This window comes from Orbicella franksi, chromosome 15 (genome assembly GCF_964199315.1).
Source record: "Orbicella franksi chromosome 15, jaOrbFran1.1, whole genome shotgun sequence".
Taxonomy (NCBI): Eukaryota; Metazoa; Cnidaria; class Anthozoa; order Scleractinia; family Merulinidae; genus Orbicella; species Orbicella franksi.
The window spans coordinates 8,806,471-8,869,626 of record NC_138159.1 but is presented as its reverse complement, the minus strand read 5'-3'; the positions used below and the strand labels follow the sequence as shown (position 1 = coordinate 8,869,626).

General features: G+C 38.3%; 5 protein-coding genes across 6 annotated transcripts; 3 read left to right on the top strand and 2 right to left on the bottom strand.

Moving 5' to 3' along the window:
* Window positions 1–7,711: 7,711 nt before the first annotated feature.
* On the top strand, window positions 7,712–8,806 carry LOC145470701 (uncharacterized). The gene has a single exon (XM_081454517.1). It carries the CDS (start codon window positions 7,771–7,773, stop codon window positions 8,356–8,358), a length of 588 nt encoding a protein of 195 aa, XP_081310643.1. The 5' UTR covers window positions 7,712–7,770; the 3' UTR covers window positions 8,359–8,806.
* Window positions 8,807–17,627: 8,821 nt separating this feature from the next.
* LOC145469492 (gasdermin-E-like) lies at window positions 17,628–28,329 on the top strand. Its single transcript, XM_081453232.1, has 7 exons — window positions 17,628–18,832; window positions 22,845–23,190; window positions 24,067–24,306; window positions 25,139–25,257; window positions 26,137–26,356; window positions 26,989–27,059; window positions 27,692–28,329. The coding sequence occupies exons 1-7, from the start codon at window positions 18,638–18,640 to the stop codon at window positions 27,911–27,913; spliced, it is 1,413 nt and encodes a 470-aa protein (XP_081309358.1). The 5' UTR covers window positions 17,628–18,637; the 3' UTR covers window positions 27,914–28,329.
* Window positions 28,330–31,392: 3,063 nt separating this feature from the next.
* On the bottom strand, window positions 31,393–39,179 carry LOC145469489 (EF-hand domain-containing family member B-like). 2 transcript variants are annotated; one of them, XM_081453229.1, is made up of 14 exons: window positions 38,790–39,179; window positions 38,477–38,539; window positions 38,209–38,352; window positions 37,673–37,772; window positions 37,316–37,396; window positions 36,766–36,876; window positions 36,222–36,351; window positions 35,805–36,111; window positions 35,078–35,317; window positions 34,838–34,964; window positions 33,901–33,962; window positions 33,447–33,551; window positions 33,176–33,271; window positions 31,393–31,725 (listed from the first exon to the last, which is right to left on the bottom strand). In XM_081453229.1, exons 1-14 carry the CDS (start codon window positions 38,838–38,840, stop codon window positions 31,651–31,653), a joined length of 1,692 nt encoding a protein of 563 aa, XP_081309355.1. In that variant the 5' UTR covers window positions 38,841–39,179; the 3' UTR covers window positions 31,393–31,650. The 2 variants fall into 2 exon arrangements, with proteins under 2 accessions (XP_081309355.1, XP_081309354.1); XM_081453228.1 differs by having other exon boundaries at window positions 33,886–33,962; window positions 38,790–39,178.
* Window positions 39,180–39,379: 200 nt separating this feature from the next.
* On the top strand, window positions 39,380–52,537 carry LOC145469495 (uncharacterized). Its single transcript, XM_081453235.1, has 3 exons — window positions 39,380–39,844; window positions 41,780–42,581; window positions 47,698–52,537. The coding sequence occupies exons 1-2, from the start codon at window positions 39,589–39,591 to the stop codon at window positions 42,541–42,543; spliced, it is 1,020 nt and encodes a 339-aa protein (XP_081309361.1). The 5' UTR covers window positions 39,380–39,588; the 3' UTR covers window positions 42,544–42,581; window positions 47,698–52,537.
* A 95-nt stretch (window positions 52,538–52,632) lies between these two features.
* LOC145469497 (Krueppel-like factor 6) lies at window positions 52,633–61,565 on the bottom strand. Its single transcript, XM_081453238.1, has 2 exons — window positions 61,279–61,565; window positions 52,633–61,034 (listed from the first exon to the last, which is right to left on the bottom strand). The coding sequence occupies exons 1-2, from the start codon at window positions 61,387–61,389 to the stop codon at window positions 60,291–60,293; spliced, it is 855 nt and encodes a 284-aa protein (XP_081309364.1). The 5' UTR covers window positions 61,390–61,565; the 3' UTR covers window positions 52,633–60,290.
* Window positions 61,566–63,156: the final 1,591 nt, after the last annotated feature.

The following is a 63,156-nucleotide window of genomic DNA, read 5'->3' as shown; positions in this document are numbered from 1 at the left end:
ATGTGATCGCAGAGACAATTGAGGTATTTCTCCGCTATTGTTGTCGCAATTGTCGCAACTTTCGAGCCGGCTGGTGATCAGTTGTTTCAATGAAATCACTGAAGACTTATTTTCAGCTATCACAATGCACTTATGGGTCGAAACCAGCCTCTACATGGTTTGACGTGTTTTGCTGTCCTCTTTTCGCTTTCAAACTGGGCCATTTATTATTAACAGCTAACCTGGAGGATTTCAACACAACCAGTTGAGACTCAACTTCTGTCGGATATCACAGCGTATTAGGAATAATTTACACTTCGCCTTTTCACCGAAACTTTAAGCTGCATCGAATGATACATTCATCTCGCTGTTATTGAACAGGAGAGAGCGAGCGAGTAGTTTTGTATTACATGACAACGAAGTCGAATCAATTGACGATACACATTATTAAAATGCCACTTGATTTGACTTCGGGAGAATTCACCGTTCTGTTTTCCTTTATAGCGAGATTTCTGGAACTTGGATTAAATTCCGAGGAGACTGATAAGGCGGCTCACGAAGAAACGGAAATATGACGCATCAGACATCACTATTGAAATAAGATTCTATTCTTCGTTCGTTCAAAGGTCAAAACGACAAGGCACAATTCATGTTTACCCTTTGGGGTTAACTCCAGTTTACCTCCATACTTTCCTCCTACATTTTTGTTCTGAAATCTTCCTCTTCCTTGAAATTTGAGTTCGAGACAACGGATTCGAATTAGGGAGGCCCTAATAAGTATCCGTCCCAGCTAGCCTCTTCCAGGCGTTCAGTTAGTTCAGGGTCGTACAGGGGTATTCTCGTGATGCGTGATTAGCTGATTTTATTTTCCGTGAAACGTAAATTTAGGAATTATTCTTCGTGACTCGTGACCTGAAGGTTTTGCGTGACCCGTGAGGAATCTGAATTTTTAACCGATATTCGTGATTTTACTACTCTATTCTACGTGATTTTGAGACGCAAGTCCTCCGAATGGTTAGACATTCCTATCGAGAGTGACTTAGGTATGCTATTTGCAATATGGAGCCTTGACTTAGCCATACGTGATTTTGCTTTCTTCAAACACTGTTTCTAGTGAAAGAACAGGTTATTAAAAAGAGTATCATACTTGCTTATTTTCGTGATTCTGGAAAACGAAATTTTTATATCCGTGATCCGTGATCCTCTATTTTTTCCGTTCGTGAACCGTGCCAGAGACCCCTCCCAGTACGACCCTCTTAGTTGGGACGCAGCGCGAAAAACGGCGCGCGAAAAAATAAGAAAAAGCTCGGCAAGAGGAAGCGAAAGAACGTGTGTGTGCAAACTTAACAAAAGGTCCTTCCAGTATACCAGGATCTGGTATACCCGCTGATTGGTCAATTTTGACAGATTTTGTCAACACTCGAGCATTACTGATGCAGATGAGATATGCGATATGGCGGCGATCAGAGACCTTTCAACGAGTGACGCGGTGTTCAAATCTGTGATAGACAACACGTCAAAAGATTTTCCCCAAGTGAAGTGTCTTCTTGAAGAACAGATCAGATGGATTGCATAAAAAATACGGTCAATGGAAGATGTCTTTGCAATCCTTCCCACCGGTTTTGGGAAGAGTTTAATCTTTCAACTCTTTCCACGACTAATGTTTTCAATGAATGGAAAAGCCGGTGCCGTCTCCACGATCATGGTGCTTTGTCTAGCTCGCGTGGCCATAATGAAAGACCAAACTGGACAGTTGAACAAAATTGGAGTTCCAGCAACGGCAACAGGTATTGACGAAGAAGCCGCCAAAAACCCGGAAGTGTGAGATCGTGTATAAATGCAGTTCGTGACATCTGTACATTTGCCGTTTCTGTTTTCGGTATCTCGACCTTTTCCTCTGTGATTTGCCATGCGGTGTTTATACTTTGTTTGGGCTCATTTCTTTTGCAAGATATGTTTTAAAGTCTCTAAATATTGGCTTTCGAGGGACAAAGTTTGAAATATTCCGTGAACATGTTTCAAAATAAGGTTGACAACTGAAAACCACAAGCCGACGGTCATGTTACGGAACCCTGTAGGCGGTCTTTAAGGTGCCTGAATACAGTTTTTGATACCTGTGTTTCATTCACCTTTTTCTCTAAAACACTTGATCCCTCGGTCGTCAAAAATGGCAGCAAGCAAGTTAACAACACAAACGTTGGTTTTTTGATGGTTAAGCTGACGTATGTGCCGTTGCCATGGCAACATGAGTAAATATAAACAGGCCTTTGAAATCGGTTTTGTTTATTTGCAGAAAATCTAGTCATTAGATTTTCTTTATAATTTGCATACAACAAGCTTATAACGATTCACACAAGTTGCCACCATTTTGCTAATAATTTAACAGAGATCTTTAATTATCTCTTGTTGAAGGTTCACTGGAATATCTAGAACTTCCTTTGTTAAAGTTCAATTAGTCTCAATACTCCATTACTTATTTCCTAAAGTATTTTCGTGCCAAATTTCTTGAAATTCTAATGAGTGGATCTCGAGAAATAGGCGTATTTCCCAGAGTGCAATTTTTCATTCAATCGCAATTTTTTGACTTACTACGCATGCGCTGCATTTAACTGGGTTCTTTCGGTAGAAAAGAAAAAGCTGAGAATTGTTGGGTTCTTTGCATCGTTACCTTTTCTAACATATCTTTGGAATAAAAGACTAAAGCCATCAATACACTGCGTTCAGTTATAGAGAAAAATAGCACAGATAGTGCGGGTGTTGAGTAAATAAAACGATTTCTCTATTGACGGCTTGTTTCTTTTTTGCAATCCTTGTGCGCGCGCTGAATTGCATCAGCAAAGGCGCACGCGAAGACTGTGTTCAGCCACCTTAAGTATGTGGAAGGACCGTCTGTTAAGTTTGCCCACAGGCGTTCATTCGCTTCCTCTCTTTCGCTTCCTTTTTTCGCGCGCTGTTGGAAGAGGCTACCTCCCAGCCGTGATTAGTGGCGAGAAGCGGTGCGTGACTACCCTAATAACGGCTGTGAAGGAGGCTAGATCCAACTGTTTATATTTATACCATGTAATCTATACAGCCAATCAGAATACAGGAAGGCCGTTGTATACGGGACGGTATTACACCCAACCTTCCCATCATGCGCTGCGCGTATATCGCATTGATTGTGTGGGCCACTGTATTTTGTGTGGCATGGTAGTTATGCACCGCTTCCTCGTGGCATACCGCGGAATATCCCACTTGTCAATAATATTTCCATATGGTATACACTCGAACGGCATTGCATAACTGGCATATAGTGTATATTTATAATCCATCACATATTTTCGCTCGCGCGGCTGGTCTAAACGCGTCACGTGACCGAATATTCCCCAGCTAAAACTGGGGAATATCCGAGAATATTCCCCAATTTTCGAAACTGCGCGTGTTGCGAAAAATATTTGAAGGATAATAAACATAATCGCCTCCATTTTACTTTGAAAATATGCTCGGATATTTGTCCCTGGACCTTACCAGTCCGAGAAGCGAAAGTTTTCCTCGAGCTACGCTCTCGGAAAACTGTACGCCTCTCGGAACAGATAATGTCCGCGGACAAATACCCGAGCATATTTTCGCGCCAAATGGAGGCTATTGTATATATGTTCGTATTCTCGGTATTGGACTGGAACTAGCTTGCAATGGAGGCTCAGGCGGAGAATATCATTAAAAAGAGATAAAAGTCATTTGCATTTGAAAAGACTCCCCGCATCAGCCTCACTTGCAAGCTAGTTCCAGTCCAATACCGGAAATGCGAACATGGCCCATCTGGACATAAATATAGCAACTCGACATATAAAATATCACTTTTCTCAAAATTTCGATCATTTGACAAACATACACCTGCAGTTATATATGACATATATAGGGAGAGACTGAGGGGAAAACAATGGAACCAAAACTCGTTGAAAGCTTTTGAAACGTAGGGCCTAATATCGACAGCAACATAAGCAATACACAAAGGAGACGAGAAAAAGCGGTTTTTTTTTTGTATTTTTCCCCGTGTATTTCCAACTTATTATATCTCTCACTTACTAGGTTATGCAATTTAATGGGTCGTATTTTACTGTACGTGGAGGCACGATGGTTTTATGGTTAGTGCATGCGCCTGCCTCCGGTTTGAGTGGTCCGGGTTCGAGCCCTGGCCGGGGACATTGTGTTGTGTCCTTGGGCAAGACACTTCACTCTCGCAATGTCTCTCTCCACCCAGGTGTATAAATAAATGGATACCAGTGAATTGAATGTTGGGGGGACCCTACGATAGACTAGCATCTCATCCACGGCGGGGGGGGGGGGGGGATAGAAATACTCTTAGTCACTTCATGCTACAGAAACCGGAGAAGCTCCGGCCTGATGAACCACTTGGCTTGTATGCAGACTTTATATTTACCTTATTCTACTGTACGGCCCGCTAAAATTTGAAGCTGTTTTTGTAGCCTGCGTACCAAGCGTTCTCGTACAAAGAGCTTTTCCGCATTCTGGCCGCGCGTAAATTGGAGCGAGAGCGAAAATTCGACGAAGCAGGGGGTGGTGGGGAGAGAGAGGGAACGCTTGCCCGCAAACCCCTCGATTTTAAAAAACCCGTTCGTTCCCCGCGCGAAGATCAAACAGGAACCAGGGAAGGAGAACCAATCTTTGATAGTCTTATTTGTCAACCTTTCTTAGCTTTACTGAGTCGTTTTTCGTGTCCTGACAAGGTGAGACCGAATTTTAGAAGCTGGCGATTGGTTGTTGTTTTCCTTGCTAAAGCGAATTTATACTCCCGTTGACAACTTTCGATTTTCGGGCGGTCCTATAATTCAACAGTTAATTATTCTTCTAGCAGCAAGAGAATGAAATGACCGTCGAGCTAATGAGCGGTTAGAGTTATACCACAGGAAAAGCTGGTCTGAAGCCGAACATTTGACTTATTGTCGTCCACACGAGTATGTAGATACACGTCGTATTATTAAGATTTTAACTCGGTGACAAAGTTGTCAATCAATAAATGAACTCAACTGTGAAAACCAGTGGACGTTTTTTCAAAATTAAGGGGCTTGCCGGCAAGCGTTCCGTCTCACACCCCACCACCCCCTGATTCGTCGAATTTTTGCCCTCGTTCCAATTGACACGCGGTCAGAATGTGGAAAAGCTCTCTGTACGAGAACGCTACCTACGCAGGCTACGTTTTTGTCGACAGTGTCTAATTATTTATCGCCAAGTTCTCTTACAGCCGCTTTCAGTGTTAAGGTGGCCGAACACAGTTTTTGATACCTGTGTTTAATTCACCTTTTTCTCTAAAACCCTTGATTCTTTGTTCGCCAAAAATGGCTGCAAGCAAGTTAACAACACCAACTTCGTTTTTGTTTTTACAGTTAAGCTGACGTATGTGCCGTTGCCACAGCAACATGAATAAATATAAGCAGGCCTTTAAAATCGGTTTTGTTTATTTGCAGAAAGTCTAGTCATTAGATTAACTTTATAATTTGCATGCAACAAGTTAGCATTATTTTAATAATAATTCAACAGATAGATCTTTAATTATCCCTTGTTGAAGGTTCATTGGAATATCTAGAATTTCCTTCGTTAAAATTTAATTTTTTTCAATACCCCAGTTACTTATTTCCTAAATTATTTTGGTGCCAAATTTCGTGAAATTTTTAATGAGTGGTTCATGAATAAATATAGACAGGCCTTTAAAATCGGTTTTGTTTATTTGCAGAAAATCTAGTCATTAGATTTATTTTATAATTAGCATGCAACAAGTTTGTAACGATGCTTACAAGTTAACACTATTTTAATAATAATTTGACAGAGCGATATTTAATTTTCCCTTGTTGAAGGTTCACTGGAATATCTAGAATATCCTTTGTTTAAATTTAATTTTTTTTCAATACTCCAGTTACTTATTTCCTAAAGTATTTTGGTGCCAAATTTTGTGAAATCTAATGACTGTTTGTCGAGAAATAGGTGTATTTCCGAGAAAGCCATTCTGCATTCAATCACACTTTTTCGACTTACTACGCATGCGCTGCATTTAACTGGGTTATTTTGGTAACAAAGAAACAGCTGAGAATTGCTGGGTTCTTTGCATCGTTACCTTTTCTAACATACCTTTGCAAATAAAAGACTAAAACCATCAATACACTGTGTTCAATTATGAAGAAAAATAACGCAGATAGCGCGGGCATTGAGCAAATAAAATGACCGCTGTATTGACGCCATGTTCTTTTTTTCTTTGCAATCCTTGTGCGCGCGCCGAAGAGCGCGCCCTAAAACTGTGTTCGGCCACCGGTGGCTCCCTATAGTTTTTCGATCGCGTGAGCGCTGAGGAAGTAATCTGCGCGCGCTCAAAGGAAAACGTCAGCGTTTTTCGATATCTTATTACGTCAACATGAGCACAAAAAGCAAAACTGACAGTGAATTTTCTTGGGTTACCTTCGGTGAAATTCCGTAAAATTTTGTACATTGGTAGCAAATATTTTACTTTAGTCGGAGCTCGTTTTCCAGGGAAATCTATAACACCAGATTTTTTGCAGCGGTAAAAGACATAAATTCGAAAATATAAAAAAAAAACTGCCTTTACAAACCCTACTTTTTTCGTGTTTAAAATTCGTACCCCGCCGTATTCAATGCACCATAAAAATTTTGGAAGATTTCACCGAAGGAAATTCAAGAAAATCACAAATAAAGCCCTAAAAACTGTAAGCAACGCATTTGTTTGGGCATTTATAATTCAACATTAAAAGCCAAGATTTTACAGAGATGATAGTAAATCAACATATCATCATTGCTTATTACATTTAATAAGTTTGAAAGGACTGGGTGTAAACTGAAAACGAATGCAGAAACACCACTAGCGCAACGCTAGCGACACAACAACACAACACTAGTGCGCGCAACTTGATAAATGATTACCCTATGGAGCCACCTTAAGTGCATAGTGACTATCTTTCCACATTCCATCTCTCGACATGCTATGTAACCTGGTTTACGTCAAAAATGTAAGCACAACTGAATTCTTTATGGTCGAACTTGACTTTTAGTCACGAAAGATGGATTTGTTTGACATCAAACTAAGGCTAGGAGTATCAAGAAGTCATTCTGTGAGAGATAAATAGACTATTTTGAATGTTTACATCTCCCGAATATTAACTGAGCGGTAACGGCCCAATTTCTACCGGAAGTCACCATTGAGACTCAGAGCCGATCGACTACACTAACACCGTTTGAATATTATCCTGTACTGAAATCGGGAAACATGCAAAGTCCACAATCTTCTACATTCAACTGAGGTCAGTAATTATCATTTATTTGCCATTTGTTCCGCTAATAACCGGAAAAATTGCCAGTTTCACAATTGCACGGTCTCTAAGCTGCTACAATTACATAGCACGTCGAAAGATGGCATGATGAAAGATCGTCGAAAGATAATCGAAAGATGTCGCCTATTCACGTAACACTGAAAGCGGGTGTAAACGTTCATGACAACTAAACGGGTAAAACGGTTTTTGTTTGTTAACATTTTGACGACATGTATGAAGACGTGCTAACGACTTCATACTATTTCGAACTGACTCATTTTGATTTTCAAGTAGCCGAAGTAGGTCAGTCATTTGAAGCCGTTTCACGTGACTTGAAAAAAGTGTCTTGCCCAAGGACACAATGCAAGGTCCCCGACCGAGGCTCGAACCAGGACCGCTCGATCCGGAGACGAGCCACAATAAGTTCCTTTATTTATTTCTTTAGATTGGTTTTGAATGTGCTTTGCTGAAGGAGAAAATGGAAAACCAAGTCGGAGATTTTAAAATTAGTAGGAAACAAATCATCCACACTTTTGACTTCAATAATGATTATGAGAATGTGGAATTCACTCATGTCATGACGACTGACTGCTACCGCCGAGGGAGACCTTACAAACTGTTCAGGTTTAATGGGGGAAGTCAGGTGCAGATTACTTTTGATCTGCCAGAGAATGTTAAGAAACCAACTCGTCTCCATCTGACCGTCACGGAAGGTTGCTGGAGTGGAATGATGGATATTTTCTTGAATGACACCCTTTGGATTGAGAGACATAAGAGTGCTGGGTCCAACTGGCAAACCCGTGAAATAACTTTGGAAGTGGATAGGGAACGGTTACGCGCCCAGAACAATTCTATCACCATGAAGCTACGTGAAGATGCTGTAAACGTCTACTGGTTGGCAGACGCTATCATAGAAGTGACTTATACTGTTCCATCTACACTCGTTGACATCACTGCCAATGCTGTGGCGAGAATGATCAGGAATGGACAAATTCCGGAGGAAGTAATTAACATCAAACAAAATCTTCCAACAGAGGTTGCAAACATTATTTATGAGTGGATGTAACAGAACTGGATATTTTGCCTTTTTTTTCAAAAGGAACGTTTTTAAATAACTGCCTCTTTGAACGGTTTCACTTGAGTGTCGAAGGTAAATTGTATTTGCTTTGGTTTGGTTTTCAAACAATTGGCTTAAAGAAAGTCGGGCCATTTTTTCATCCAATCAGAAGTAAAACCAGAATCAATCTTGATTCATGTCTCACTCGCATGCGTTTTTTCGCGCTTAGCGTGAGCTTCATGTCATTGCTTTGAGTTTTGATTGGTTCACTGTATTGTGTAATTTGTGATTGGCTAGAGTGATTAATAGTTTTGGTAATACGACGCTTTAAATACCATTAGTAGAATTCTACTAGTATACTAATGCAAACGCTGCAGTCTGATTGGCTGAGCTACTCGTACACTATCAGCCATAGAGTGCAGTGGCTGTCTGTCCTCCACGAAATGGCGACGCTTCCTCGTTTTCTCGATATTTTGGAGGAACGTTTAGATGCACATGGACAGTTAAATTCCCGAGAAGACTAAAATAAGTTAATTAACGATATTGTGACTTAAAAAACTTGAAATTATTGAAAAAAAAAACAAGTGCGCACGCGTAAACAACTGCAAATTTCCAATGAAAATTTAGTGCAGGCGATATTGTTGTGGCGTGAGTTTAATAATAAGTACAAAAATAATTGGAAACCGTTATTTGCGTCAATTTCGGTTAGAATTCTACTAAAACAATTGAGGTGTTATAGTTCACCACTAAATTTTCTCCGATTCTCATTGGTTGGAATTGATCACGTGACGCGGTAGTGTTCATCCGCAGAGAGACACTATCAGCCCATGGTGCCCGTCCGAGGAAAATACCCGGATGGATAGTACTCGTCCGTGAATTTTTTCTGTAAACAAGCGTGCTTGTAGAAAATAAACAATTGAAATTGTATTAAGTGGGTTTTTGTCTGTTTTTCTTTTTAGCTGAACTCCTGCGCGCCGAAGGCGCGCGAGCGGAGCCCCATACCTTAGAAAATTTGGTAACCCATCGATCTAAGAAATTTTGGTCGTCACATGACTATCCTACGTCCGTGCGTCCCGCCTTGAAAAATAAGAGAGTAGCACCATTACCATAGGTACATCTTTGATATTGGACATCCATGTTATAATTAATTGACAGCTGTCAAAACAAGGTATCCGCTGACCACGTCCCTAATATAACCGCTGAAAGTTCCTAATATATTGCGTGCGTAAGTTTTTCAATCTTGGGTACACTCATTAGGTATGGTTTGTTAAAATGTAACTAGAAAATAAATAATCATTTTGATCATTTTTTGAGTTTCTGATCCCGAGAATTCAGGAGCTCCGCTTTTAGGCTTGCCTAAATCTATATATTTAATTTTACATTTGGCTTTCACGGCTTTCATCTAAAAAAGTTGAAAATAATTCAATATGATTTTTGAACCGGCGCGCGGAGAAAAATTTAGTGGTGAACAACAAAGACGATAGAGTTTTATGTCTCGGAACTATCGTTCTGATAGTTACCCCTTAGAAATTTGATGTTCTTAAAACTAGCATATTTGCCCTCGAAGCGAAATATTTGTTTCAAGAACATCAAATTTCCGCGGGGCAACTATCAGCCGATAGTTCCTCGCCAGAAACTCTCTATTGTTTAAATAGTTGATTCGGCCCTCGGCCTCATCAACTATCACCTCTTATAGTTCACCACTAAATTTTCTCCGATTCTTATTGGTTTAAATTGATCACGTGACGCAATAGTGTTCATCCGCGGAGAGATACCATCATCCTACAGTGCCCGTCCGAGGAAAATACCCGGATGGATAGTACTCTCCGTAAAACATTTTCTGTAAACAAGCGAGCTTATAAAAAAATAGACAATTGAAATTGTATTAAGTGGGTTTTGTTTATTTTCCTTTTTGAATTTTACATTCAAAAGGCTTTCATCTAAAAAAGTTGAAAATAATTCAATGTGATTTTTGAACTGGCGCGCGGAAGAAAATTTAGTGGTGAACAATAAATACAATGGAGTGTTTATTTCTCGGAACTATCGGTCTGATAGTTGTCCCTTGGAAATTTGATGTTCTTAAAACTAGCATATTTGAACATCAAATTTCCGCGAGGCAACTATCAGCCGATATTTCCTCGACAGAAACACTATTGTTTAAATAGCAATCTCGAGCTCATAATCTAATAAGTTAATTAGTTCTGATTTTACACTTTCGTTTCGATCGCGCGAGGGGATATCTGAATCATTTTCGTAAAGTGACACAAATAATTTTGTGATTGTCTCAAACTTTACTAAATTCCACACATGAAACTTATTTGCATATAGATAACGCAAGAAAGGCTTGCGTTACACCTTGTCCAAATTTGGTAACTGAGTCACAAAAGCAAGCAAAATCACGTGATTTCTAGGAAAAAAGAGTCACATTTGGAGTGTTGTTTTGCGAAGAAACTCTTTACGTGCTGGTGGATTTTTTTTTGTCAAGGCTTTGACAAGAAAGGATGAGGAAGATTTACAACTTACAACTTTACAACTTTACAACTGAAATACTTAATTTCAACGAGAATTAAAAACAGCCACTACGGGTCTATAAATCTCTTAATAGTCTCGCCCCTGATTATCTGAAATCAATGTTAACTGATCGGAGCGCAACATCCACCCATTCTCTTAGGAATTTTGAGGGCAAACTAACTATTGCACTACCCCGCACCAATTTTCTAAAAACCAGTTTCAGCTATAGTGGTGCGGTGCTGTGGAACAGCTTACCAACAAATCTGCGGCAAGCACAAACTCTTGCTAGTTTTAAATCTGGCTGCAGGGTTTCCTTTTTGATAATGAATAAGTTAATTAATCACACGCCATTCATGGAAAGCAGGCACTTTGTTATTGTTTTTTGTTTGTTTGTTTGTTTGTTTCTATTGCTAAACACATAATTACTTACATTGCCTTACTCTTCTTACAACACGACACAATACTTAACCTACTTACAATACACCACATTATTGTTATCATCATCATCATTATTATTATTATTACTATTATTATTATTATTACTATTATTATTATTATTTCTAATGCTTTTACTGTCTTAAAAACGTCACTTACAATACATCAATTGACCTCTATTGCATAGTTTTTTGGAGTCTCCATAACACTGGAGATGAATACAAGTTTGGAGAGGGCTAATGTTTTAACAATATTTATTCTACCGTATATAGATAAGTCTCTTCGGGACCAGGCACTTAATGTTTTCTTTAGGGAGCCTAATTTTTCAAAGAAATGTTTCGTATGAGACAATTCAATATTGTAACTAAAATGCACACCGAGCGCGTAAACAGGATCATCGCTAATTTGGAGGATGCAAGTTGTGTCTTTCCTATGGCGCATGGAGCCAAGCCATACCATTTCTCATTTTGCCTGATTTATTTTTAGGACAGAGCACTTTCCAAACAGTGAAAGTAAGTCAAATAAATTAGAAACTGATTGTTTTTACTTTTGTTGTTATTAGATTTAATTAGTAGTAGATTAGTATCTTAACGCAATTAATGCAATTTTAGTATTTACTTTAAGTCCTGATGTTTTACCTGTGTATAAATAAAGTTAAATAATAAATAAATAAATGAATAAATACTGTCTTCAGAAACTGATCTTCTTTGAAGTCTTTTGACTGTTCTTGACTCAAGATCAGTCTTCGCCCGTTTTCTACCAGAAGCTTGCCGTTTTCTCGCGTTTTCTTGCATAACAACTTGAAATAACCTCGTTTGGTTTGCCTTGTGGCCATCACAACTTGAATCTTTGATTCTCTAAACCGCCGATGTATCATAGGACTATAGTGCTGTTTTGATGGATTACCGCTTCTTCCTCGTGCCATCTCGTCGAATTCATTAAAAAAATCTACAAACACAGAACGACGTTCTTCGCAGAACAACACTGGTCTAACACTACGATGTCGTAAACCATAACTACTTTTTTCTCAGAAATCGCGGAATTTTCCGTACTTTTGTGATTCAGTCTGTGCATCCTGCTGGAAATTAAGATACGTTGTAACGGAAGTCTTCTTTGCGTGTACTAAATGAAAATACCTCTTCATGTATGGAATTTAATAAGGTTTAAGACGATCACAAAATTATTTGCATTGCTTTGCTTGTTTTAATTTTTTGTCGTAAAACGTCGATCCAGAACAGTCCAGCGTCCTAACCACTTTCAATACGAGAATACGAAACTGTCCTCCTAAAACGAGTACTCTCTGGTGCAGTGGCGACAAAAGCTCTTTTTAGTAACCTATTTAGGGTTAACAACATATCGTCCACCAAGGAATTTAATTATTTTTATTTGCAGCTTTTGAAGGACATTCGTTCTAACAATTACACTGTGTCTGCATACGCTCTTCTGTTGTTTAGTCATTACTTCTCGCGTACAAGCAATCATAAGGTATCACTATTGGTTACCTCAGAGATCCTCTCTCGAGCTTAGAATAACCGGCGCGAAATTCGCCTTTTGAAACACCTTATCTGTAGTGTAGACAATAACTGTTTAAAATCACCAATTCGGAAGTAGCAACGTATCGTTCATCAAAAAATTTAATTATGCTTATTTGGAGAAGTTGGAAAGACATAGAATTGAGCTGTTATTATTTTTCTAAGTGTTGAACATAAAATTGACAGCTGTGTAGTGGACAAGTATTATTGAAGCTTATAACCCACGCTTAATTTTCGCGCAATTCTATTGGCTACTTTACGCCACGTGGTGCAAAATTACGGGGCAGTTAGCACGTAATAACCTCTGCCTGCGTTGATAATTGCCCTGCGACTGTTTCTGTCGAAAAGAAACAAAGCTAAAAAGAATCAATCCAGCTCTAGAATTTCACCTCATGTAATTTGTGATAATCGTTATTGACATAAATTAATATTTTGCCGACACGGAACGGAGAACTGGGTGGGAGAGTAGTACGCTAAGGCTCATGGGTAGTACGTTTGTAAAAAGAGACGGTTGAGAAACTTGTGACATTCGACGGTCAGCCTTGCCACTAGCAATTTCCCATAAGGTTTATTTTTATTGTGTAATTAGCGCCATATGATTTGTTTTTTCATTCTGTTGTTTATAGATCAACCTTAAAACCCCAAAGGTGGCGCCACTGCATTTGGTCGGGGGTACACGGTCCCTATTTTTCCTAACAAGAGGTTTTGGGGGTTTACGTGTCCAGCTTTGGCGTATGTAGGATGTTACTTGATGTATCTCTTATCCACTTTTTTGTAAGCTTATTGTCGCAAATAAAACATATCTTGGGCCTGGCTGACCAACGCGTCCATGCTTCAACCTTTGAGTGTGTTCGGTTGTGTAGTGAAGGCAACATTTCGTCTTTATTATTTTTCATAGAAGAAAAACAAACTCTTTTCGTGGAATCCGCCGATAATGACATTAAAAAAAACTGGTCGCCAATGCTGTTCCCATAAGTACAAAAGAATCAACAAAATATGCAGACAATTTATGGGAGCGTTATAAAATAAATAAACCCCTTTCTGGCTCGCTGGTATGTTGGCTGATAATGTCTTTGGTTGAGATTGTCGTCCAAATTTCACATTTGCCCTCGAAGCTTCGCTTCTCGGCCAAATATTCATTTTTCGGACAATATCTCAGCCGCGGACATTATCAGCCGACATACCAGGCGCCAGAAGGGGTTTATTTACTAAATATTCTCCAATTTTCAAAACCACGCGTGCTGCGAAAAGTATTTGAAGGATAAAAAACACGATAGCCTCCATTTGGCATGAAAATATGCTGGCATATTTGTCCGCGGACATTACCTGTTCCTCAAAGCTCACAGCTGTTTTCCTGGAGCTACCCTCTCGGTAAACTGTTCGCTTCTCGGAACAAATTATGTCCGCGGACAAATATCCGAGCATATTTTTGCGTCAAATGGGGGCTATTGTATAGGCGAATCTTTGCTGACGTCATTGTTTACATTTTTCCTCATTAACACACAACTTTGCGTATAGAAGGCATCATGCTAGACACGATTTTACTAGAAAAACTTAACGAGCTTGTGAAACTTAGTAAGTGGTGACATTCTTGGCTCTTTGGGTGTAATATTCGAGGAGAAATTGGCTTTCAAAAACATCAAAATTTCTGCGTGGCAAAAGCGCTAATGAGCTCATACATTCTTTGTACAATTTTGAGCTTTTAAACCCTCGTCGCATAAAAAGTATTCAATACATCGCGCTCAAATTCCTTGAGACAGTTAATCGTGCGTTGCCCTTTCAATATTCAGTCTTAATCTCTTTGTAGCTACATCAGAAACTGTATCGCTTATGGTAATGAGGCAGCTAGATATTGTAAACAAAGATTCTCCTATATTTAAGGCCTGTCCAAACGGGAAATGTTTGGCGACCAAAGTCACCAAACACCATCGAACATTGTTTGGTGACCAAACATTTTACCGTTTGGCCACCTTGTTTGGTGCTGTTTGATCGTGTTTGATCGTTTTTGGTCGTGTTTGAAAAAATTTGAAGGCCATCAAACATTCGATCAAACAACTTAAAACATTTCCTTTGTTCTCGTGTTTGATGGGCGATGTTTTGTTCGTTTGGACAGCCGTATCAAATATGTTTGGCGTACGCATGCGTCCCACGCTTGCTCAGCGGTTTGTATCCATATTTTGATCTGTGTTTGATCAAACATGTTTTAACCGTTTGGCCACTCACTTCAACATCAGCATGTTTAGTCACCAAACAATTTTTGATGATGTTTGGTCGCCAAACATTTACCGTTTGGACAAGCCTTTAGGACCCTTTATACCAGAACTGCCAAGACAATCGTGCTCTATAGCTACCGTTTGCTCTGCTTCGGAACTCCTCTTAATATTGCCAGATATTGCTCAATCAAAATTCTCCTCGGGCATTTGCTAAAACCCGAAACAACGAAACGAAACGACCGAAACGAAACCACCGAAACCACCGAAACCACCGAAACGAAACCACCGAAACAAGCGAAACGACCGAAACAAGTAAAATAGTACGTAAATAAATAAAAAAGTTAAAAAAAAGCCTTGATCTCTAGCACGTTTCTACGGCAGCCGGATCTCATACCCAGATCCTGCTCTTAAGCCACATTTGTGACATCGTGACATCACAAACCTGAAAGGTGGATGAGCGCAAGCGTGTCGAGCCGGAAGACATCTTGAAAAAGGTGGGTATTTTTCACATTTTGAATGGTGTTCTAGCTAAAACAAGAAATCTAATTTCAAAGAAAGGTTTTCTGGTCGTGTCGTGGATTCTTAGACGGTGGCGAATCGAATGGTCTTTTCAAGAACGACTTTGCAGCATTCTTCGTGCGAACCAGGACTTTCTTTAATATATATCTCTAAAGAAAAACGAGGGCGACTTTACAGGCTTTAATCGTATTAACGTCAGGCCTTCGTAACTCCTGCAGCTCTCAAAGTAATTTCCTATTAGGCGCTCAGCTTCACGGATACTCTTGAGATTGTGTTTCCGTACATCCTGAGTTCGGCGTTGTCGATTCGCCACCGTCTAAGAATCCACGATACGACCAGGAAACCTTTCTTTGAAATTACATTTTAGCTAGAATGCCATTCAAAATGTGAAAAATACTCACCTTTTTCTCGATGTTTTCGTGGTCGTCGTCGACACCCTTGCGTTCATCCATCTTTCAGGTTTGAGATGTAACGATGTCACACATGTGGATCTGGGTACGAGATCAGGCTGCCATAGTAACGAGCCAGAGAACAAGGCTGTTTTTTTTTTTTTAACTTATTCATTTATTTACTTATTATTTTACTCGTTTCGGTCGTTTCCCTCGTTTCGTTGTTTTCGTTTTGGTGGTTTCGTTTCGCTCGTTTCGGTGGTTTCGTTTCGTTGTTTCGGGCTTTAGTACATGCCTTCTCCTCGAGCGAGAGAAATTAAAAAGTCTCGTTTATCATACTAATTTTCAGAGGCCGGTTTTGTAAAAGTGGTCGGGTCGATTTGCCTTGAAAAATAGATTTCGTTCATTTGTTTTGCGCTGTAAGACATTCACGTACTTTTACTAGGACCACGGTGCGTTCGTTTACTCTAATAGCGCTCCTAACTTTGTAACATAATATTAAAAGCTGTCTTTAATTGTCGTCCATTGTTTACTGGTATTAAACAGTTTCCAGCTAATAACAGACTAATTGACATGCAATAGATGGAAAACTGACATAAACCAATTGACCTTTTAAAAATGTCACGTTCCTTGCAATGGTGACAATGAGTCCCGTTTCAAAACTCTGAACAACGAACCTTCCACCGAGGAATTTAATTGTTGTAATTGTTCGCTGTATTAATTTGACGTTAGAATGACATAAAATCGGGTTTTAATTAAGCTTCTGTGTTCGTCAAATGCTTAACAATTAAATCTTCCCACAATAAGGTATCACTATTGGTTACCCATGATGATAAAAAAACCACTTTCATTACGTGAATGTTTGGTTCTTAAAAGTAAAGTAAACTGGCATGAAGTTGTCCTCTTGATACAAATACTTTCTTCTGCACGCAGTGGTAACAATAGGTTTCTCTTTAAAAGCCTATTTGGGGATAGCAAATCTTCTGTTGTTTAATAATTGGTTGTCAGCGTGTAACGAACGATAAGGTATCACTATTGGTTACCTGAAAAATCCACTTTCCAGTTTAGAATTGATCAGTTACTGAGACGAAAATAGAACTGGCACTGAATTCGCCTTCATAACTCCTTATATATTTCCCTGCGATGGAGACAATAACTCAGTTTTGAAATCACCATTCCGGGAGTAACAGCATATCGTTCACTAAGGAATTTACTTTCTTATTTGAAGAAGTTGAAAAGGCATAGAATTGAGCTGTTATTATTTTTGTATTCGTTGAACATAAAATTGATAGCTGTGTAGTGGACAAGTATTATTGAAGCTTAGACGAGAGCTGCCAAGGCATCTCTAGCTATCTGTAGCTAGCTTTTGTTTCGGTGATCAGACAAACACACTGTTATGTGATTCTTTCAATATAGCGAGAATGACAAAAATTACGCTATGTTCTCGATATGTGAAAACAACATTGACATTGAAAAATACATTGACATTAGTGGCGGATCTAGACCTTGAGCTAAGGGTGGGAGTGGGTGGGTGGGGGTTGGGTAGTTTGACAGGTTTTTTTCTTGCCCTGCGTCTTTTCTTCCTTCTGCAATTTTTGTTTTTACCCAAAATAGAAGGGGGGGAGGGGGGCCCTCCCCTAGATCCGCCACTGACTTCTGTGCAAAAATTACATTAACACTTACTAGTAAAATTTAGCTCTTTGGGTTTAAAATTAAGTCATATGTTGGCTTTCAAAAGGTCAAATTCCGATGATGGAATAGCTCACCGTGCAATGCCCTGTCAATATCCTGTTCTAGGACTGATATTTCTGTAGCTTGATCAGAGTGAATCATTTGTGCTAATGAGACAAATGGTGTAAACAAAGATTCTCCTATAAGTTAGACTTCAGCAAGACTGTAGTTCAACGTTTGAATCAACGTCGGGCTAGAGTCGGGTAACACGACAGGCTCAGTCACGCTACTCGACTTTGGCGCGACTTTGATTCAAACGTCGAGTTACACTTGTTTCATGCTAAATGGCACCTATGAGCCAACCGGCTCTCTTCGCTCTCTTCAGTCCGATGTAGCAGGATGATCAGGGATACAATAAGGTAGTTCTTTGGTAATGTTATTTTTGTCAGTTTTAACTGAAAATTGTTCATGGAAGAATAAGCACTTAATGACTGGCCCCGAAGGAAACAGTGAGTTTTGTTTCCTGGAGACCCTCAATGTTCCCCGAGGCGAATCCGAGGGGAACATTGAGGTCGAGGGGAAACAAAACTCACTGTTTCTCGCGGTACCAGTCATAAAGTGTTTTGTTATACCTCCCAACTCAAAAAATAGAAAACAAAACAAACAAACAAACCAAAAATGCAAGGAAATTGTTTGCTTGACTCCGGCCGGCTCACAAATTTGCCGCGATTTTAAGGAGAACGACCTTATCACGTGCGAGTCGAAGGTTCAAGTTGTTGTTTCCTTAGGGAGTTCGTGAGTTTTGTTCGCCCTAGGGAATTGGTGAGTTTTGACCCACGACACGTGTCACGTTCTCCTCCAATCGTAAAAGGCATTTGAGTTGGGAGGTATGTTGAAAAACTTCACTGGCAGATCCGCGGGTCATCCCGAAATTTTCCCGCTTTTTAAACGCCGTAGACATTACCCAGAATGCTCTTGTGGGTAATCTTTGTTTTGACAAGCTTCAAGACCCTTCAAGATGGCGTTGTTCGAAGCTTGTGCGAAACAGTTTGTAAAAGATACAGGGCGATCTACGCTTTTTCCTGTTCTTGATTTAAACACTTCTGCGCGTTGTGATATTCTTTGTGTTGTGACGAAGAAGAGGAGTCGTTGGCTCTGGAAGTCAGACAAATATAAAACAACTCCTTTCTCCTTGAACGAGCTTTTGACAAAGGTAAGCCGAAGGAAATTTAAGCTTAATTAAGCTTGCAGTGAAGGAAAATCGCTAAAGGTTTTCGCATTAAAAGTGGCAATCTAAGCTTCACAGAAACTCCAGGCCATTCCTTGCAATTTCGGTTGAGCTTGGGGAGATCGTGGCGTTTCTACATGAATAGGCTTGTCACTTATTAAGTTATTTCCCTTGTTTGGCTACGCTCTGCCCATAAGGGACGGACCATTAGAAAAGTGATGGTGTGTGGCGGAGAAGGGGGACTTTTTCAGCTTGCAGGAATTTTTTTTCACGTCCACTGCCTCTGCAAGATTTTTTTCGGTGTCAAGTCCCCTGCACAATTTTTTTTTGTTGGGGATGGGGAGATATTCTACTGTCGCAATCTTAATCGTCACTCGCCACAATTTGATTGCCTGGAACAGGCTTCAAACAAATATTTTTTTAATCTTTCACACAGTCGTTTTGCTTTACTGTCAAAATTATACTCAGTAGGAAACATAACCAAGTAACAGACACATTTAGAAGCAGCTATTGCCCAACTGATGGGGTTGCTTTGCATTTTTTGTTTGATGTCTAGGGAAATAACAATTTTATTTATTCCCTCCGCTTTCAACAAAATTCATTCTTGGCATGCAGTGAATCAAGGTTTAGCCAGGATTCTGTGAGTGGTTGTCCAGTAACCATGATATGGGGCCAAAGGACCTATTCTGCCAGGAGGGTCTGGGAGTATGTCCCCCCTCAGAAAATTTTGCAAAAGTTAAGCGTTATTGGTGCGTTTTCCATGATTTTCAGCCGATAAATTTAATGTATTTATTGGACTTAAATGATAATGTGTCATTTAGATTGAAACAGCCCATACTAAACACATCAGTTGTGTTGACACCTCCATGATTGTCTTTTACGACGTTTGTCCAACGTTGATCTTAGCGGTCATCTTAGGGGAAGTGTTACAGTTCGCCATGGGTATGCACATTTGTGTCCACAATCGTCATTTATACATGTCAGTTGTGAAATCACTGCTATATATATGTCGAGGCTTTTATCACTTTTAAGCCATGGTTATCCATAAGGGTTTTTCTGCAAGGATGTTTGGCTAGCAGTGTCCATGGTGAGGTTGCTGCGCACAAAATGTATCAGCCTTGAAAGAGAAAAATGTCCGTCTTGCTAGTATTTGTAGAGAAAACCAGGTGAATGGGGATTACACCAGGACCAAGAAATTAAAACTGTAATATAAAGTGGCTGCCAAGGTGCCCTTCAGGCGAGTACAATTTGTAAGCCTGAGACTCCAATTCACTCTGCAGGAAGTTTTTTTTCTTCACTTCTCCTTTGCACAATTTTTTTTTTCAGTCACCGTCCCTTGTATGAAATGTTTTTTTTTTGCTTTTTTGCCACCACCACCCTCATCATTTTTCTAATGGTCTGTCCATAAGCTTAGTATTTTGCCATTTATCACTACTGGTAAATAATTTGTACAAGCTTCAGTAATGATGATGATGATAATTTATTAATTTATATTGCGCTTTTTAACATGCAATGATCAAAAGCGCATTATGATATTAAAATTTAGTACAATTTCCAGAGGTGAATATAAGAATTGGACATTCTGATTGGTCGAAAAGCACATCATATGACGCTATATTCACCCTGCTAGAGCTTGGTTACTAAGCTTGCCATCTTTGCCGTCTCAGCAAGTAAACATGGCAGACAGTTGCTGAATGAAGTTTTCATTTATTCGAAAGACATCACTCCAAGTACAGGATATTTGAAAAGATGGAAAATTTTCAAAATGACTGCTGTCGCACTTAGACCAAAACTCTTTGCAAGAACTCGTATTCAAGGCTTTTAAGAATGGTAAACGCAGTGGTTGCATCGATCACCAGCAGGTCAGATCAACTGATCAAAATATAATTTTCTTCAAACTAAAGCTACTCATTTTTAGGCAATGATGACAACTGTGAATAAAGTCAACAATGATAAAACAAAGGTACCAGATGAACTTATTTTTCGTAGTGTTTCGCTCATTTGTTTTACTGCCAAACTTGATGAGTAAAACTGATTCACAATTGATGTACATGTAAGCTTATTATTAAAACTATGGCTGCATACGTGTATGCACACGAACAATTGTGTCTGTGTTTTTATGTTTTAGTCTGTTATTTTGTAGTCCTTGATATTCACCTCTGAAAATTATACTAAAACAATTATTCCCCTCAGGCTCAGTGAACATTGGTGAATATTCAATGAGACGAAGTCGAGGTGAATATTCACCAATGTTTACTTCACCTTTGGCGAATAATTGTTAAATACTAAATATGTACATAAACTAGATTTAATTTTCAGTGTTTGGGCAGCTTTTACACTCGCTAAGTTATTCCTGTCGGGGTAATTTTTAGAAAGTGTCACACCTCAAAAATGCCCCAAATCCTATTTTGAAAGACTGGAACTATCTCAATTTCCAATGGCCAGCTCAGTACAAAGCCCCACCCTTCACCTGTACCCAAGGGAACAGATAAATGCCAGTCATTCCCAGTCCCCTATAGCTGTCTCAAATTCTCTGTCTTTTCTTCAGTAATCTCCACCTTGTCCATGATAGGGTGGGAGAACTGGCCTGAAGGAGGAGAAGGGGTACTTAATGAGATGAAGACTCCATCTGACTGTCAAGTCAGTGATATATTTAGACTAACCTGAGTCCTATTGCTGGTTTGCGGTGTCACACCATCAAAAGTAATAATCGTAACCATTCAATAAATTAACTCAACAATCTGGGATATGATAGATGATTGTTATATAAACAACCTCACCAAGATTGAGGTCTGTACGGTTTTTCATTCACGTGTTATTTGGAGAAGTGTTTCACCCAAATTTACAGAGCTTTGTATGGAGACTGTGACCATGTTAGTGTCCCTTGGAGGGACACAAACTTGGCGGCGTTAAAGTAACAGAAACATCTTTCATTGAGTTTTGCTATTTAAATGAAAAGTTATTACTCTAGAGCTCTGACACATTGAAATTAATACTTCTTCTAGAGCAAGAACTGTTCAGTAAAGCAAAAACTTACATGATGACTCATCTTTCAACCTATGCAAGAGCCGCTTCTCAGGCCGCCATTTGATGTCATGCAACACATAAACTTAGAAATTCAAACATGCTCTGTTACAAAATGAAGAATGCTGTTGAGCTTAAACGTCGTGAAATGCCAAGTTATTAGAGAGTCTTACGTGTACATTTGAGGAAACTAAATTTTCAGTAGGAGTAGTAATTTTCAATTTTGGAAAATGATGACATCACTTGAAAACTGGCATTTTGTGCTAACTGGAGTGTTATTAAGGTGGCACCCTATAGTTTTACAATCACACACGCGCTGAGAACGGAAGCTCCAGTAATCTGTTCAACCTTGAAAGAAAACGTCAAAGTTTTTCAATATAGTTATGATGTCAACATGAGCAAAAAAAAGTAAAACTGACACTGAATTTTCTTGCGTTTCTTTTGGTGAAATTCCATAAAATTTGACAGATTGGTAGTAGATATTTTGCTCTAGTTGGAGCTTGTTTTTCAGGGAAATCTATAAGATCAAGTTTTTTTGCGGCAGTTAGAGATAAAAATTTGAAAAAATCGAAAAAACTGCCTTTAAAAACCCTACTTTTTCCGTGTTTAAAATTTGTATCCCGCTAGAAGCTATGTGCTGTAGAAATTTTGGAAGATTTCACCCAAAGGAATTTAAGAAAATCACAAATAAAGCCATTTATACATGAAATTCAAGACTACGGCCCAAAATTTTAACAAAGATGATAGCAAAACACTATTTAATCATTGGTTATTACATGTAATAAGTTTGAGAGGACTGGGTGTAAAAGCGTGCAACACCATAAATGATTACCCTATGGAGCCATCTTAAGGTTAACCTTTGTGCCATTATGTCAATTTGCCATTTTGATTTTTAAAACACCCAGGTTATTTCAATGTAATCACCTAGGCAGCACTTTATACTCACTCTCTTTATGTCTTCTCTCTCTTTTAGCCCGTTGACATTAGTGGCCAAATTAAAAAATCCGTTTTTATTGCAAACTACAAGAACGAGCCAAAGTTCCATGTCAGCGGCAAGCTAGGAGCAAAGATTGCCACAGAATTTGGAATAGATGTATCGGCTATAGATTCATTTACTATAAGCATGGATGTCGGAGATGTGATCAAAAAGCAAGTACATTGGGGTAATTTAAATGACGCACTAGCAGACATAACTTTGAATTTGGACCATGAATATGTCCAGTATATACTCTCCAAGCCGAGGAGAAGTTTATGTGTGATTTATGAAACAGTCGCAACACATGGAGATTCAGAGCTTGATTCAGATTCCAGTGGACAAGGTGTGTGTCATATTTACAGGAAATTTCATGAATGTGGTTGTTATGCTCAAATTATAATTGTATTTTATATGGTTACAAGTGATGTTTTGGAAGTTGTCAAAATTGTGTGATCTTTAGCTGTCAAAGCAACTTTATTGACCATACAAATTGTACTGTCCTGCATTTGCACAAGCTTTTGCAAAATTTATACAATTTAATTTTGCAGATGTTACAAACGTAACAGATGTGATATCAACGTAGCAACAAACGTTTTATTCTTTTAATTTGAATCTTTAGAGCAAGGATATTTTGTATACCAGCAACAGTTCCTATGCGAATGAAAAAAAAAATTGATGCATTCACTGCTAACCTGTACTAACATGTACATGTGTGTCGTGTTTATGTCATTGAGAGTGGCTTTCCTTGTGAGACAGTTATTTTGTAATAAACAATTAGATTGTGAGCTCAAGATTTTTATTGTGTGATAGTTGACAAGGGCACAGCCTGAGTCAGCTATCACGCATAGAAATCAAGAGCGAATAATCTAATTGTTTTAGTATAAATCTACTAGTTGTTGAAAACTTTATGTAAATCCTCTTCACTGAGACACTTGGAAAACGCCAAGAAGTGGCTGTCATTTTGTCAACAAGCAAACGCTGCAACGCTACTCACTATCTATTACAGAATAGATAGTAGTGTAGCCAATCAGAGATGGCATTCGTGATAGAACGCTTTATAATAATAATTATTAATAGTGCATAAAGAGGATGGTTAACCTAGCCAGGAAAACTGTTTCGATTTCAGATTAAATTTCCGCAAGTTAATAAAGATAATTGTATTGGAAGCAATAATCAATTTGAGATAATTTTTGTGTTCCTGTGTAATTAACCTGGCCAGGCGATGCTTCCCTTAATGCTGGTAAACCTACATTCACCATCAACTTGTCTGGATCTGTACAAGTGGCACACCATCGCTCATTTGAACTGCCCAATAACACCATACTTGGATATGCTTGCAATGAAATAACATTTGACTCAGCCATGGGAACATTTGAGTTGGTCCTAGCTGATGCCACAGACGGAGGAGGAATGAGCACTAGGGAGTGTTGCGTGTTTGACAAACCAGATGGTCAGAATGGTAAACAGCTTTGTCTCTAGAGTAACAATAATAATTTTAAGAGATCAAGACCTCTTCATACAAACTCATTTCTATCTGTAAGGGTGGGGGAGGAGGGATTGAAGAATGATATCATCTGGGAATGAGGGGTTAAGGGGGGCTCCACTGGTCACTATTACTTTTTCTTTTTACTAATAGGGCAAATTTACTTGATGTAAAAAGAGGAATTTTTCTGTTAACCAACTTTTGGGAAAAGTCAATGCATTATTATTATCCATGTATGTCAAGCTCGTCTTGAGGTAAATCTGAGCATTCTTATTTGTTCTTTCTTGGTCGGGATTTGGTCATACGGACTGTCTCCATGGAAATGGTCATAAGTTTTTTTTTTTGTCAAATGTCAGGCCGAAATGCTACCTGCATATAATAAACTACTGACTAACCTAACTTGCTTGAGCTGTGCTGGGGAACATTGGCCCTGGGTCATTTTTGGACCCAACGTAGAAAGGTCCATACTGCCATGACCTCAGGCCAATATTCTCCAGTATGGCCCTCACCTTAAGTTTGTAAGAGGTTATTATTTTCCCTTGATAAGGAGTGGATTAACTGACTGTAGAGACTACAAGGATCTCTTTGCTAACCTCTGTGTATTTTAAATTTTTTTCATCTCCTTTTTATCTCAATAATTATTGGAAGACTGAGCATCGAGCAAGCACACAGCAAGATGTATCTCTTTCCACAGCTAGTATCACCGAAAATTTAAATGCAATGTTCAACTTTAATTTAAGCTGTCAATAATTGGACTCAGTAGTGACATACCCGTATTTAATTATCTTTTTGTCTGATTTGTTTTCAGATAAAGCCCTGAAAGCTGTCTTTGATGGCCTTCTCAAGTCTCCACTCTGTTCCAAGATTTATGATCTCTATAGGAAGATCCTTTCCTGCCCAGCAGCAGTTGCACCCCTGAGAGACTTGGTATGTTGACTGTGAAGTGCTGTTCTTCTGTTATCAGTGTATTATGTTGTTTCACATGGTTTCAACAAAACTTTCTTACTTAAAATACTTAATCCTCTTCCTGCCAAGTAGCACAGGCTTACTTAGGGGTATCATAAAGTTATTCATTTAGGGAAAGGTAAAAACATAAAGTTTACATATGAGCCAAGTGGCCCATCAGGCTGGTGCTTATGTCTGGTTTCTATGAAGCATACATTGACTGGGAGTATTTATATTCCTTTCTGGATGGGATGCTAGTCCATAGCAGGGTTACCCCCAGCATTGATTTTGCCAGTACCCATTTATACACCTGGGTGGAGAGAGGCACTGTGAGGGAAAAGTGTTTTTCCTAAGAACACAACACAATGCCTTCAGTCAGGGCTCGCACCTGGACCACTTGATCTGTAGTCGAGCGCACTAACCATGAGGCCACCACACCTCCCACACATGGACTCAAGCAATGATTGTAGTTAAGATGGCTAAAGATAAGTAGTCTAGTTTATTTTTGTGAAAAGGGAGTTGATCAACATCATATGAGCATGAGACAAAACAAAATTTGAGTCCCTTACAGGAATCAAACCCATGACCTCCCGAACACCGGGTGGTTGCTCTATCCACTGAGTTACGAGAACTCCTGGAGAGTAAGGTCATTTAACTGAGTTCATATGTGACAGGCGTTTTTCTGCTCTACATTTTTCGTGCCAGCAGGGAAATTACTAATAGAGAGTGAGCTGGGGATAAGTAAGGGGTCTACCTTTGACTTGAGAACATTGTTTTTTGTCTCTTAGTTAGTGTCGTTTCATAACACAACTTGATGTAGTTACTCCTCAAACTATTTTTTAATCGTTTATTATAAAACAGCTAGAGAAAGGACTGTCTTCTGCTGAAAAGAAAAATCCCAAGCAATTTGAACTCAAAGAACTCAAGACCAAAGCAGGAGCTGCGTATGAAAACTGCAAGGAACTGTTTCTTCTGTTAGGATTCAACATGGATGAGTCTGGAGATGGCAACATAACTTTTCCTCAGGGCAGTGCAGATGGTTTGTTACACTGTTGTACTGCTCTCACTGAAGCTCTAGTTGGTGAGTTCTAAATAAGATTGACCCTTCATAAGGGCATGTAAAATTAAATATTTTTTTTATGTATATGTAACTTATTTCATGACTGGGATGGCTGGGAGGGCGAAATAACAAATATCAGCCAATCTGATGGGGTTATTCCAGAAAAATCCATGCACCCCTGATGCATAGTATGCTAAAAATTCTAATGAGAAGGGGGTCAAGGACACTGGAAATCCAGTCAGGAGGGATGTCTTGACTAAAACGTGGTAAATTTGGGGTAACCTCAACTTTTTTTAGGTTTTGAAAGTTCAAGAAATTCTTTCACTAAATCAGCCATCAAGACTATGCGGTTTACCATGAGTTAATTATGGAGCTTTTTCCTTTAAGGGAGGATTTAAAATCTTTAGTATACAGTGTTGGGAACTAAATTTTGACAGCACTTGCCGTTTGGGCGAGAATCTCTCAAAATGTACTCACCTTGTGTAATTTTCACTCGCTCAGAAAGATACCCCAGCTCCAATCTCTGGAACCGGTTATTCATGTGAGGCCTCCTTAAGATCACGGGCCGATTTTGACTCACATGGGTGAAAAGGCAAGCACTAATTTCCAACACTAAGTATATATACTGAAGAAGGTTATTTTTGAATACATAGAGTTATCAGCTCCTCAATGCCTTGCATTAAAAGAAGTGACTTCAGAATACCTGGAACCACTACTGTATCTGGTACGTTAATAACATGTTGTTGGAAATTTAACAAATAAAAAGCCTAAGATCTATCCAGTCCACATACTATTTACCTGAAACAAGAATTTGAAGACACTTGAAATTTAGAAAACATGCATTCTGGCCTCTTGAGTAAGCTCCTCCCTTCCCCTTTTTTTGAGGCAGCAATTACAATTCTTCAATACATCATTAGATAGAAGATACCAGTTTTTAAATGTCTTCTAAATTGTATCTTATAAAAGAAGACTTTGAGAAGTACTCTTTGGATAACTTTGAATACTTAATACTCAGATTACATTGGTGTTTAAAAGCAAAATTATGTTATACAGTATTATAATAAAGTTATAATAACTTAGGAAGTGGTAGAGCACTCAAGAAGTAGGGAGAAACACTCAACTTCATCTCGTGTTTCCCCCTACATTTCTTTCTTGCTCTCCCACTTCCTGCTTTCTTTACAACAGTCGAGGCTTCTAAATTTGTTAAATAATAATTGAATATTACTTTTGAATAAGCATCTCCCTTGAATAAGTGCCATCCATCCCCCACCCACCCCCCACTTTATCCTAAATTTTAATCGGGGCCCTGGGCAGTAATTCAAGGATTTACAGTTATGTATCTTCTTCTTTTTTCAGCTCAAGAATGTTATGTACGGTAAGGACACATCAGTTGACGACCCACTGCTTCAGAGAGTGTGGATGCATTCTGCAAACCCTGCCAAGAATTTGCTTATGTCATTAGGTTTTGACCAGGTGATAACAGAAGGGAACAATAAACTGTTACAGTTAACGTGGGACTCAGAACGCATCTCTCTTGAGGATACTTATGTTGCGGTATTTGTTTTGTGTAGTGAATAATTTGTTAACTTTATTAAATTTTATTTGTACTCCTGTATATGAATTGATGTAAAATCCCATAAATGCACCACAAGAACAAGTTCTATGCAGCCAATCAGAAACAAGATCACTCCACCCGCCCTCTATGAGTTAGTTTAAATTTTGTTTCAACCGCGTGCTGCTATTAGGGCATAGTCTAATGATTGCTTCAAGGGTGAAACTCGAGTACATGTAACTAGTTTCTACATGACTGTACTGTATCTTCAATTTATCTTGCTCTGCATGACTATCGAGCACTCCTACAATTGTGTGAAAACACTTCTATTTTGCTTTGTTTATATCGTTAGAGAGTTTTTTAAATTAATATTTTTTATTAAGGAAATATGTTATTGCTTAACACATTCTATTTCTGGGTTTAAGATTATAATCATGAATTTTTGGGGGGTGCAGGGTGGGGGGGAAAGGAACATTTTTATCTTGCTTTCGGTTTGTAATTTGTTTGACACAAGACATTCAATTAGTGGTTTCATTAATAGCTTAGCCAAAATATGGAAACATGTGCAGCTTGGCATATTTATATACCAAAGGAGACAACAGAGGACATAAATTAAGGTGCTATATACATACATTTTCACTTTACGTGACATTAGAGAAATATTATGAATGAATTACCACTTTGTGTTGAGGTGCATTGCCTTGAAGGATTTTAATTTAATTTAAAGTGAATGACCATGATAATTTGCTTACAAAATTGGAATCTCCATGAGCAGAAGGGAAAGAGAGGAAATATTAAGTTATGGATACCAGAAAATGCTAGTTGCTGCGGAGCGAGCATAGCGAGCAAGCAGCAACATAATCAGGATTTAAGAAGAATATATAGAAGGGGGTACGAATTCTAGAATTCATCACTTTTTACCAGAATGCATTGCAGTTAACCAGACTGCACTGCGCTACTTTTACCAGAGTGCATTGCACCTCGAACAACACAAGGATGTCATACTCGTCGAGCCGTCGTCCGTTTTCACGTGGATTCCACTGAGAAAGTTTGCTCTGATTTACCTGTAAAGTGATGTGAAGGGGATCGTGCTTGACTTTTACAACTCTTGCTATGTAGTATGTGAAAGTTTGTAAATCTGGACGATTAATTGTGACATCTTAATCTTAGTATGTCATTTCTTAGCAGTCTCGCCTCCTTTGTCGAATTCTTAAATGAAGAGAAATCGTCGTTACTAAAGCCTGTAGAATAATTAAAACAAACGAAAACCGTGGAACACGCTGATTTCATATATGCTGCAATCTATTCCTTTTCATCGAAACACAAATTTAAGCTAAAGCTTGGGCATTTTCACACATCGTGATGGACACGTTCTCGACACAGTCTGTCAAGTTCTAGAGATATTTAATGCGTACCAGTACAGAATTTATAAGTTAGATTTCTGCTCCTACAATTTCCACATCTTTCGATTTTCGCGATCTGGTAAAGGGGATGCTGATGTGTATCGTTTTATGTCCAAACATACTTCAGATCACAATGTGCTTTTTTGTCTCGATCCTTTGTCACACCTCGCCATCGATGCGTCATCATGCATGAAGTTGATGCATACAAGGACAGATTGTGACACCACGATTTGACACTACTTTGAGAAATAACAGTTAATTTAAGTCTTGAAACGCGCAGATAGATGAATCACGGCGTTAAATATGTCACTATCAACAGAATGTGCCACAGCATTACTATCTTTTAGATACCCTAGTGGCTAAATATATTTAGTAGGGTACTAACAGTGTGAAATCGTGAGTAAAATACATTGATTTATGGTTGTCCTGTAAGGTTCCCAAGGACCCCACACTTGTCTCATACAGTGTAGCCTAAAAAAATTATTTATATTTAACTAAAACAACTGTTTTTGTCCCCTTCCTGTATTCCAAGTGTGGTTTATTTTATTGGAGCTGAATTTCTTCAGCTAATAAAATTTTGCATTACTTACATACAGAGTCAAATTCTTTTAATGTGACATACTTGATTACTATCAATACCAGAGCTTTTAACTCAACAGGACATGTAAGCTTTTCTTATGATCTTCTCGTCAAGAGCGATCAACTAATTATTATTAACGAGTTCTCTTATCGATATCAATGTGAAGGTGCCCAGTTATATACACACAGTGAATTTTATGTTAAATGATCTCTTGGAGACCAAGTGAACTGCATAAAATAATAAGAATTAATTAAAAAGGTGTTGAAATAATAATAATTAATTGTTACAGTACATATACATTGTTTCATAAGTTGATACTCATCTTGGCATCAAGTACAAAATATAGTTAGAGGGTGTTTCGAAAACAAAGACCCAGTAGTGGAGCAAAGCAAAGACCTGTAAGCCACAATGAAGAGCCATGGACCAAAGCAAAGACTCTCTGATCTAACAAACAAATAGATTCCATGGTGCTGTGCGATTGCTCAGTAATAAATCACAGAATGTTTTTGTTCTTACCACATTTTGACATCATCTGTGATCTTTTACTGAACAGACACACAACAACATGGAATCTTTTTATTTAATTTATACAATAAAGTAACAAAAGAGAAATGCTTATGATGTCATCTATATGTCTATCCTCCAGTGTATCATAAGTAAGAATAATAATTTGACTTGTTATAATTATATAAAGACCAATAGAGAACCAAGCGCATCTTCAGCACAAACTGAATGACTCTGAATCGATATTCAGTCTCACAAGGAAAGTCAGTGATGTGTCAAAACAGTTAGCATTATTAACACAAAGGTAGACCGGATTTTCATCATGGTCATTAGAGTGCTCAGTTCAAAGGTGTGTTTGTGAGCAGCATCAACATTCCAAGTTACGTAAAAATGTTATGGTAAACTTCACTGAATCGAGCAACGTTCAGTTGGTCTTCCTATTAATCCAGGGGTCTTTGTTTTAGTCCAGTGGTTCTTCGTTTATGGGAATTAGAAACACCCATTGTCATAGGATGTGTTCAATATACAAATTATGAAAACAGTGCTTTTAACAAATAAACAATAGCCTCCATTTAGCGCAAAAATATGCCCAGATATTTGTCCGCAGACATCATGTTCCAAGAAGTGAAGTTTTCCGAGAGCGATGCTCAGGAAAACAGTGAGCTTTGAGGAACAGATTATGTCCAAGGACAAATATCCATGCATATTTTTGCACCAAAATGGAGGGTTTTGTGTTAATTATCCTTCAAATATTTTGCGCAACACGCACAGCGTTGAAAATTGGGGAATATCACTGAGACATTCCCCAGTTTTAATTTAGCTTGGGCACATTCAGTCACATGACATGTTAAGAGCAATTGCGTGCATGCTAACATATTTTATGTATTAAGATCGTTATGTAGGCATTAAACAAAACTGAAGAGTTGTTTTTAACCAACTTCTTTTAACCAACTTTTTATTGATCGATTTATTTTTAAGTCTCAAACATTTGTTTATTTACAAAATACTCCATGTAGGTTGTTATATATCATAATTAGTTTTAATTTCTTATTTCATACAATTAATAGTTAAATTTAACAAATGTAAAGAGACACCAAATGTATTAGACAGAGACTTAAAATTGTTTCAAAATGCTGTGCTATGAAAACTATGTTTTACATTGTACTCAGAATCAAGCTTGAACTCTGAAATAAAATCTGAGTTGTTAAAAAATATTTAGCTATTTGTGTCTTGGCATTATTCGAAAAGAAATAATCACTGATTTGCATTCTTGTTTTTACGACACTTGGGTTTCAGCAAGTTTCTGTGCAGTCACTTCATCCATGACTCCTCTGAATGACTCCACACTGACCTACAGAGAAAAATGAAGCCTGTCATACTTTTGTTATTGTGTATAGTAAATATACCTAAAGTATGTAAACCTGTCTTGGTCTATGAACATGCAAAAAAAGAACTTGGCCTTTATGCATGTACAGCCTTCTTGACCTCGTGCGTGGTCAATAACCCATCTTTGTGCCTTGGGTGTACAATAACAAAACTTTTGAACCCTCCTGAAATGTCTTTCTGTTTATTATGTTTATGAACATTATTTTCCATTTGATTCATTCTACAAAGCAAACAACATACATTAATGTGCCATAACTATGTTTAGGTAGCCTTTTATAATCAACTGGAGCACACATTGTACACTAAGACCAATTTTATTATCATTTAAGAAAAGAAAACATACTGTGTTTCTATCGAGTTTTAGTATAAAGCTACTAGGCATTAGCATTCTATCATGAATGCAGTTCTCTGATTGGCTACGATACTCACTAGCTATCTATTCTGTGATAGATAGCAGTAGCGTGGCAGTGTGCCCTTGTTAACAAAATGATGGCCCCTTTGTGCCATTTTCAAAGTGTCTGGGAAGAGGATTTAGATCAAGATTTGAACGACTAGTAGATTTATACTAAAACAATTAGATTATTCGCTTTTGATTGTGGGGTGAAACAGAAAGAAAGAAACTGCTGTGGTCAAATTTAGCTACCAGTATGGTCAAAATTTATAGTCAAGTGAAATTACCTTAATTTGCACCTTCTATTTCCCAAAGTCACTAATAATAATGTCATGGCCTAAATCAATTATTTTTAATTTCAACAGGTTAATGTGATTATGTGAAGGTGAATTAATCAACATGACTCGAGCGTGGGACAAAGAAAAATTCTGAGTCCCTGACAGGAATCAAACCCATGACCTCCCGAACACCGGGTGGGCGCTCTATCCACTGAGCTACGAGAACTCATGGAGAGCAAGGTCATTTAACTGAGTTCATATATGACAGGTGTCCTGCATACTGCTAGGATCAACGCTATCGTATTCATCGAGAGTAGTGGGTTCGATTCCTGTCGGGGACTCAGAATTTTTCTTTGTCCCACGCTCGAGTCATGTTGATTAATTCACCTTCACATTTCACTACCGAGCTTAAATTCACCATCTTTATTAACTTATCACTACCCTCGATGAATTCGATAGCGTTGATCCTAGCAGTATGCAGGACACCTGTCATATATGAACTCAGTTAAATGACCTTGCTCTCCATGAGTTCTCGTAGCTCAGTGGATAGAGCGCCCGCCCGGTGTTCGGGAGGTCATGGGTTCGATTCCTGTCGGGGACTCAGAATTTTTCTTTGTCCCACGCTCAAGTCATGTTGATTAATTCACCTTCACATTTCACTACCGAGCTTAAAATTCACCATCTTTATTAACTTAATGTGATTAGTCAGTAAAAATTCAAACAAGAACTGATTATAGTCTTATTACCATTCCGTTAGGGTGCTGTGTGCTCGCTTGTTCCCAAATCTTTTCAAATGCATTGGTTGTCATCTCAACTCCAATTCCATCAAAGATTCTTCTTATCTGTATATCAATGCAAGTAATGACTGTGATGAATTAAACCACTTCTAAATAGAATACCTTTAAAGAGTAAATGTTTACTGGTGTTAATAAATAGTAATTTTTATTAATTTACTTAAAGAAAGGAATCATGCAGTGCTTTAATCTTTTATACAAGTGTGTTTTGATGTATACAAACCTCATACTGATCTCTGGGTTGAAAGAAGTCCTTCTCGTAGACTCCACGGTTACTGTAAATTGATGGGTTAATCAAGCCATAGGCATCAGATTCATCACCATAGTTCTGTAAACAAATGGTTACAATACTGAATATTAAATAAATAAAAAAATAACGAAATAATTTTGATTAATAATTATTGTTGATTACTTATAGTTTGTATTGATTGGTGAACTTAATATGACAGGCATCATGACATTATGGTTGGGTTGGACCCCAAGTCTGATCACTGACTGGGTTTGTGTCATTGATGTACCTTTTGTGCCTTCTGAATGCTGCTCACAGATCATTTTTTAAAGTAACAGACAAGCCATGACCTTCAAATAGTCGACTATTTTAAGTAAATTTTTTATTGTTGCAGTATAATTATTTGGCACTGAAGTAAGTTATTTGTACTCACCTTAGTATCACCTACTCGTCTTGTATTCGGTGCTGGTAAATCTGATCTAATCGTTGGGACTCCATAAGCCCTCCAGCCTTAAATTAAAAATAAATATTGTGTTTGCTAATCATGATCATTTGTTCTACCCATTTATTATCTTTGGAAGATACTACCAAACGTTATCAATTCTTGCAGCTGTAGTTTGTTTTAGGAAATTGTTTGAAACAGGTACCTGTCATAGTGTTTGCAGACAAGCTACATTGGACTGTGCTGTATAAGCTCATGCAAGGGCAACAACATTTAATTTGTACTTCCACATGATTCAGCTTTTACATGTATTTGACAGTTAAAAATATATGTGTACAAACACCACTCTGTGGCTGCTGTGCTTTAAAGGGGCATTAGGTAATTGGTTAATGAAAGGCACGGCGGTTAATGGTTAGCGCACTACACTCTGGATTGAGTGGTCCGGGTTTGAGCCCTGGCCAGGGTCACTGTGTTGTGTCCTTGGGCAAGACACTTTACTCTCACAGTGCCTCTCTTCACCCAGGTGTATACGTGGGTACCAGCAAAATAATGCTGGGGGTAACCTGGGATGGACTAGCATCCCATCCAGGGGGGAGTAGAAATACTCCTAGTCGCTTCATGCTTCAGAAACCAGAGATAAGTGCCGGCCTGATGGGCCACTAGGCTCGTAAGCTTGCAGACTTTACCTTACCTTTTAGTAATTGGTTAATAATTAGATTATCTCTGACAAGTGTGAATGTCCTCAAAAAACGTGAGAATATTCTGCAGTCTGTTCTTCTTCTCGTGCTTGCTGTACCCATGTCTCCTCCCATTCCCCTTTAGTCTAAAGAGTCTCGCCTCATAACCCCTACTGAATTTTGATGCGAGAGAAAAACAGACTGCCAGCAGTCTATTACATGGCATTCTACAAGAATTAATTACAAAAGAAAGCATTAGATAATACCTGATGTTCTGATCTTTCCAGTGACGTCATTAAATTGAGATGATGAAGTTTTCCAGCCCCCAACTGCTTGGTCAATCTGTTTCTGGAGTCTTGTTGGTGTTGACTCGCCTGTCTTTTGCCCCTCCTCCTACAAAAACAATGGAATTTGTCACCTGAGCAAATCTGTTAATAAGTGAATTGTTGTCACTGTGGTCTTTTATAAATATTTGTCAACTTCAAGAGGCCACATTTTTTTCTAACCTTCACTTCTCCCTCAGTTGTTTCACCCTGTTGTGTAGTTGTCACGGCACCCTTGATTTCTCCTGACGGCATCTTGTCTTTCCAGTTAAGGAAGTTAGCAAACTCATCATAGTTAATCTGGCCATCACCATCAACGTCACAGTAAGCAAACATGGACTCCAGGAGCTCGGGTTCCACAGGAAGGTTGAACTGGATGCACACTTCTCGCAATTCATCAAGTGAAATTTTCCCAGAATTATCCTGCAAGTTGGGTGACATTATCTAATAATTAGCCATTATGTCCCTATAAGTATTTAGCTGTAAGTGAAGTAATACTGAACAGAAGCATCTAATAAAGAGAGCTTTTCAACTTGAGCATTGACTATTAAACTGTTATGCACATTTTGCCTCCTTAATATGCTGAATTATCTTATCATACTTTTATATGCCTTAATTGTGACCCATCCTGCAAGATCAGTGAATTTCATTCAATCAAGGTTGTCCATACAGTGCCTTTGAGAATTTCCACAAATGTTTTTGTACAAGGTATATTTTGTTGTATGATGGAAGTCAGGGGCATTCTTGGAAGCTCATGAAATTGGTAGTCTTGGAATAATATTTTATTCATTAATTTTCCCTTGAGTGTCATATTTTTATTTAGGATTTTGGTGTCTCCTTTCTATTATTCCATGCCTTTTTTACAGTTGTGACCTGTCTTTTCCACACCCTTTCAACAAACCATCTTTACCTTGTCATAATATTGAAAAGCTGCTCTCAGATCATGGAAATTGTGGTAATTTGCTTGCTTCAAATGATGCCTCACAGCAGCTAACACTCCCCTCTCTCTGTCTCGACCTCGAAGGTACTTCCCAGGAACACGCATGTGGATTAAATCCCCTGCGCCATACTCGTCGGGTTTGACCATAACACCAAACGTATGATCTGGAGTGACTCTGAGTGTATCTTTGATGGGATCATGTACTTTGCCGAGTTGAGGCTGGGTTCTTTCTCGGAAGTCATCCACTCGCTTTGAGACAATCTTTGTTGCCTTTTCCCTGTAGGGAGAGATTTAAAGTAGTTGAAATTTCATTCAAAGTCAAATTTTATCTAAGATGTGGAAATGAATTAAGTTTCATACTTCTTTTTTTAAAAAAAGGTAACTCACTGTTGTGTCTCATGAAGCCACTTGAGTGTTTTTCTCACATGTATCCCATCGTTGTTATGTGGCGTTTCCACACCAAACTTGCTGTCTCTGGGTATTCTGCTCCAGTCGTACTTTCTATCAACCATTTCACCTGGGAAGATTAACAGTGGTGTGACGTTATTTGGGCAATGGACAACACAGTGCAGAGATGCCAACCTTAAAAATGCCAAATCTGAGAGATTGCCAATTTTACCTTCTTGTTCCTGAAGTAAGTTTTACATAGTAGAGCTCCACCAATTCAACCCCAAAAAAGTGTCATGACAGATAAAAAAATTCCCCCAAAACAACAAAGATTGGCAAAATGTAATTTGAAAATGAAAATGTATTAATTTGTGTCTGAAAATACATTTTATTTGCTTTCCTTCTTATTGTCCAGGAGATTTGTTGACCTGTACAGGAGACCGGGAGATTTAGACTGTATCTGGAAGACTTCTTGGCACAGATGCTTCTGGGTACATAGTATTTTCAAAGAAATGAAGTTATAAATAGTCATTTCTAAACTTACCCATGTCAAAGTCATTGTGGCTAACTTTGTAAAGTTCTTTGCCTTCCAGTGACTCAGTGTTCACTTGTGCTGCAGTCTTACTTGGATTCACCATCTCCCCAGCACTTCCATCTACATGTGTAAAGATATTTAAAATGAACAAACAATTATTAACAATTATTATTTAGACCCACAGCATCAGTTGCTATAATTGAAGATGCTAGTGGAAAACCCTCCTAAGTGACTAGGTCAAAATTTTTTTTTTTTGTCAAAAGTGCCCAATTTTTTGCATATGGCCTTCAGTTTACCTACTTAACAATGCCTTGCTGTTTTTATCACCAGTTTGCTTTTCGTTTCCGAGAAAATCGAAGCCAAAATATTGAAGAGTCGTTGAATTTAATTAACAAATTCAACAGCAACTCCCTGATAACATCCTCATGAAGATCCTAAAGGATCCTTGAAAGATATTCACCTGGGTCATATTTCTTAAAAAATTCTGCTTGTTAATACAAACCACTGATTGAATGCACTTGTTTATGTGTACTATATAGATGACTAATATTTTTTTTACCTTTGATAGTTTTGACTCCATACATGACATCAGTAGGTCCCACACCATTTGGCAGTCCTGGCCTTTGGTCGTGGCAACGCCCTATATAGATCATCAGAGCAAAAAATATCATAATTATATTTAAATGTTTGTTGAGTTTTCTTTAGATCTAAATAAATTGTCCAGCTCTTAGAATCCAGCTACAATTAGTCATGATGGGTATGATGAAAATAGTGACATTCTCGGAAACCCAGGGGCAGTTAGTTGGGATGGGAGGAAGTAAACTCAGGAAACTTTTGGCGCTTCAATTTTTGCTGAATTTATTGTCCCTGGGTCTCTGGAGATGAAATGGTGGTAAGAATTATTTAATTTTGTTACCTAAAGGGGCATTCTTCCTGCTTGCATAAAGGCCTTCCTTTTTATCAAGCATCCTTTGAGAGAATAAGCTTTTCCTGGTGGGATTCACAAGATCTCCGGCCTGTTATAGAAATCAGAGAAATTAGAATAAGTCTCACATTGATTGCATTAAAAATGTTATCTTGCATTGTTTACGCTTGCAGGAGCCACAGATCAAATGAAAAAATATACAATAATAAGTTTATAAACGCTGAAATGTTACAATCATTGAATTTTGTAACTTCGAAATTGTTTTGATTTAAAATATAGTTATATTTCACCGGAAAAGTAGTCTCTATTTATTATGCAGTGCAAAGACAAAAGGCAATCGAGGTAAACAGCTGTTAAAAATTTGCATACGAATAAGTTCGCTAACTATAACACTCCGTTGGAAACATTGTCGCAGGATGTAACAAAACCTGAAACAATTACTTTCTAGTAACGATTTTACAAAGCGATCAATGCTAGAAATAATACAAGAAAGATTTTACAAACCAGAATTCAAATAAAATACGTACAACAAGTGAAGATTTCGTGTTGACTCCGTGAACGATTCGTGAAGCGATGTCGGGATCATTCGCTCTGCCATAAAATACTCTCTCTTTTGCTGCTTGGGGTTGCGTTGTTGCTCGAAACTTTCGCACTGTCTCTGGTTTGAGAGGCTAAAAGGGAAGATATAAATTTAAAAATAGAGTAAGTCTCACCGTAATCAAGCCTTTTACCTTTAATAAAGTAAATCACAAGTCACGAAGCTGTCGAGAGCAAGATAATTTTGCTTTCACCTACCCGTTGTGGTATTTGTAAGCAGTCTCCGGATGTTTCGCCGCTAACATTGAAAAGCTTTCCCGCCTGTGAAGGAATTAAAAGTTAAACTGAAACGTTTGAACCTTGTTATACGGTCTACAATGGCTTCCAAAAGTGTCTCCTATATCTCAGTGCTTGAGCAGAACGTGTGTGCATGTACATATGCGGAAGGCCAAATGATTTTGCAGGATTTTGAATCCTGTAGGGAGATCTGAGTTGTTTCATTTGCAAAATAAGCCATTGTAGTAAGAGAATTCAACATAGATTCTTAAATCTCTTAAGATGATATTCTTACCGGAACAATTCCAGGATTTCTGTCTATGAATCTCCCAGCGTTTGTCAACATGGCTCGATCGTTTCCCAGCCGGCTTCTTGTCTTGAATGAGTTTTCTTGAGAAGAGAGGTTTAAAACTTTTTCAAGACCCTGTAATCGAGGTTAGGAGCTTTCTTTCTTTCCTCCTGAGTTTAGAGATACTGTTTTTAAGCCGCAACTTTGGAGCAAGCTGTATTCTCTCAACAACTTTTAAGAGAAGTGAAGTAAATGAAACTTTCGGATAGTTTTTCTTGGCGTCCACTGTCTCCTAGCAACCAAGAAAACCTGTACTCCATCAAAATTACTTCCGGTCGGAATAACTTCCGGTACCAACCAAATTCATCCAAACTGAAAGTAGGGAAATAATCGGGAAACGACAAGCAAGGTGATTTCTTTTTTGAAATTAACCGTAATACCTTTGCTTAATTGTTGAGAAAGAGCTCTGCATATTTTATTTTCAAGTCTTTGCGATTGATTTTATTTTTTTGTAGAATTTTATACTTTCATCTTTTAAATTGTGTTTGAAATCTATTCTTTTATCAGATATTCGAACTTGTTGAAATTCGTCTGCTATTTGCACGAATCATGCGTTTGTCTCAGTATTTTTTGTGTGCCATATTCCTGAAGTGAATAATTGCATGACATACAAAAACGAAAAGTGAGCGTGACTGTAAAATCGGTTGGGGGACTGGTTCAAACTTTACAGTGGCGCCATTTTGATTTTACTTGGGAGAGAAGGAGGGAGGCAGGTCGTAACCAAGTCAAGAGCATATAAAAAATCATGGCTAGAGTTCCCTTGTGTCGTCTCAAGAATGGTCTGGAAATCCGCCGGATTTTAAACGGAATGTGGCAAGTTTCGGGCAGTCACGGTGCGATTGATTCCAACAAGGCTTCTCGAGAAATGTTCAAATATTTTGACGCGGGTTTGACAACGTTCGATATGGCTGACATTTATGGTCCCGCGGAGGAAATCTTTGGCGATTTTTTAGAGCAGCTGAGGGAAGAACGAGGCGAGGAGTCTGCTAAAAAAGTGCAAGGCAAGTTTTAAATTGTAATATTTCTGTGAAGTTTGGAAAAGTACTGTGCTTTGTGCATTTTGAGGTTTATGTTGGCTTGTCGACGTATTCACCTGTTTGTAACTTTACAGTCAGCACGAAAAAGCTCATTTTTTGATCTTGAAAATTGTTCAATATCACTTTTTTATATAGCTGTGACCATTTCTTGAACAAACTGAGTCCGAAAAATTTATCAAGTTCATAGACCAAGCAAACATTATTTGCAAGAAAAAGTAGTGAAGTTCAAGATTTTTTATCCTAGTGTTGCTACCAGTATTAAACATTCTGTTAATTAAATTTGTCACTTTTGATTTAAAACACACCAAGGGGGAAATCCTCCGTTTCATCTCTATCAAATTAGATAAGTGTCATACAGTGATTCCAGTTTTTGCATTCATGATATAAACCAGTGGATGGCAGATGCTTCTTTTTATCATTTCACTTGAATTTTTAAATCAAGCGTTATTTTGCCAAAACTCTGCAGTAGTCTGCCAGTGAGGCTCTTTTTTCCATCTAACACATGCTGTGTTACTTGACCACTCTTTTCAAGTATTTTCTATCCCCAATGCATGAAACATATCTGCTGAGATTTAAGATGAAAATGATTTCTCACTGATGGCTTGGACCCACAGAGGCCCATACATATGGGTTACTGACCAAGTGCGAGGTCAAGATGGCTGGATATTGGCCAAGTTCTTTTTTGCCTGTTTATGGACCAAGCTTGTGGATTTATGGACTGAGATGGAGTCAAGGTCCATAAACAAAAACAACAAAAAAGGACAAGGCCAGTATTCAGCCATCTTGATTGAGCAAGCTAATGATTATTATTTTCCTTAGACTGTGAGCAGTCTTTTTTTTTCCTTGAAAATCCATGGGGAAGAATGCAAAACAAGTAAGCATGCGAAAGTAACTGCGAGCCACTGGTAGTGTGGGCATTGGAAGACGAGCGAAAAGAGAGACAGCAATGGTTTCATACAGCATTTTGGATGCTACTTTGACAGGTCACATCAATGCCACCTCCTCCCTTTTTTGATATGAGACTCCAGTGTCTAATTTTTTATAAGAATCGATCAAAGCTATATCTAGTAAGATGCAATGAATGGTTCAACAGATTGCAGCTAACAACAGACCTATAACCACTCAAAAATTTTCATACTGCTCGTTCAAATGGCTCTACTCTACTTTAAAGTCCTCCTTATACCACAGTCCTTCAAAAACAACTGTGAAGCATAAAACCAATATGTGCAGGTCCAGAAAATATCCATACTCCCCCCACAGAAGGGATTGGAATTTCCTGGGGGGTGGGAGGTTCTGTAAGACCAAAAAATTTAAAGAAATGTGTGAAGCTTTACTGGAATTTCCAGAGGGGTGGGGGGTCTTAGAAAAAATCCCTTCCATGGGAGAGGTATGGGTATTTTCTTGAACTATAAATATAAAGGTCGCAAGATCGAAATTAAAATTAGAGCGGCAAATGTCATGAACTGCAGGAGTCACACCGTAGGAGACAAAAACAGAGTTTGGTGTGCACTGTATGTCACTTAAAAGGGCTACTGACAGATGTGCGTCTTAATTTCCTAGACTGACCAATAGAGTTGTTCCGTCACCAGAGTGCGGGGCAATCAAAATGTTGTATAAAACCATTGCTGTCTCTCTTTTTGCTCGTCTTCCGATGCTCGCGCCACTAGTGACTCGCAGCATAGTTGTATAGAAGGTCCCCTCCTCCTGCCTCCCCAAAGAAGAATGAACTATTTATTATGGATTATGAGCTCAAGGTTTCTGTTGTATGGTAGTTGACATGGGGGCAGTGCAATACAATATCAAACGTACATGTAGAAACTGAGAGCAAACCATCTAATTGTTTTCAATCTGACAGCACTATAGAACAATTTCACATTATTTACTGATTTTCATCAACAGCACTAACTAAATGGGTTCCTCAGCCAGGCCCGATAACTAGGGAAATTACCAAAGGACGTGTTCGTCTTGCCATGAAACGAATGGGTGTTGATAAGCTTGACATGCTGCAGTTCCACTGGTGGGATTACTCTGACAGCCGCTATCTTGATGCTCTTGCCTATCTTAGTGAACTACAACATGAAGGTTTGATTGGAGAACTCTCACTTACAAACTTTAACACCAGACATCTTAATGAAATCATCAAAAAAGGAATTAGCATCTCAAGTAATCAAGTTCAGTATTCTATCATTGATCACCGTCCCGAACAGAAGATGATCAAGCTTTGCCGTGAGCATGGAATTAAACTCTTGGCTTATGGTACTTTGGGTGGTGGTCTCATATCTGACAGATATCTAAACAAGGAGGAGCCAGTTAAAAGGGCGGAGCTACATACGGCGTCCCTTGGAAAGTACAAGCAGATGATCGATGCATGGGGTAGCTGGGAGCTGTTTCAAGAACTTTTGTCTAACTTGTCCGAGATTGCACAGGCATATAACAGCACCATAGCTAATGTTGCTTGTCGATACATCTTAGACAAACCAGAAGTCGCTGGCATTATACTTGGGTGTAGGTTTGGTGTCCCTGGCGCTGAGCATATTGAAGAAAATTTGAAGCTTCTTGACCTGGAGCTTACTTCAGATGAAATCCAGAAACTTGAGCAAACTCTCAGCAAAGGAAATGACTTGTTTGAGACAACTGGAGATTGTGGTGATGAGTACAGATAGCGTGTTATTGGGGAATTTCTGTTGGCCTTTCCTTCAAGGTAAGGTAGTAGAGTAGAGCATTGAGGTGAATCCTTCGAGAATTAAACTACAAGCTTTTAAGTGCAAGTATATGTGAAAAAAAAGTGAAGGTGTTAACTTGTCTAATAAAATGCTCTCCTGAGAAAGCATCTGATATTCGCTGAGAATCTAAAGAAATTGACTGGGATTCAGGTGAATCACCAAAAAAATCAACACCAAGAAAATAAAATTTTGGAAAAGGGGGGAAATGCATTGTAGAATTTTTGAAACAACCTTCACCTCCACATTGGTATTGCTCTGCAAGCTGCTTGTATTAGTGTCAGTTGCTTCCCTCCTCCCCCTTCCTTTTACAAAACAAGCTTTGGGTGCTACCTTGGAACAGTTTTTCAACTGTTCATCCAGAGTGCACATTTTCAGAGGATAACACTGTCTTGTTTATAGGGCTGTTAATGTAGAATTTTGATCTTATTTAGGATGTTCATTGAATGTCTTTGTCTAGCAAACTATCTTAAATTAGATTTTGATAGATTTTATCACTTTTATGGTTTAGATAGGTCTGGTACAAAATTTTCAGTAGATCAATCATTTGGTGATTATGTGTTAATCATTGTTTATGTCAATACAGGTCTTATTTAGAATGGTATCTTTCAGGGTTCAAATAAAATTTGATCCACTCCCAGATTGTTCTCCCTTAGGGGTTTCATTCAAATTTTCAACAAGAGAAGGTTTGCTCCAGAGACTGAAGTGTTCACTAAAAGTGTCTACTTTAGAGTGTCACATGTCCACTTTAGAGAGATGCTTGCTTTAGAGACTGAGATGTCCACTTTAGACTTGTGTCTGTTCATTTAAGAGGTGTCTGCCTTAGAGACAGAGGTGTCCACTTAAGAGACTGAACTGCCTACTTTAAGAGTCTGAGATGTCTACTTTATAGACAGAGATGACCACTTTAGAGACTGGGGTGTTCACTTTAGAGACTGAGGTGTCTACTTTAGAGACCGAGGTGTCCACTCTAGAGATTGCAGTGTCCACTTTAGAGACTGAGGTATCCACTTTAGAGATTGAGATGTCCATTTTAGAGATTGAGATGTCCATTTTAGACACTGAGGTGTCCACTTTAGAGACTGAGTTGTCCACTTTAGGGACTGAGGTGTCCACTTTGGAGACTGAGGTGTCCACTTTGGAGACTGAGGTGTCCACTTTGGAGACTGAGATTTCCATTTTAGAGACTGAGGTGTTCACTTAAGAGACTGAGGTGTCTACTTTAGAGACTGAGGTGTCCACTTTAGAGACTGAGGTGTCCACTATAGAGACTGAGGTGCCCACGTTAGAGACTGAGGTGTCCACTTTAGAGACTGAGGTGTACACTTAAGAGACTGAGATGTCTACTTAATAGACAGAGATGACCACTTTAGAGACTGGGGTGTTCACTTTGAGACTGAGATGTCTACTTTAGAGACTGAGGTGTTCACTTTAGAGACTGAGGTGCCCACTTTAGAGACCGAGGTGTCCACTCTAGAGATTGCAGTGTCCACTTTAGAGACTGAGGTATCCACTTTAGAGATTGAGATGTCCATTTTAGAGATTGAGATGTCCATTTTAGACACTGAGGTGTCCACTTTAGAGACTGAGTTGTCCACTTTAGACACTGAGGTGTCTACTTTATAGACAGAGGTGCCCACTTTAGAGACTGAGGTGTCCACTTTAGAGACTAAGCTGTCCACTTAAGAGACTGAAGTGTCCACTTTAGAGACTGAGGTGTCCACTTTAGAGATTAAGGTGTCCACTTTAGAGATTGAGGTGTCCACTTTAGAGATTGAGGTGTCCACTTTAGAGACTGAGGTGTCCACTTTAGAGATTGAGATGTCCACTTTAGAGATTGAGATGTCCACTTTAGAGACTGAGGAGCCCACTTCAGAGACTGAAGTGTCCACTTTAGAGACTGAGGTGTCCACTTAAGAGACTGAAGTGTCCACTTTAAAGACTGAGGTGTCTACTTTAGAGATTAAGGTGTCCACTTTAGAGATTGAGGTGTCCACTTTAGAGATTGAGGTGTCCACTTTAGAGATTGAGGTGTCCACTTTAGCAACTGAGGTGTCCACTTTAGAGATTGAGATGTCCACTTTAGAGATTGAGATGTCTACATTAGAGACTGAGGAGCCCACTTCAGAGACTGAAGTGTCCACTTTAGAGACTGAGGTGTCCACTTAAGAGACTGAAGTGTCCACTTTAAAGACTGAGGTGTCTACTTTAGAGATTAAGGTGTCCACTTTAGAGATTGAGGTGTCCACTTTAGAGATTGAGGTGTCCACTTTAGCAACTGAGGTGTCCACTTTAGAGATTGAGATGTCCACTTTAGAGATTGAGATGTCTACATTAGAGACTGAGGAGCCCACTTCAGAGACTGAAGTGTCCACTTTAGAGACTGAGGTGTCCACTTAAGAGACTGAAGTGTCCACTTTAAAGACTGAGGTGTCCACTTTAGAAATTAAGGTGTCCACTTTAGAGATTGAGATGTCCACTTTAGAAACTAAGGTGTCCACTTTAGAGATTGAGATGTCCACTTTAGAGATTGAGATGTCCACTTTAGAGACTGAGGTGTCCACTTCAGAGATTGAGGTGTCCACTTCAGAGATTGAGGTGTCCACTTCAGAGATTGAAATGTCCACTGTAGAGACTGAGGTGTCCACTTTAGAGACTGAGGTGTCCACTTTAGAGACTGAGGTGTCTACTTTAGAGACTGAGGTGTCCACTTTAGAGATTGAGTTGTCCACTTTAGAGACCGAGGTGTCCACTCTAGAGATTGCAGTGCCCACTTTAGAGACTGAGGTATCCACTTTAGAGATTGAGATGTCCATTTTAGACACTGAAGTGTCCACTTTAGAGACTGAGTTGTCCACTTTAGACACTGAGGTGTCTACTTTATAGACAGAGGTGCCCACTTTAGAGACTGAGGTGTCCACTTTAGAGACTAAGCTGTCCACTTAAGAGACTGAAGTGTCCACTTTAGAGACTGAGGTGTCCACTTTAGAGATTGAGATGTCCACTTTAGAGATTGAGATGTCCACTTTAGAGACTGGTGTCCACTTCAGAGATTGAGGTGTCCACTTCAGAGATTGAGATTCTACTGTAGAGACTGAGGTGTCCACTTTAGAGACTGAGGTGTCTACTTTAGAGACTGAGGTGTCCACGTTAGAGACTGAGGTGTCTACTTTAGAGACTGAGGTGTCCACTTTAGAGATTGAGGTGTCCATTTTAAAGACTGAGGTGTCCACGTTAGAGACTGAGTTGTCCACTTTAGAGACTGAGGTGTCCACTTAAGAGACTGAGGTGTCCACTTTAGAGACTGAAGTGTCTACTTTAGAGACTGAGGTGTCCACTTTAGAGACTGAGGTTTCCATTTTAAAGACTGAGGTGTCCACGTTTGAGACTGAGTTGTCCACTTTAGAGACTGAGGTGTCCACTGAAGAGACTGAGGTGTCCACTTTAGAGATTGAGTTGTCCACTTTAGAGACTGAGATGTCCATTTTAGAGACTGAGGTGTCCACTTTAGAGATTGAGGTGTCCATTTTTAGAGACTAAGGTGCCCACTTAAGAGACTGAGGTGCCCACTTTAGAGACTGAGGTGTCCACTTTAGAGACTGAGATGTCCATTTTAGGGACTGAGGTGTCCACTTTGGAGACTGAGTTTTCCACTTTAGAGACAGAGGTGTCCACTTTAGAGATTGAGATGTCCATTTTTAGAGACTGAGGTGTCAACTTTAGAGACTGAGTTTTCCACTTTAGAGACTGAGGTGTCCACTTTAGAGACTGAGATGTCCATTTTAGGGACTGAGGTGTCCACTTTGGAGACTGAGGTGTTCACTTTGGAGACTGAGATTTCCATTTTAGAGACTGAGGTGTTCACTTAAGAGACTGAGGTGTCCACTTTAGAGACTGAGGTGTCCACTTTAGAGACTGAGGTGTTTACTTTAGAGACTGAGGTGTCTACTTTATAGACAGAGGTGCCCAGAGACTGAGGTGTCCACGTTAGAGACTGAGATGTCCATTTTAGAGTCTGAGGTGTCCACTTTAGAGACTGAGGTGTACACTTAAGAGACTGAGGTACCCACTTTAGAGAGGTGTCTACTTTAGGGACTGAGGTGTCTACTTTAGAGAGGTGTCTACTTTAGGAACTGAGATGTCCACTGTAGAGACTGAGGTGTCCACTTTAGAGACTGAGGTGTCTACTTTAGAGACTGAGATGTCCATTTTAAAGACTGAGGTGTCCACATTAGAGACTGAGTGTTCCACTTTAGAGACTGAGATTTCCATTTTAGAGACTGAGGTGTTCACTTAAGAGACTGAGGTGTCCACTTTAGAGACTGAGGTGTCTACTTTATAGACTAAGGTGCCCACTTTAGAGACTGAGGTGTCCACTTTAGAGACTGAGGTGTCTCCTTTATAGACTGAGGTGTCCACTTTAGAGACTGAGGTGTCCTTTTTAGAGGCTGAGGTGTTTACTTTATAGACTGAGGTGTCCACTTTAGAGACTGAGGTGTCCTTTTTAGAGGCTGAGGTGCCCACTTTATAGACTGAGTTGTCCACTTTAGAGACTGAGGTGTCCTTTTTAGAGGCTGAGGTGTCCACTTTAGAGACTGAGATGTCCATTTCAGAGACTGAGGTGTCCACTTTAGAGACTGAGGTGTACACTTAAGAGACTGAGGTGCCCACTTTAGAGAGGTGTCTACTTTAGGGACTGAGGTGTCTACTTTAGAGAGGTGTCTACTTTAGGGACTGAGGTGTCCACATAAGAGACTGAGGTGTCTAGTTTAGAGTCTGAGGTGTCTACTTTAGAGTCTGAGATGTCTACTGTAGAGTCTGAGGTGTCTCTTTTGTGGACAGAGGTGTCCACTTCAGAGATACATTTATGTCTGTTTAAGATAGCAAGGTATCCACCTTAGTGAAGAGTTTTTCCCTTAACATAATTTATGTCTGTTTCAGAGACCAAGGTATCTTTTTAAGTGTGGGGCCTGCCTTAGGGACTGAGATATTCATTTAAGAGAGGTGTCCACTTTAGAGGCTGACTGTAACTGTTAACTTTGAGATCTCTTCTGGTTAAACAAAGCATTGACATTTGTTAACTTTCCTTTATTGCAGGAATAGGCAGTAGCTTGTATGATAAAAGTCACACTTACCATTGGTCAGTGAATAATTCAAGGTGTTAAAAAAATAGAAAAGTATAGAGTGTAAGAAAGCAAAGGTTCACTGGGAAACCTCTTATCTTTTGCCAGCGACTGCCAAACAAATGGTACAGCTTTGACTTATCCTAGACAGCTGAATAAAAAGAACTCTTAAGACTCGCGTGCAGGGCTGGAATTAAAGGCTGGTCATCGCACAATGTTCAGCCTGATTGGGGATTTGATCAGTCAAACTTTCGTCTTGCTGTTAATTTCCAGTCCTGCATGCATATAATGTTAGTCTCATCTGAAGTAATCTTTTCACAGACACCTGCAGCAAAAGACTGCAGTGTAAGATGAAATAATCATAACTTATGATCTCACTGGTATTTGCAGTTATTTTACTTCAGATTGAGACCGGAGTCTCTTTATTCAGTGGTCAAGTAGAACTGGAAACTGTGTCCACTCACTTTAATAAAGGACCAGGGGCACAGTTGACATGCATTTTGTTTTTCCAGAAAATATCTCGTTATACTCCTCCCACAGAGAGTTTTGGGTTTGACCTCCCCCCTCCCCCACTTCCCCCTTGGAATTTCCAATAACCCTCCTTAGGGTAGGTTTGGATATTTTCTGAGACCACAATTTTGAAAGAGTGAAAATGGGGAAAATAGTATTTTTTTTTAAAAGAAGCACATGTAGAATGTACAGAAGGAGTATTTCAGATGAAATCAAAAAGAAAAAAGTATAAGGTGGCTGAACACAATTTTTGATACCTGTGTTTCGTTCACCTTTTTCTCTCAAACCCTTGATCCCTCGGTCACCAAAATTGGCAGCAAGCAAGTTAACAACACAAACTTTGGTTTTTTGATAGTTTAGCTGACGTATGTGCCATTGCCATGGCAATATGGATAAATATAAACGGGCCTTTAAAATCGCTTTAGTTGATTTTGTAGAAAATCTAGTCATTAGATTTTCTTTATAATTTGCATGCAGTAAGCTTGTAACAATACTTACAAGTTAACCCCATTTTGATAATAATTTAACAGAGAGATCTTTAATTATTCCTTGTTGAAGGGTCACTGGAATATCCAGAATTTCCTTCGTTAAAGTTCAATTTTTTTCAATACTCCAGTTACTTATTTCCTAAAGTATTTTTGTGTCAAATTTCGTGAAATTCTAATGAGTGGTTCTTGAGAAAAAGGCGTTTTTCCGAGAAGGCAATTTTTCATTCAATCCCAATTTTTTGACTTATTACGCATGCGCTGCATTTAACTGGGTTCTTTTGGTAACAATGAAAAAGCTGAGAATTGCTGGGTTCTTTGCATTGTTACCTTTTGTAACATATCTTTGCAATAAAAGATTAAGATGATCAATACACTGCGTTCAATTATAGAGAAAAGTAACACAGATAATGTGGGCATTGGACAAATAAAGTGATCGCTCTATTGACAGCATGTTTGGTTTTTGCAATCCTTGTGCACGCGCTGAATTGCATCAACAAAAGCGCGTGCGAAAACTGTGTTCGGCCACCTTAAGTAAAAGTCATTTTATCAGTGTACTACTTACAAGTAATACTAGACTTTTAAAGTTATGATTTGATGTAATGCGGTGAATCAGATGAGGTGCATCCAAAGGGAAAAGATCAATAAGATAACCAGTGAAAGGTATTGAATTAATGGCATAGCATATAGACTTCTGTCTGTTATAGTTAGTTAGAGTTACCTGTTTGGTGAATAACTTTCATTCAGGATAAATTTGTATCATAGGATGTAGTTTTGAATAGAATTTAAAGCAGCACATGTATATAATTTTGCTTTCTTAATTTTACCTGAGCCTTGGAGCAAAATAAGATGTTTAATAAACAGACACAATTAAAGCGCTTGTATAAGTTATGAAATGCCAACTGGCTGTATCACACAATTTTTCAGTACCACTTCCCTATCTTTCCTATGGTGTTGAATAGGCCATTCTCAATATTATTATTATATTAAAATCCTAACTTGGCTCCGACGCTTGGGGGAATAAAACAAAACAAATTCACTTAATTCATCCCTCAACCTCGATATGATTTGTTTTGTTTATTCCCCCAAGCCTCAGAGCCAGGTTAGAATTTTGATATATCAAAAATGGCCTATTATAGCAATCTAGTGAGCTCTTAATAAGTATGTGCAGAGTTAACCATTATGATTAAAAAGGTCTTCTACTCCTAATATTAGAGTGCAGAGTCAAACATTATGATTAAAAAGGTCTTCATGGCATTGCATAATTTTCCAAGTCTTTTGGGTTGCAAATATTTAACATCTAAGTAGCTGTCCTGTGCCTTAAAAGGTATATGATGAGATATCTAACAGCTTCATTTGTATATGTTGAAATGTTTCCTAGTAAAAAAGATATTTTAAGATGTAACTCAAGTTTTATTATAAAGGTTCATTTCTGGAGAAAACTGCTGTTAAGGTAAAATGGATCGAACAACTGAGCGTGGGAAGTAAGATATAATTTGCATGGAAGTCATACAGGTCGGCCATGGATCATTAACCAGTAAACAAAAAGCTTCTCGAGCAGTTTGTTTATGTGGATTAATTTAAATTGCTGCTACGTGACTTTGCCCACATAACTTATCGTGTTTGTGAAAGTAAGTGGAAGATAATTATTTACGTTGACAATGAAAATTCCTGTGGGAACAGAGATTTATAAGTCCTTATAGTGAATAAGTTTAATAATTAAGAAGAACCCTTGTCTTAGGATTATGGCAAACCGCAAAGCTTAAAGCAGAGGGGTTTTTGGTGTTAATATGGGTATTGTATTATCAAGATCTCTGTGGAAAAAAGTAATTAGCAAGTGAGGACAAAAACTACAAGGTCATCTAAATGTTCTTTAGCAAAGTTTATTTTAAATTTTGGCTTTGCATTGTAAATAGAATCCTTTACAGCCATGGCTACACAATCCTCTCTAATGCTACAAAAGAGACTAGTATGTTATTTATATTAGCAAGACCTCTGTGAAAAAGCAATCTTATGACAATAAAGGGAAAAAATTGTCTAAATGTAAACTTGCTCTGATTGATGTTCCTGTCTTTGTTGTGACAAACAAACAGTTTAAAATTAACATAATTATAGATATGGAAATATTTTTAGTGGCATTTGGCATAAGTCACAAGATAAAGAAAATAGGATCCCTAAGTGTTATGTTGACCGCTGTTTGATTGAGAGTGTTCAGAATTAAACACTGTACTAAAGGGCAATTGGATGTCCTCATACAGCACTTGAGTTGTACCCTTTTGTGAATTTGTTTTTCATTGAGTCAGACATAAGTCTGGCATTAATTTCAAGAATTGTTTCTATAAACTAGCAAAATAATTATGATCCTAGCTACCAATAATTCATATTTTAAAGCATATATTTTACTCTCAGGACATCAAATTTGAAAAAATGTATTGTAAATTTATGGTGGTGAACTGCTTGAATTATGTAAATTTTATGTTCACTTGACTTTTTGCCAAGGTTTGTTTGCTCAGTTGTCCGATCATTCAGTGTGAAAACAAAACACTTATAATAATCACACTCTTTGTTTTCGCTAGTTGGTGCATGATGTCTCCATAAAGGCAAGAATTAAGTAATTACTTCACGCTTTGCTAATTGCCAAGCACCCTTTACATACTTGAAGGTGGCAAAGTCATTATTACACAAAGTGACTGAGAATAAAAGGATGGCGATATTTTTCAAAACAACACTGTTATGGAAATCAAGGCTGCATGATCAGGTCACGTAAACGTAAAAACAAGGCTTATTGATAATTAACCCCCTCTGTTCTTGGTAGTATTTCTTGGTTATATTTTTCACTTTCTTTAAATTCCATTTATAGCTAGCTTAAGGCAGACTATAAGGATTAAGCACCTCACCACATTAGAAGCCAAAAAAAGTAGACCAAAAGTGAAATTCTCTCTGCAAAACATATAGGGCATAAATGGGAAGATAAGTAGAATTTGAAAACTGAATGAAGAACTTCAACCTGTTATCTGGGAATGAGTTAAAAAATAATAAAAAAATCAAAGAAAATCTTTTGAAATGGGTGTGATCATTGAACTTTACAAGTTATTGATATGCATGCAAATCATTAGTTAAGGAAGAAGGTAGCTGATCAAGAGAAGATTTGTTTGCCTAATATTTCACAAAACAACCTATTTGTGCAGAAAGTTCGTCTTACTAATTTATTGAAAAGTTGTCTCCACAATCATGTCACTGTGGATACTTAGCTAAATGTGTTCTTCCCTTCATACTCTAAAGACTTCATGTAATTTCATTAAAGCTACCCCTTGCATTGGGATTACTGCAAGAAGCTTTTCTGTAAGGATCTTTATGTATAAGTTTATGTCAATTACTATTGTAGCACAGCTCAAAGTTGTCCTTTTCACATATGCATGCCACGCTGAGCAAATATAATTATATAATGTAAATCGCTTGTTTGTGGTAAATACATGTTTTTATAATTTATTCATAATAGAAAGCAAAACAGAGTTTACACAATAAAAGTTATAGAAATACTGAATCGTGTTTTTATTTATATTTGGCTGAAAAGATTGATAAAACGCTTTAAAGTTGCATGTTTCTTCGCGTGCATGTTGTTTTTCAACTCTTGTCACGCCCTAGACATAACCCAACACTTTGGAATTAATTTTCTAGAAATAGCTTCTAGAACCTAATCCTCTGAGTAAGAATAGCACAGCTCTTGTTGTAAGGTCTATAGGTCACCTGGTCTGGCTAGTGTGTGGTGTTATACAAGTAATTCATGCGGTGAAGCAGACAGGTGAAAATAATTAGTCAGAATAAATAAAATCATGAACTTAAGGATGTTCCCTTGATGAGTCACCAAATTCTCGCAAGTGACATTGAAAGAAATGTATGCCAATTAGGAAGGAGAATTCATTTCCACATGCATGATTTCTTTTCAGAGCTGGCTGTAATTCACTCATTGACAAGTTTTCAAGGCCTTTATAAAGGCTTATAATATGTGTCATTTTGTTGAGGTCTTGAGCCAGGGACTTTGTGCTTTCAATGTATCTCTCTCCACTTCAAAGGCATTAAGTCAAATTAATAATAAATCTATTGGTTCTTGCAGTTTTGAGGGGGAACCTGACTAAAACACTGGGATAATTGCAATGGACTGGCATCTCATTGAGTAGGGGTGACTTCATGCTATAGAGCTTTAATATGTTGCATCCAAGAGCCATTTGGCCCTTCCAAGCCCATTTGAGATTGGAATGACAAGTCTGCAAATAACAGTCGGTCATCGGACAATTGTCCGGTAAATTTGAGGTTTTGACAGGTAAAAGCTTAGCCTGGTCGGACACTCTGACCGGGCATTTCTGCAAATAAAAAATATTTTAACTGAAAATTTGTGGCCGAATACGGGACAAGTTATTTTGCTATACTGTCACACAATACTACGCAAAAAAGCTTTGTTATCGGTTTTGTTTTTATTCCAATTCTAAGAATTTTATCACGCGCAGTGCGTCGTCTCAAATGTCATAATATTTATGTCGAATTGTAAACACATCACATCAGCGCCATTATCCCTACATGTTAATTTACGCATTTTGCGGTGGCGTTGTGAAAGATTATGAGGCCCCATTTAGTCTGAATTACGTTCATCTGAAAACTACTAAAAACTGAGGTCTTATGCAATTACTCGTTGTTTGTTGCTACCAAGTGTTGTGGAATTAATTTTCAGTCGTAATACTTTGACCCGATTATAATGGTATGGAAATTAAATACACGGCCCAAATACTCACGTTTCGTTTATCTGAATGCAATCGCTTTCAAAAACTTTAAAACCTCTAAAACGTAACCAAATGTTTTTCTAGTCGGTATGATCAAAAATCAGTTTAATTTTTAACTCTTATAGCTTTTTTTACGTCTGTCAGTGTGGTTGAAATATAGTTTCCGTACCACAGAAATGTTTTTGTGAAAAGCGTGAATGTACAGATGAGTCACGCTATACAGTCACGACCACCTCCAATTCCACATTTTAAATAATTACGCAATTTTTTTATTCAATTGACCCCAAAAACATCCAGAGGAAACTTGCTTTCAGAAAAAGTCGAAGAATTCATTTCAGCTAATATTCAAGTCTCTGAATGTCCACGTGGGAGATTGTTTCATCGCTTTTCCCGTTTTCCTTAGACGTCTTGGGAAACTTGTTACGTTGGAAACGCTTTTGTGACTAGGGGTATGAACGTTTGTAAATTTGTCAATTTTCAACAGGTAAAATAATACCAGAAGTAATGTAAAGGTCCCCTTACTGGTGCTAGTAGCGATTTTACACTCAGCTGACTTATGAGCTTTTCGAATTTACAACCAATATTTTGGCGAAGAGTCTACACTAAAATACCAAAATGTCTCAAATGTCTCTTTTTATTTCTAACGACAAACAATTTTTTTTTGTCCGACCAGACTGGCTTTTTGTCAGGTCAAAACTGGTCCTTGTCCTGACAAATGACCTGCCTATAGACAAAAATTATTTGCAGGCTTGGAATAGACTTGAAACTGAAATCAATTCATAGAATAACCTATTCATCTAAAATTTTAGTGTGGAAATGTGTATTGAGATCAATCAACCTAAACAGTCGTGACAATCAGCAAGTCAGTCAGTAAAATTATTCTTGTTACTTATTGTAAGAACTGCAAGGAAATGTGATGTAAATTAACAAGTGTGGTGTTGGTATCAGAATTTTTCAAGGGTAGCAACAAGTTTTTCAGCAATAAGCAAACAGCGCTACGTTAACTGTCTTCACAAAACGTTAATTGACATGATCGTGTTTCTAACCACATGCATTTTTCATACTGCAAACACGACATTTGTCGTGGTGTTACAATGCGCCAGGCTTATTAAAGAAGGTGAAAAATAATCAGACAATCATTTAGCAGATTATAAAGAAAGTGATATAAACACATTTAAGGTCTTTTCTGGGGATTTTATTGTTTTGTAACTTGATCTTCAGATGTGACCTGCATTCAACCTGCATTCCATCATGTACTCATTTTTGCAGTTCACTGGACTGTCAAAGCAATAAACTGCACTGAGATACCACTTTAATTTAAAAATATTCTTAGCTTGATATCAGTTGAACCAGTCATTGACTGAGCTAAAAGATGGCATCTTGGTGTCTGGGAAAAATCTTAAATGAAAAATAATTAAGTTACAAACATGTCATTTTGACACTATTTGATAACCATGGATAAATTTGACATGAAATTGATATGTTGGTAAATATTTTTTAAAGCTTCTAAAGCAGTTCTCGTCAAACAAAAACCTTTTCAACACCTATAGAATGAGAGATTTCATTACATCAGCTGGTTATCTAGAGCAGACACTGATAACATAGTTTAGACATTTTGATGAATTTGTTATCTTTTCAAAAATGAGATAAACTCTGCAGATATAAACCTTATCTTTCTGAAACATTGTTGTTTCTGCTTCTCAAATTTTGAAGTTCAAATTGTACGTGCCTTGACCTCACAACAGCAAACATTGAAATTGGAGCCTTGATTTTGGCATTTGTCTTAATAACGTTTCACTTTTTGGTGTTGTTGTGAAACCACAGTTATGTGGGGTATGCTGTTTAAAAGACATTTCAGCCGCTGGATACTTGATTAGCTTATTCAAAATAATTAGAAAATAATGAAATGTTTTCTTCAGCGTTTACTTGCATACTTATAGGAAACTAAAATAGCACTGATTTATTATTCCATCAGATATTTCAGTGAAAGAGTTGATTTAATTTTAAATGCTTAACTCGACATGACCACCAACCTTTCTACCTTGAATTTAGAAAGTAAAAGATTTGTTATACCATAAGTAATATACACCTAGTATTACAAGAAGGACCAGGGAATTCCATGATTTGCTTTCTGATGTGTCCAGCGTAGCATACAGTGCTAAACAAAATTGAATGGCTGGAATGTTAGCATCTGATCTTGACTGCATGCTTAAAGTTGAATTTTGCTTGTCCCTGGCCTTGTCTTCGAATGCAGAATGGAGAACCTCATGACAAAGGATATTTACTTTGAAAAATATATACTTAAGATTAAAAAAAATAAATTAAATATTACAGCCCAGCTCTCACCTCTGATAGAAAGAAAATATTTTAGCCCAAAGGTATATTTAAAATATTTGTCTTTGATACTATTATTCCAATAAGAATAACACAAAATAACACAATGTTTTCTTGAACTATGCTTTGATTCATTTTCCATGTTTTGAATAGGGTCGACCCTAGGGGAAGGCCAAAGGTAGAAGGGCTTCTATGACCTGAGGTGCTAAATTCAGCCACCTCAAAGGATTCCTTAGCTCAATGCTCCTCATGAAACATGATCAGTTCCTGGAACCCCCAAAGTTGACTAGCAACCACTTGGAATTTCAGGATCTTTTTTTAATCCCTGCATTTGTCAAACCCTTCAAACTCGAATTCCTTTTGAATCAGGACAAACTCAATGACCAAGTCATATCATTCTTACAACACATTAGATTCCAGCTCAATTAAGGGGTCCCTTTTAAAATTTCTATGACCATCCCTTTCACTCCAACATGAACCCCCCTTGCACCCCCCCTGGGAGTGGGGGGGGGGAGGAAGGGAGTTTGCTGCTGTGTAAATTATCATTAGGTGAGAAAATGAGCAGTCATCCAATTTGCTCCTAATTTCTTGAGAACCAAACAGGTACAGTTATAAACAGCAAAAACCAAAATTTTAATAACCCAGCTTTATTTTATTTTTTTAATTAAGGGATGTTTATGGATGTTTTTAATCTCCTCAAGTGTGTTGCTATAAGCTTTAATTTGCCAAAGAATTTTTAGAAGCCATTTTACATTAAAAAAGTTAATTAAGATTTGCATTTTTGTATCCCCAAGGGTTTAAGTTTAGTTCAAAATATTATGATCTAAAATGATACAAATTATTTTTTGCAGAGCATGAGCTCCCATGTACAGCTTTTCAGCTTTATTTTCAATTAAAGAAAAAATCTCTTATGTGTTCTCCAGTGTAAAATGTAATTTCATGCATGTAGGTAACTCAGTCATAGATAATTTAATATTAAACAAACATAAGACTGGTTTTGACACAGTTTCTAATCAAGGGGTTTTCAATCAGAGTCTGCCTTAATTATCACTTCTGTCAGACATTTATTCAATCTGAGATGTATAATTAAGGACGGGCAGGAAATTAAAGTTTGCCAATACTGTATTGATGAACCCTGCTCTAATTAAACAAGAGTTATCTTGCAGTTCATAGGGGATGTAAATATTAAACAAGTTTCTTGAAGGTGGCCAATCAAATGGATTCAATGACCTTAATATGCCTCAAAACAATCTGGTGATGTTAAATCACTGATATGGTGACCAAAGAAAATCAGTTTCATAACGATTAGAAATCGTTCCTGAAAGCATGAATTTGAAGGGAATCTAACCATAACCAGTTAAATTGATCGTGTTCTTCGATTGATCATTTTAATTGATTCCAAATTCTGGCTCATCAAAGTTATTTTTACAGGGATGCTTCAAATGAAATGTAAACATGTCTGCTCACTCTTATCAACTTCTTAAAAGCTTGTGTTGTGGATGTTTGCAATTTATTAACAGGAATCGACCAACATATATTTTTTTGTCCGTTTACATTACAGCTGCAGAAGTTTTGTTGGCTGTGTAAACCCACACTGATCACAAGTTCTATAGTATCTTTGGGTTAAGATCTTGTGTGGGCATATGTAAACCCTTAACAAAACAATGTCTGAATTATCATTTATCAAGGGTTCCAGCCCTGGTTTAATTAACTTTGTTCATTGTTCATTAGATCAGTTCCTTTTAAAGTGCAATCATTCATAAAAGTCTTGGTGGGCCTACTCTATTGGCTGAAATACCTATTCTGTAGCTAGCATTGCCCAGAGAAATTGAACCACTACCGAGTATATTTGGCAATAAATGGACCTATTGCAAGCTTAGAGGGACGCCAAATCCTTTAAAATAATTCCGTCAGATCATTAGAAACAAAAGAAATCACTCTAGCATAACAGCATTTAAAAGGTCGTGGGAAATGTTTATATCTGACCAAAGATTCCAAACTTTAAGTGACTATCTAGTGGCAGGAAATAACGCTTCTTGACACATTAAGGGGGTCTTTTGAGTCAGCTTCCAACTGGGTTCCAAATTGTCTAGTTACATTTGCTATCTTGAATCTTGCATATCCATAACACTCCCCTGAAAATCTTTCCCAGAGAAGCCTTTTCTTCTAGCCGATGCGTTGTCAATTAGCGAACAATCTTGGGCTGTCTTATTAGTGTGGGATAAAGACTGACCTCCTGGGACAAGCACTTTCATCTTGCAATTAATTTACCCCACGAATTAAAGAGTAGGCTAGACAGTGAATTCATTAACTGTGTTGATACCTCAATAAAACAGAATTTCTATCGATTTCACGCTGCCAATTTCGCAAAAAAAAAAAAGGCTATTGTTCGAAGCGTATATGAAATATCGCATGCAAGAATATGATGTTCAGCAAAATAATGTTGCTGTGATACTCATGGCTAGCATGATCATCTTTGGAAAAATAAAACAAACATTTTTATCATATAAAAATATACCTTCTACTCATTGCCCCCTAAAAAAACACTCTTTGTTTGGAAGCAATTTCAGGGAAATTTTTAACATTTACAATGAACACACTGTCAGAGAGAGGAACGTATTTTTAGCATTTCAATACGATGTCGTTTCCTAATTGCACAGAAAGGCGAAAAAGGTTTTTGACAAGTAGAAGGCAATGTCAAATTTCTAGAAAGCTCTGGAGAAATCTAATCAAGCAATTCATTAGCATTTATGTAGGCAGCCATTTAAAAAGATCTCGACAACTTGAAACCCAAATAAATGGCGAAAAATTAACCCCGGTTACTTGCTGAAGTAATACGCAAAACGTTTTCGCTCGAGTAACGAAGACATTTGTTCTGGCAACCGTCGCGTCCAGTGATAAACTAAAAGTAAAAACCTGTCTGCTTTCCAAGTTATTGTCGTTAAAAATACACCTAGCCTCACGTACTTGCGAATAAGATTCGTAAAAAGGCATTACTCTATTCTTTAAAGTTTAATGATTTATCTCCAGCTGCTCACATTTTAAATTAGTTACTTTGTCTCATCGCTGGACAGAAAGGACGCCGCGAGCAAAAATCGTGGTCTGTTTGTTCGAAAAAGAAAATTGTCATCGCCAAAAATTGTAGGATTGAATTTCCGTAAGTGATATCATATACCGATTTTGACATGAGACTGCTTGCTTAAACTTCAGTGCAAAACTGAGTGAAAGTTACTGTTGAGGTTTCAAGAATATTGATAAATAAATCGAACCGCTTTCAGAAAGCTTTTCACGATACCACAACACCAATTTCTGGCCCGGTCGTGAAAGAAGGCAGGCTCATACACGGAGAAAGTAAATAGGCATGTAAATTTGATAAACACTTTTTGCTGTCAAAAAAGTGCGAAACCCTTTAAGCCAACAATTAATGCTGTGCTATTATTAAAATGTACTAGCTCTAAATTAAATTCGTTGTCAGTAAGACAACACGGTCTGATATAGTCGAAAGAAAGATTACTTTTCATATTTAAACCTGCTGATCCGCCGAAGCAAGTAAAGCCAATATAAAAACAGAGAAATGTCACAAAAACAAAGGTTATACTGCAACAGATCTCGCACTTATCTGACCCGTCAGGAAAAAGAGAAAGTGCATTTCTTTCAATAAACAATGTGTACGAGTATGATTTGAGACGAAAAAACATCTGGCTCGACTTGTAACAATAAAATTGAAATCTCTCGTCCAGTCGATCTAAAAACACACTTGACAAAATCAAGATCGTTTCTTTTCAATTTTAATATATCTGTACACTAATTTCTTCTGTCTCGGAGATACAGAGATGCCAAAATTATATATTTACATCATAGACTTTGTCCGTTTAAGTTCTTATTATGTTTTTCTTTTCTTTTGATGTTTTATACTTGAATTAAGCCTGCACAGTAAACCGTGAACGAATGACTAAAATATGTTTACATCGATGTAGCCCGAGGCTTATTCAATGTTTTTACCGTACGTACATTCGGTTACGGTATGCTTTCCTTTTGCGTTACGATGCTTTCTACGAAGTCGTGTTTGAAATTCATTTGGAGTTTTAATACAAAGTCTATCCCTGTATTGAATAATATTCCCATTGGAGTCCCTTCTTTTCACGGGTCATTTCCGCTACAGGCTTTTATGCTAATAATTCAGCTTCCTTTTGGCGCCCGAACAAACTACTGTTCTGAACTTCTTTCTTCGTCGTCAAATCTAGACCAGTTCGTTAACTATCGGTCCTTTGCGAATGAATTGCAAAGAAATCACATGTTTCCGTGAATATCGTGTCACAACTTGCGGTACCTTTACCGTACACCTGGGGTTTTGCTCGTAAATTATTGATGGAAATTCAAATTCGTTTGAATGAAGGCCCGAGCGCAATGAATTCCAAATTGCAATATTCATTTTTCCTAGTATAATTCTCTAGCTACCTTCCCTATGCGTGCCTTTTCATGTGTAAAGCTAGATGGTCCGATCGTGAAAAACATCGATCGCAATGCACACACTTGAACGGTTTCGCTCCTGTATGTTTTCTGTAATGGCGAGTAAGTTCATCGGAGCGAGCGAATCGCCAGTTGCATCCATCCCAAGAACAACGGTAGGGCTTTTCGCCTGTATGCGTACGTTGATGAGCCTTAAGATGCGAGCTCTTCGTGTACACTTTTCGGCATCCGCTAAACTGACATCGATGCACCCGGCGTTTACTCTCCGAGTCTTTGTCTTTGGGGCTATTCGCTCTTGTGCCTCCATTTCCTCCTCTCGCGCGAGGTGAACGCGAAGCCGGCCTGCTTGTTCGCTGCTGATTCGCGCTACTAAACACTAGCACAGGCGACTCCGGTGAACTTGGTGGTGTTAGCGGTAAAACTGGCTTAGGAATTTTGTTAATCTCCTCGCAGCCCGTCGGGATCGGTAATTTGATCTTTAGAGGTTTTACAGGGAGCTCCATTGATGGTTTTGTTTCCGTTGGAGTTTCTGGTAAGACCGTAGGCACGGAGGGAAATGTAGCTATTGTACTGAAATCTATCGGCTTGATATCCCAGTCGTCGCCAAATGGAAAATTTGACTCGTCAAACGGTTGAAGTAAAAATTCGTTCCAAGGAGCAGGATTTCCTAAGTTTGAGTCTTTGCTCTCCAAAGAAGAGGGCTCCGGACAAAGATAACGATCCATTTCAAGCCTTGTCTGCGAAGAAAAAATAAAGCGCACTATACTATGCAGTCGAGCTAAACGAGCGCGAAAATGAAACACACAAGGAATACGAAATGAAGTAAACATGGCTGATTTACAAAGCACAAACGAGTTTGCATTTAGCGTAGAATGCTGCAAGTTTCCCAAACGCGTCTAACGCTGTCGCTTTGTAAGACCACATGTTATGTTCGCTGAGTTACAAGGACAAAATCATTATAAAACTCACGTACACACATACCTGTGCCCAATCGTCTTCGAGCGAGGGAAGCGAGTAGAAAAAGCCAGTGTCGTGAACGGTTTGAAGTTCGTGGAATATTGAAGAGCAAGGAAGAGCAGATTGTAGGTCCATGTCTTGAGCGAGTAGAGTTAAAGTGATAGCAGAGCGTCGGGTGAAGCGGTGCCACGGGTGAGTGAGATGAAGGAATGCCAGAATAACACAACACTCTTGCTTCTGTCATACACACTCGCCGACGCTCAATTCAATCGGAAAAATAATGCAAGGGACCCAAGGGTGCTTTGCAAGTGCCGAGTTTAAAATTATCAATTCGCCATCTGCGATGTGATTGGCAGATGGCATTCAATTGTACCAATCAAAATCGTCTTTTTGTCAACCACGCAATTAGCCAAAACAACAGAGCCCAGCTGACCAATGAGCTCCAATGGCCGAAGAAAAGCCTTATAAGGTTGCCACTATTTTGGGCAATGATATAAAAATCAGCTGTAACGAGCTAAACAAAGCTCGGAAGAATTACTGAGAATTTTCTCGCCGAAAATTCTACGTCCGATTGTCAGATATCAACTGTATAAAGTTCGGTCGCCTTTTGACTAGTGTTAGCACAAAATTACACCTAATTCTTGTCTCGTTTGTAACGAAATCACAGGGTTTGTAGTAGTGTGACAAATCGGATCTTGTTTATGATGTCAGATACCGCGTAGATGCTGTGATCTCGGCTGTTTTGTTTCGTGCGTGCTGAAAACGCATAGTCATACACACCGAAAAAAACGCAATCAGGATACTGCGTGAAAAAACACTTAAACGTCATGACTTCTTTTGAAACTGATCGTTAAACAACGGTCCATTTCATTTCTTTCAAAGTGCGTGACTTTAGAACGGTTTGTTGTTTACAACTTTTTTCGCGCCGCAATAAAAATAGCAAAGTCTAGATCGAAAAACAAACATGTCAGGTAGTTAAAATAAACCGTGTCGATTTTATCGTTGTTTTCCTTCAAAAACAAAATTGAAGATTTGGTGGTTTTTGCGGCCTTGGTCTCGCACTTTCGAATCTTTGCATTAAACTTTACTAGTAAACGAAACATCTCGAATCAGTGGAGCGTGTTATGTTCTTGTTATAGTGATATTGGTTCTGCTCATGGTTCCATTCTGTTTTCATCGCGTTCGGAAATTTCAAAGGACACAGCACTTTATTGATCTTTCTCATTAGATCTGTAATATTAAAATTTATACGAACGATAATAAATTGTCTTTTGTTTTTATCACCAATGAAGCAAGCAAATGTCTCGCTCGGTAAGCGGCCTGTGGTGTGAACTGCTTTATTATTCTGTCAATCATTCAAATGTCAAAACACAATACGCGGAAACGCGCGGAAAATCCGAAACAGAAAGCGGCGACATTCTCGAAGCGATAAAACAATATTTGCTTGTTGTTGACACGCTCGAATTGCCTCGCTCGATCGATTAAAGCATTTTGCAGTGGAAAGAAAAGCTTTTATTTTGTTTAGAGAAAAATACATTTGTGTCAGGAAGCTTAATTGTTCCTGTTTTATTTTGTGTCAATGTTTGGATAAGCTCTTTAAAAGACATTGAAACAAACATCTACAAACGCAACAGTTTCGAAAGCAAACACCAGTTACATATTAAAAATAAACGTTAGATTTATGCCAACAATTTTAAAAGCGTTTTCAACATCGGTATGTAGAATTACAATTTAGTTCGATTTTATCAGACGTGTTTACTTCCAGGCACTTGCCGCGAAAACTTATGATAAAAATAGCTTTTCGCGGTTGGTGTTTGACTCCAGGCGTGAATATGGACACGGATCAAATTTAAAGGGCTACGGTGAACGATGGCTATCACATGGGAGAGAAATAATACTTGG

Excerpts from the sequence above, each read along its gene's own strand:
- LOC145469489 (XM_081453228.1), bottom strand. The coding sequence starts at position 38,840 with ATGTTGACAAACGCTGGGAGATTCATAGACAGAAATCCTGGAATTGTT. Across the intron at positions 36,352-36,765 it reads CCACAATGACTTTGACATGG|GTGAAATGGTTGATAGAAAG; the intron begins GTAAGTTTAGAA and ends TAATCTTCCCAG. Across the intron at positions 33,963-34,837 it reads TGGAAAGATCAGAACATCAG|GCTGGAGGGCTTATGGAGTC; the intron begins GTATTATCTAAT and ends TTTTAATTTAAG.
- LOC145470701 (XM_081454517.1), top strand. The coding sequence starts at position 7,771 with ATGGAAAACCAAGTCGGAGATTTTAAAATTAGTAGGAAACAAATCATC.
- LOC145469492 (XM_081453232.1), top strand. The coding sequence starts at position 18,638 with ATGGCGTTGTTCGAAGCTTGTGCGAAACAGTTTGTAAAAGATACAGGG. Across the intron at positions 23,191-24,066 it reads TTCAGATTCCAGTGGACAAG|GCGATGCTTCCCTTAATGCT; the intron begins GTGTGTGTCATA and ends TAACCTGGCCAG. Across the intron at positions 26,357-26,988 it reads TCTCACTGAAGCTCTAGTTG|AGTTATCAGCTCCTCAATGC; the intron begins GTGAGTTCTAAA and ends TTGAATACATAG.
- LOC145469495 (XM_081453235.1), top strand. The coding sequence starts at position 39,589 with ATGGCTAGAGTTCCCTTGTGTCGTCTCAAGAATGGTCTGGAAATCCGC. Across the intron at positions 39,845-41,779 it reads GTCTGCTAAAAAAGTGCAAG|CACTAACTAAATGGGTTCCT; the intron begins GCAAGTTTTAAA and ends TTTCATCAACAG.
- LOC145469497 (XM_081453238.1), bottom strand. The coding sequence starts at position 61,389 with ATGGACCTACAATCTGCTCTTCCTTGCTCTTCAATATTCCACGAACTT. Across the intron at positions 61,035-61,278 it reads TCGAAGACGATTGGGCACAG|ACAAGGCTTGAAATGGATCG; the intron begins GTATGTGTGTAC and ends TTTTCTTCGCAG.